The sequence below is a fragment of the Gigantopelta aegis genome, chromosome 10 (genome assembly GCF_016097555.1).
Source record: "Gigantopelta aegis isolate Gae_Host chromosome 10, Gae_host_genome, whole genome shotgun sequence".
NCBI lineage: Eukaryota > Metazoa > Mollusca > Gastropoda > Neomphalida > Peltospiridae > Gigantopelta > Gigantopelta aegis.
In genome coordinates, this window is record NC_054708.1 from 20,687,908 (window position 1) to 20,759,996 (window position 72,089).

General features: G+C 37.1%; 4 protein-coding genes and 1 long non-coding RNA gene across 7 annotated transcripts in view; 2 read left to right on the forward strand and 3 right to left on the reverse strand.

The window, feature by feature from the left end:
- Positions 1-4,681: 4,681 nt before the first annotated feature.
- Positions 4,682-8,989, reverse strand: LOC121384781. Its single transcript, XR_005959436.1, has 3 exons — positions 8,922-8,989; positions 6,835-6,874; positions 4,682-5,828 (listed from the first exon to the last, which is right to left on the reverse strand). It is a non-coding gene; the product is annotated as an uncharacterized LOC121384781 (long non-coding RNA).
- Positions 8,990-17,645: 8,656 nt separating this feature from the next.
- Positions 17,646-31,035, forward strand: LOC121383145. The gene is made up of 4 exons (XM_041512969.1): positions 17,646-17,980; positions 25,225-25,405; positions 28,715-28,932; positions 29,694-31,035. The coding sequence occupies exons 1-4, from the start codon at positions 17,894-17,896 to the stop codon at positions 29,877-29,879; spliced, it is 672 nt and encodes a 223-aa protein (XP_041368903.1). The 5' UTR covers positions 17,646-17,893; the 3' UTR covers positions 29,880-31,035.
- A 5,122-nt stretch (positions 31,036-36,157) lies between these two features.
- Positions 36,158-43,434, reverse strand: LOC121384278 (TM2 domain-containing protein CG11103-like). Its single transcript, XM_041514596.1, has 5 exons — positions 43,230-43,434; positions 41,677-41,764; positions 40,764-40,879; positions 38,196-38,284; positions 36,158-37,727 (listed from the first exon to the last, which is right to left on the reverse strand). Exons 1-5 carry the CDS (start codon positions 43,409-43,411, stop codon positions 37,603-37,605), a joined length of 600 nt encoding a protein of 199 aa, XP_041370530.1. The 5' UTR covers positions 43,412-43,434; the 3' UTR covers positions 36,158-37,602.
- Positions 43,435-43,570: 136 nt separating this feature from the next.
- On the forward strand, positions 43,571-56,334 carry LOC121384277 (syntaxin-18-like). Its single transcript, XM_041514594.1, has 10 exons — positions 43,571-43,739; positions 46,054-46,121; positions 46,398-46,591; positions 47,671-47,737; positions 48,559-48,656; positions 49,570-49,655; positions 52,043-52,101; positions 53,546-53,615; positions 54,408-54,488; positions 55,326-56,334. Exons 1-10 carry the CDS (start codon positions 43,596-43,598, stop codon positions 55,419-55,421), a joined length of 963 nt encoding a protein of 320 aa, XP_041370528.1. The 5' UTR covers positions 43,571-43,595; the 3' UTR covers positions 55,422-56,334.
- A 2,633-nt stretch (positions 56,335-58,967) lies between these two features.
- LOC121384738 (fucose mutarotase-like) overlaps positions 58,968-72,089 on the reverse strand; it is a 13,919-nt gene continuing 797 nt past the window's right edge. For 2 of the 3 annotated variants that reach the window (XM_041515266.1, XM_041515269.1), the window contains 3 exons: positions 68,082-68,152; positions 63,262-63,363; positions 58,968-59,621 (listed from right to left, as the gene is read on the reverse strand). In XM_041515266.1, coding sequence (XP_041371200.1) covers positions 59,367-59,621; positions 63,262-63,363; positions 68,082-68,152 — 428 coding nt within the window. In that variant the 3' untranslated portion in view covers positions 58,968-59,366. Of the gene's footprint in view, positions 59,622-60,868; positions 60,943-63,261; positions 63,364-68,081; positions 68,153-72,089 lie in introns of all 3 variants that reach the window. The other variant, XM_041515267.1, reaches the window with a different exon arrangement.

Sequence of the window (72,089 nt, forward strand, 5' to 3'; positions counted from 1 at the left end):
AGAGGAACGGATGTGTATATACATTTTTTTGCATCGGATGTGGAATTACTGTCAAGCGAGACATCGGGTTGTACGTTCGGAACACGTCAAAGGTAGGTAGTAAGAATATTGCTTTTACAATGATTTCCTTAATATTTGATGCTAGTTACGATTTCTCGATTAGGTCTATACTTTGTCAAATGATTTTATCAACGTATTGCATAAATAATGCTGTTATTTATTGTATTTGTATGTGTTCAATCATCAAGACTACATCAAGAAGACCCAAACATTGCGAATGAAATCACGATATACTTATTTATTTTTTACTAAAACGTTTTCAAACGTGTACAGAAACAAAGTCAATTCTGTTTAGTGTCAAAAACATTTACACAAACCCTACATTAAACATGAAACTTATTTTTAATTAATTAAATTCTACGTTGTTTAACAATCGACGTCTGTATAGGTTGTTATAATAATGTTGTATAGGTTGTTTGATATTAGGCAAATAAATGTGTATAGGTTGTTAGATTTTGAATTTATTATGACCAGCTTTAAAATATCAAAATATCTTTTGTAAAAATATATTATAGAATGACATGAATATATAGTGTAATAATTATATTATTTATATTTAATTTATATGAGACATCGTTTTTGTTTGTATTTTGCAGGAGCACAATGGCGGACACTCAATATATATGCTACTACTGTCCAGTGCATTCGGGTGATTTTGAGAAGATTATTTACCATGGCATAATGGAACATGGAAAGTTAGAATTAAAGTTAAAGGTAGCCACAATTTCAGACATGAACAATGTTTTTCAAACTAAAAATTACAAAATTATCCCTGAACAATTTGCTATGGAAGGAAAAATTATAATTCCACAAAAGCAACTCTGAGTGTAAAAATTTCACGACAAAAAGAACTAACCTCCCCAACACAGCCAATTAAGAAAATTAAATGGCATTCAACGCCAAAAAAATTAAGTTACGATGCATCTGATAATTTGTGCCATGACGATGTTTGTGAAGGCCTTTTGAATAATTTTATGTCTATTGATGACCTTCAAGAAGATAGCAACACTGGTCTAACATCTGTTGTACCAAATGATGAATATGACACTGAAGATGCTGACTATAACAACTTAATAGAAATGCTTCCGAAAGTAGAAGAAACTTTAAGAGGTGGTGGCCGTTTAGAAATGTACATCAGATTCAACCAGTTTCTAGCAGAAAAGAAACTTCCTTTGTCAAATATAGCTCTTTTGTTGTTCAGTGACATTGTGGGATGGTTCTCCTTAAATGATACTCGAAACATGCGATACTCTCCAAAGGTTAAGCAGTTTTGGAGAGTTGGTGCCAAATTGTTTAAAGGTAAATTTTTACGTTTTATGAGCGGATGGAAAAATAAGGGACAGAAAGTTGATGGCCATATTAAACCCGATGATTCTGCAATAAACATCGCTGTTCCAGACAAAAAATGTCTCGTAGACAGTGACCTATTAGACGTATTAATTATGTCGTGTGGTACAGTGAATGACAGTCTTGTAGTTATTTATGCGATTATTGTGTATGGGTTTGTGTACCTATTTTGGTTAATAAGATATGCAACAATATTTTGCATCTTTAAGTGAACGGCATACCCCCCCCCCCCACCCCTACACACACACCAACGAAATAATAAATAAATACTTGTTAGCATCTATTGATACACATTTGGAAATTAATTAACCTCTCCCTAGTTTTGACCATATAAAACATACTTAATAAATAAGTAGATGCAAAATTTATGTTCTATACATACAGAAGATATTGAAAAAAGACGGACAGAATGTAACAGTGAAAATAAATATTTATATTCTAAGAAAAAAGACAGAAACCATAAATATGCATAAACTATATTATAACTAACTATGGAGCTGTAATTACACTGATGTGCTCGTCACAAATCGTTTTATTCATGCCATCTCGATAAATACTAAGTATATACAGCATATGTAACAACTTTCAATATCTGCATAAATCCCTTCGGCACAGACAGCTATTTCTAGGCGCCTTTTTTCGCTGCTACACAGGTGGTGTTTAATTAATTTTCAGGTGTAAATGGCTGATTTTGATACATTCAATGGAATAATATAATACAGTGTAGTAGACAAGTCTAGTTTCAGTTAACTTTACTTTAATTTTGTATGAAATGACAGATGTTCGTTCCACAACAACCTATACAGTAAATCAAAACAATCTATACAGTTTACTCTGTTTTTTGGCACAAAACCTATACAAAACGTGTTCAGCGCGACATACAAAATGTTCTTATAAAGCAATGGCCAGTAACGTTATGCATACACAGTGGTCGTTATTCTCATTTCCGAATACATATTAACTCTCGGCTGTGTTCTATGCCACCATTAACTTCTTATTTTTAGTAAAATTTGAAAAAAATTCAAGAATAATTTGGCGTGTAAAGCAAAGTTATTGTGATTCAGTAGGTAAAACCGTTACTTGCATCTTAAGTAACGTTTACATAAAAAACGATTACAAATAGTATAAGCCTAATAACGAAATCATAATTGGCATCAAATCAAAGAAAACAGTTGTAAAATGCAACATTTTCACCACCTACCTTTGACGTGTTCCAAACGAACAACCCGATGTCTCGCTTGACAGTTATTCCACATCCGATGCAAAAAACATTTATATACACATCCGTCCCCCTACAGTGAAGTTTATCTTCAAGATACAAAGTAGTACTTTCAAAGATTAAAAACAAATATAAAAATATAATACGCAAGGCCTTTTTAACAGTTTCTGATCGTTCTGGTCGCTTCTCCTTTTTTGATTTGTACTGCCGACAGCCTTCTTTGTGCTTACCCGATGGCGCACTTTGCAAATATCTTTTTGCGATCAGTTCCACCAGTCGATTACCGTACACATATCGTGCTAAATAGTGTGTACAGAGATGAATTTCATAAATTCAACAGCAATGAAAGCCACCAGCTGTGTCAATTAACACGTAAGTGGAGGTCATATTGTTTTTGGAAAGCCCAGTGTAAGGTAATAAGGAAGGAAATGTTTTATTTAACGACGCACTCAACACATTTTGTTTACAGTTATATGGCGCCGGACATATGGTTAAGGACCACACATATATTGAGAGAGGAAACCCGCTGTCGCCACTTCACTCTTTTTTCGATTAGCAGCAAGGGATCTTTTATATGCACCATCCCACAGACAGAATAGTGTATACCACTGGCTGGAACGAGAAATAGCCCAAGGGGTCCACCGACGGGGATCGATCCTAGATCGACCGCGCATCAAGTGAACGCTTTACCGCTGGGCTACGTCCCGCTTCTTGTAGGGTAATACACCCCGTATAAGCATTCCAGTGCTAAGCACGGGTTATATCTAGTATTATAAATAAGTTAAAGTTTTTGTTTAACGACACCACTAGAACACATTGATTTATTGGATGTCAAACATTTCGTAATTCTAACATATAAGTTTAGAGAGGAAATCCGCTACATATTTCTATTAGTAGCAAAGGATCTTTTATATGCACCATCGGACATACAAGACAACATATACCACGACATTTGAAATACATGTCGTCGTGCACTCGTTGGAACGAGAAATAACACAATGGGGACCAACGGGGATCGATCCTAGACCGACAGCGCATCAAGCGAGTGCTTTACCACTGGGCTACGCCCAAACCCTCTAGTATTATAATAAACGTAGGTGGTTTTCTGTTGCTGTAAGTTACCAGCTCTTATCTCAGTGATGGCATTGCCAGACAAAAAGAAGTAAGAGGTATATTTTAGAAGCAACAACAACAACTATATACCAAAACAAAACACACAACCCAAACTGATCCTGAGATTTTACCATGATGCTGTTATGCGTATGTGGTCGTAGTTTGACCTTTTCAAATGAACATTTTACATTTGCTCTGAACCATTATAAATAAAATTGGATCTTAAAATGTGTTGCTCCGATTCTGACAAAGGACCGTTTTACATTAGGCCTTACACACTTGACTAATGGTGTATACTGCAATGCAGGTTTACGCTGAATATAACCTCCCCACTAACTCACACACTTTTTGTTTGTCTGTCTCTTTATTCCTCTGAACAAAATATAGCCTATGAGGTGTCTGTAGCGGGTTTCCTCTTCCATTATCCGTGTGACCTTTAAAGGGATAGACCCTAATTTGTAAACACTAAGGCATATTTTTCAATATTAGAGCCGTTTATGATCACTGAAATCAAACATTTCTTATATTTTATTATTTAGATTATCCATTTCCGGTCAACCGAAGTGTTTCTGGTCATCCCGGTGTTTTTAACACCACAAAATGCATTTTTCATATTTTTAAAAACGTACGTGCGTCTGAGAAGTAACGATTATGGAGTCGCGTTTTAGTCTATTGTTAAGGGTATTACAACGTCACAGACTCTTGCTTCACACGCTTCTTTCCAAATTTGTTACAGGATTGTAAAATAACCAAACGTAGTGTCCATTTTTACTGGTTGAAACTAGGGTCTAGGTGAAAAATATGCCTTAGTGTTTTAAAACTAGGGTCTGTCCTTTTAACAGTATATCAATACTAGTATAACCGTAAATAAAATAAAAATCTTATACTCTGTCATTACCACAACGGAGTTATTTTAAATTTATATTATGTATTTACTTTGCTGACATTAACACATTTGCATATAAGCACTGTTCATTAGTAGTTTTTTTTTAGTTTTAAATAGTTGTACACATGTTGGTAAAGACATGCATAGATAAAAGTTGCGAAAATCTATTTCAAATTCATATTACTAATAGCATCAGTCATAATATCCGAGTATGAATAACGTTCGTATAAATAAATTTAATAATGGACGATTCTCTCAGAATGTGTCAGTTTGCATAGTTAAGCTCTTGTAAAAAATAATGTGTTAAATGTATGGTGCTTTACAGCAATGCCTTATCTCGGTTATCTCTGTGGTAAGGTGGTGTTTCGAGTTCAAGCAGTGATCTTTAGGTAGGATTTTATTAATTTGCTCAACCTTTTCCGGTACGGCGTCTGACAGTTAGTCAACACCGTAACAGACGGTAGATCATGGGCATAAACGTACGAGACATGGGGGCAGAGACTCAGATATGTGTACGAGACAGGGGGCGGGGGCAACAGTTTTCTTCCGCCTAGTTCTGGAGCAAAAACTCAAATTCGGGTAAAAATTATAGAGATATTCGGGAAAAATGTGCTAACCTGAGACCTTTTTAGCATGTATTTCCATCATTCTACCCTAAACATTTGTTGTAATCCATGTAACAATGCGTAGAAATTAGTTTGCAACACTATATAGCTGTTTGATAGTAACTCAAATATAACTAAATGTTGTTATCCAGATTCGGAGATTTTCATTTAATTCGGGCACAAACAAGCTTCCCTCCTCCCACTGCAAAAATGGAAGCCCGTATGTCTTTGATAATCGGAAATGTTTAAATAATTGGTGAATAATCAAAGACAGATAACTAAAATTCTACAATACATTTGCTTTGATTGACAAATACTGTCCTTGATACGTAACAGATGAAAATGAAGCTTTGTTGAGATTGTTTATCGTCTTTCTTCACATTTATGCTGACTGGTGCTGTGTCGTAGGGGAGATTGTTTTTAGACATTGTCTTCTATAATAATTCTGATGGGCCAAAGCTCCATGAATTCCTATAATTTTATAATGTATTTTTTTCTACAAATATGTCATTTCTGAATACAGCCGTTCATTCGGATTCGAATGTCTCATAAAAAGAAATGTTACGGTGTTGACAACATGCTACGGTGTTGACATCATCTACAAATACATTGAATAAATATTAAAATGTAATATATATAATGAACATGTATTGTTTTATCTTTCTAAATAACAAAATAGCAGAACAATTTTTTACCTGTATTTTCAGAGACCCCTCCTCCTTTAAAAAATAAAAAAAAAAAAAAAAAAAAAAAAAAAATTAAAAAAAGAGAGAGAGAGAGAGAGAGAGAGAGAGAGAGAGAGAGAGAGAGAGAGAGAGAGAGAGAGAGAGAGAGAGAGAGAGAGATAGATAGAGACAAAGAAGAAGAAAAGCTGCTAATTACTACGAAAATATGGCGGACACAATTACATGTTCATCCAATTATAACGACCAAACAACATGATATGGAATAGATATTTGCTTAACGACACCTCTGCACGATTTATATTTAATATCTATTTACACCTACTTCGTGTCTAACATATTATTTATATACTTGATCAACACCACAGTGATAAGATGTTACGGTGTTAGCATACTTTGCTTTCTCTTTCAATAAAAACTAACATATTATGGTTATTTATATACTTGATCAACACCACAGTGATAAGATGTTACGGTGTTAGCATACTTTGCTTTCTCTTTCAATAAAAACTAACATATTTTACATATGATGAACCTTTTTTAATTCATATTTTTAAATAATACACGAAAGAGCAAATGTGCATGAAAATATATCAATTGTTTCTATAAGGAACACAGAGAATAGAAGAAAAAAGATTCCACTTGCCACTAAAATAGAATATTCATCCAATTAAATGGCAACAGGAGTCTAATACATGGTTATTTAAACTTTTGATCAACACCGTAACACGACAAAATGTTACGTTGTGGACCGAATTTAACAAAAACACCTGTTCATCTTATTATTCTTTATAAACTATGTTGAAATGACAAGATGTCTTCGAATAAGCCATTTACGACGCTCTCTGAATGAATCATATTCATTTTACATATCAGTATCTTTATTATGCCCGTTACGGTGTTGACAGGGGATAAACTTACGCAGTGACCCATCCCTTTTTGCCTGATCAGTTGTAGAACACTGAAACGGAGAGAACAGTGTGTTAATATCGCCTCAAAATATTGTGCTTTCCTCACAAGGGAGGAATCATATAACATGTCATAGTTTGTCATTATATATTTACGACACTCTCTGAATGAATCATATTCATTTTACATATCAGTATCTTTATTATGCCCGTTACGGTGTTGACAGGGGATAAACTTACACTGGCAACGGAGCGAACAGTGTGTTACTATCGCCTCAAAATATTGTGCTTTCCTCACAAGGGAGGAATCATATAAAATGTCACAGTTTGACATTATACATAATATGGTGTGTTTGTTGTCAGGCGTTACGGTGTTCAAGTGTTATAAAACAAAATGGGTAACAGAGAAGCATAACCTTGCAAAATAAATTATAAGTGTAATTTGTCATTTCAGCCTGAGCCTGCTATTTGTTTTCTCTGTGAGTTTCTAATTAATATTTAATTATCTAAGTGATGTGTATCTGTTTTCATAATGGCGAACACCCAGAAATTATCTCCTCCTTAGGGGTCGTGTCGTCACTATACACCCTAGAGTCTCGCTTTAAACAGCTGTTCAGTAGTGTGATTTGAAGCCAGTGGTCATATAAAATTACTTGTCCACCTCTGTACGAACAGGAAAAGTGGTCATATTTTTTCAGACGATGAAGCATTACACAAAGAATGTCTGGACTGCATAACGGATCTAGTATATGAGAAAATACAACAACAAAAAACAAAACAAACAGTGAATCGCTGAATAACGAGGCGTTTGTAATGTAGGTCATTGCCAAAAACCTATCAATTCTCGGTGTGTGGATTTAAAACAAAATTAATTATTTATATATTATTTGAATAAAATCTAGTTGAAATATTATATTTTCTTCCTTTTATGTATGGTATGTGGACATTTGTTTATTTGTGTTTTGTTAACTGCATTTTGGTGAGGGGGAGGGTTTAGGTGAGTTCGTCCTACCCCCCCCCCCCCCCCATGGCCTTGATCATGTTTGTTGTCGATATTTAATTAATTAATTAATTTATTTTTAATCAATAATTTCACAGACTAAAAGAAAAAATGTTTTAGAAACAACACTTTTTTTTAATTTATGTACAGGGCCAGCAGAGTGTATTTGAAAGTGGGGATGGGGTGGGGGTACTTATAGTGTGCTGTTTGTTAAAAGATTGTGGTGTGTGTGTGTGAGAGAGAGAGAGAGAGAGAGAGAGAGAGAGAGAGAGAGAGAGAGAGAGAGAGAGAGAGAGAGAGAGAGAGAGAGAGAGAGAGAGAGAGAGAGTGTGTGTGTGTATATACATGTATTTGAGGGCCCGAACCTGTTCATGGGGGTTTGGAGGCATGCTCACTCAGAATAAGTTTAAATATCAGATGTTAACATAGGGCCTATGACATCTCCAGACTTTTGAGAACAGTAACAGGAAAAAAGAGGAGACCATGGCCCTATCGGCCCTCGCCTCTTCCACAGCCCCTAATACACAATTTGAAGAAGAAAATAATAGTTTGAGACATGCAAATAGCATACATACAATATAAACAGAATAGTGAGATGTGGAATGCCCACTGAGGTGTAAAAACAATTGTTTCTTGAAACCGACCCTACCTAAAAAAAAAGGCTTACCCTGATTATTTCCCCCCCCTTTTTTTTTTAAGTTAAAAAGAGTACAGATGTTTGTTTTGTTTGTTTGTTGTTTTTTTGTGGTTTTTTAAAGTTTAGACTGGCCCTACCTAATATTTTTTAGTCATGTTCCCAGACATTTTTTTAGGCACAAGGCAGAATAAAATTTTCTTTTCTTCATTTGTTAAACTCTACATTTGATTATTCCTTTGTTAATCTATTTATAGGGGGCCTATTAGTTTGGTATCTCTTTTGTAAGCTGTAATATGTATGTAGGATGTATTTTCTTTTTATACTAAGCATATCTGAAATTACTGACAAAAACACTACCAAAGGATGCTGTGATTGTGGTGTAAACAAATAACTCCAATGAAAGTCAAAATGCTGAAATTAAAGTAATTGGTAGGAGTAGCCTGTGTGGTGGCCATGGGTTTACCTTCTTGGTGAGTCAGTATCTATGCCAAGTGTCAAAACCATGGGTCAGAATTATGAAGGCTGTTTTTCTGAAACACAGATGTTTAACACCAAATTTAAAATGTGCTGAGATGTAAAAAAATATATTAATTTCTTTTCATTATTGGTTATTCTAAAGAGACTGCAGAGCTTGTTTTGCAATGTGAGATTTGATTAAATACTCGAGGCATAACAGAACAAACTGTTTTGTTTTTGCTATTGACCCAAAAACAAACTAAACATAACAAAATACTTTCCAAATTATAATCTAGAATTTATTTACATAAATATCCTGAAACTGGAAATTTTAATATTTGTTCAAAAAATAAATTCCTTTTTTTTTCTTTCTTTTTCTTGAGAGGGGGGGGGGGGGGGGGGGGGGGGGGGGGTGTCTCATTTTATTCTTTGTCTTTTTTTTTATTATTATTGCCTAACTGGACTATTTTGGACAAATGTAGCAAAATCCCAACATTTTATTCTCCAGTGACTGTTTAAGCCTATAACAGTTTATAATACTTTTACTTTTTGGACTACATTGTGATAAATTCTAGCATGGCATTGAAAAAATCCACACTGTTGGACTGAAAATATAAATACCAGATAGGTATTGTTTATGTACAGTTTATCAAATGCATGTACATGCTAAGCAAGTAACTCATCATACAATGAACATGAAACAAGCCATGTGTGAATACTGCATGTAATGCATCTCTTGAAATTAATGTAATTAGTGTTAATTGGTGTTGTACCTATATTCACTTTAAACTATTAGTAAACCATAAGTGTACTTTTATATATAGTCATAATTATTTCTTGCTGCATCTGGTTTTAGAAATCCACATTTGTAAAATAGCAGTATTTTGTTTCTTTAATTTGTAATTTATTACTCTTGCAGCCTTTGGAGAGAAAAATTAGTATAATGTCTAAAGCAGTTTTCAATTGCTGTTAATTTCATTATCAGTGGAAATCATGGAAAGTCATGAATTTTCTTGGTAAATAAGTATATGAACCATGATAAAGATTATTTACATTGGACTTTTCTTAATATAAGTACTGAAAAGTATAAAATTTAGATACCAGTAGGTCAAATAGATTTATGTTAAAACAGGCTCAGTGAAATCAGAATTCCTATCAGATTATGTCATTTTGTACACACAAATTAAATTATTTACATTAACAAATTATAAATATTGAAAAACAATACCACTAAAAAACAAAAAAACAACAACAAAAAAACCCTATATATTTAATATTTTAAATTTCCTATTTATTTTTCATCATTTGAAAATTTAATATTTATTTCTGTAATTATATATGTATGTTAGTGAATTTTTAAAATTTATTACATGTATACATATAAACATTTTTAATTTTTTTTTATTTTACATTGAATATATATATTTATTTATTTATTTATTTTGTTTGGGTTGGGTTGGGTTGGGTTTGGTTTTTTTTTTTATTTCATTGAAATAATTTATTAAAAATAATTGTTGACAAATTTGGTTGAATTTACTCTTCTCTGCAAACGAATAATTTGTGGTTTTAAACACGTATATCTTCATATTAAATCGCAATAACAAACATTGAATAGTAAATGAATGAATGAATGTTTAACGACACCCCAGCACGAAAAATACATCGGCTACTGGGTGTAAAACTATGGTAAACCAATAACATTGAATAGAACCCGGAAGTAAACAGCGAAGAATGGAGCGTGGCGTTTTACAAATTAAAACTTTATTAAATGCTGTTACCGTTTTTTTTTATTGCAAACACTCAAGTATTATCAGTCAAATATGTACACATTTAATGGTTTTGGCATGGTGGATATATGATAGAAAGTTGTAAGAACGGTAGGGAGTAGCCTACGTGGTTGGGGAAAACCCACGATTTAGCTGGACATTATTTTGTTCTTTTTTATTCTTACATTTTTTATTTTTTTTACTACCAACTGCGGAATTTCGTGGATTTTTATTATTTACTTTAATTTTTAGCCGTTCTACGCTTTAGTCACATACATGCTGACAATTAGGTCGAGAACAATAGAGTGGATATACCGATCGGTGCTTTACGACAATACAAATTTAGGAAAAGGAATGGTGTATAGTGCACGAGCGCCACCTGTCGGAAAGTCTCTGATTGTTTGCCATTGTATCAATTTTAGTTGTGGGTAACGCAACGTGACACATTAACACTGTGTATATTCATCAGACAGACAGACAGACAGACAATTATTTTATTTACATTCGTAGGAAGAAATTCGTTATGTTTAACAACACCACTAGAGCACATTGATTTATTAACCATTGGCTATTAGGTGTCAAACATATGGTCATTTTGACATTAACACTATTGAGAGAAAACCTGCTAAAAATGTTCCATTAGTAGCAAGGGATCTTTTATATGCACCATCCCACAGACAGGACAGCATATACCACAGTCTTTGATATACCAGTTGTGCTGCACTGTTTGGAACGAAAAATAGCCCAATGGGTACACTGACGGGGATCGATCCCAAACGGACCGCACATGAAGCGAGCGCTTTACCACATTCAACTAAATATACATATACTTAAAATTGCAAACACAATTCAGTGCAAGCCAGCGTGGTAATGACGTTTGTGTGTATGAGGCCTGAGGTTTTGACTTTCCCATATGAACATAAATAGCAGAACGTCTTTGTTGATTCGATTTTACAACCAATAATTAAATATCTTAGGTTTACATGACTTCTGGTACCCACAGCTATTACAACTTAAATCGTGACTAGATATACAAAAAGTTCAAAACCCACAAAGTTTGGATGATATATTAAGTATTAATATCTGGAATAACAGCAAAATATGTATAGGTAACAAACCATTTATATACAAATATTATATCAAAAATGGTATCACATTTATTAATGATTTATTAAACGAACAAGGTGATGTTTTAACATACGAACAGTTTATAACAAAATATCATATAAATACAAATTTCTTGGAATATGCGTCAATAACAAATGCTGTTAAATCATTTATAAACAAATTAGAAAACATAAACGATGACACTTTCACAAGTCTTAAAAATCCTGTTTTCCCGTTCAAGATAAAACATTTATTAAAAGACAAAAGCGGTTTTAAACATATGTATGATATGTTAAATTCACAAACTGTCATTCCAAAAGCACAGTTGAAATATGCAAATGAAGGATACATGTATGATACAAAGAAATGGGAAAAGTATTATGTTATTCCTTTTCGATGTGTAAAAGACACAACATTATCATGGTTTCAGTATACAATAGTATACAGAATCTTAACTACTAATACATTTTTGTATATGGTACATTACGTGGATTCTAATGCTTGCGACTTCTGCAATGCTTCGTGTGAAACGTTACATCTTTTCTTTGACTGTAACAAGGTTAACCACATTTGGGAATCAATACGAGAATGGATATTGACTGAAACAGGAATTGACATTATTTTTAGTCAAAATATTGTTATGTTTGGTATGATCAATAACGAAAATAGTAACTTTGTAAATTGGTTGATAATTATCAACATTAAATATTATATCTACTGTATGAAAGTACATAAAAAATGTTTAAATATCAATGGAGTTAAAAACATTTTGTGAAACAAGTTTGAAATAGAAAGATTTATTTTATATAAGAATTGCAATTACGAAATTTTTAATCAACAATGGACACCATGGCTTAATCTCTTTGACTGAAACGTATTTCCTAATAATAGCTTGTTTCGAATTCCAGGTCTTTTTCGTTTCGCGCTAGTATAGATTTACACCCCCCCCCCCCCCCCCCCCCCATTTATTTATTTATTTTATTTGTATATTTATTTATTTGTTTTGTTTTGTTTGTTTGCTTATTTATTTATTTATCAATTTATTATTATGTGTTTTAACCATTATATCTTCTTTCTTCTTCTCCTATATTTTCCAGTCCTTTCCAATATATGCGTCATAGCAATTTGTTTAGTTTTTTTTACCAATCTTTAATTTATACAGAAACATTACAAATGCATTTATGTATCAAATTGTTATATATGATTATATAACATTATTATACAACAAATTAGATATATGTACTTGTATATAAATTATATTACTTTGATGTAAGGCCATGAATTCAAGGCTCCCCAACCTTGACATGGTCATAATGGACTGGGGAAAATAAATATTAAAAAAAAAAAAAAAAAAAAAATCAATAAAAAAAATGTTAGTTTTTTTAGGTTTACATGACTTCTGGTACCCACAACTATATACAACTTAAATCGTGACTAATGCAACATTACATTTTCAATTGTATATTTTAAAATGACTGTTCTACCGAAATTCTAGGGGCATCGGTTTCTCAGAGATGACTGTACCAGTGTCTTGTAATATCCATTCACAAACCTGCCAGTTTAACATTAAATAGACCTATAGCTATTGCCTAGTAATGGTCAGCTGGAACACACAATGTACTTTTTGACATTATTATTGTAAAATAATTTAAAATGTTCACAGTAAACTAATTTACCTGATTTCTCTCTACACTGAATGATCAAAGTCAAATATTAATGCGCACGTTAAGAAAAAAAAGTAGGGGGGTGGGGGGTGAGGGGCTCTTAAAGCGACCGATTCTAGTTCCAGAGATACGGATCATAAAAGCTTTTCTATTTCGTATAAAATGCGTTTTAAGCTACTACCAACATCAGGCACCGTGCTTGTAACATTGTTAAAAGTTAAAAGTTAAAGTTTATTTTGTTAAACAACACCAACAGAATACACTGAGGCATATTGTTTTCACCTAGACCTTAGTTCAACCCGTAAAAATGGACACTACGTTTGGTTAATTTACAAACCTGTAACACATTTGGATAAATCAGAGTGAAACAAGAGTCTGTGACGTTGAAATACCCTTAAAAATAGACTAAAATGGCACTAACTAACGACCGCTGGTAGTAGGGGTGCATAGTAGGTGGTTACAAGTGCCTCTTCGTAACTACTGAACACTCCCCGAAGTGGGCAGACTAAGCCCACAGCTAAAAGCTGATGGGGAATGGCAGGTGTGTGGCACAGATAGACACAAGAGACAAGCACCTGTCGCGGTTGGAGAGACAAGGACTGGGATGTGGAGGTGGACAGAGAAAGAAGTTGAAAGATAGAAGGAGTTCCCAAATCGGGAAGATTTCAGACGAAATTCAAAGGAGATAAAGGAAAAAGGGGAGTGGGACTAAAATGCGTCTAATGACCATTACTTCTCAGACGCACGTGCGTTTTTAAAAATATGAAAAATGCATTTTGTGGTATTAGAAACACCAGAATGACCAGAAACACTTCGGTTGCATGGAAATGGATAATCTAAACAATACAATACAAGTAATGTTCATTTAAGTGATCATAAACGGTCTAACAGTGATAAATATGCCTCGGTGTTTAAAAACTAGGGTCTGTCCCTTTAATCGATCAGCTATTGAATAACAAACATTGTGTAACTCTGACATACAGAACAGAACCGTTTATTCACTCTGGCCGTTCAGCAACGGTATATATGTGTAATACAAAAATAATGGTATATACAGTCGTAAAGGAAACCCGCTACATTTATCTCATTAGCAGCAAAGGACCTTTTGTGTGCACTTTCCCACAGGCAGAACAGCACATACCACGGTCTTTGCTATGTTAATCGTGGAGCACTTGCAGGAACGAGAAAACCCCCAGTCAGATAATGGGTCCACCAATGGGATTCGATCCTATGATCAAAGTACACCTCTACCGACTGAATGAATGTAATGAATGAATGTTTAATGACACCCCCAGCACAAAAATACATCGGCTATTGGGTGTCAAATAATGGTAAAACAATGCATGAATTGACGATCAACATTAATATAACATTTTAAAACAGTGTTAAGAGCTGTGCAAAGTATACATATCACAAGTATATTAACATTTCGGGTATACGCATTCCAGAGATAAGTACCGGTATATTAATTTTTTTAGTAAAAATCAACATCTCAAGATAAGTTCAGGGTGGAATCGAAAGTATTCTGTCACACTTTGTCTACCAAATATATCTTTCCTCATCGATCCAAGATTATTACACTCCACCAGAATATGGCGAACCGTCAGTGTGTGTACTGATAATGTTCACAATCAGGTGAAGGATCCTTCTTTATAACAAATGAATGCGTCGTATGTATGGCCGATGCGAGCACGACACAATACTATTTCACTCTCCTTGCACCAATCTTCCAGGACTGACTTGACAGAATGAAGCTTGTTCGCAACCGCATCGTTTCAATAATATTGACAAGTTTAAAAGATATATTGGTTAAAATCATGTTTTAGATCAGTGTAAGGCATATCAACCCCGAGATGAGGCAAATCCAAAGCAGACTTTGCAGCTGAATCTGTCTTTTCATTACCCCTGATGCCAGTGTGACTTGGCACCCAACAGAATACAATATCTTTATTGTCAATAGATAAAAAAGACTTTTGTATCACCATCCCAATTAAGGGATGTTCCAACTTCATAATGTGTAAAGCCTGGAGACACGAAAGTGAGTCTGTAACAACAACAAAAAAGTGAATTCCACAGAATCCTTAATTTGTTCTAAGGCTTCAGTGATTGCCCAGGATTCGGCAGTAACAATAGATGCCAAATCCGGCAATCTCATAGAATTATTGTATCTGATGCAATAACTGTATGTAGCGACAGAATTCACATCCCGTGATCCAACCGTGTAAACAGGGGTGTAATCCCGGTACTCTTGAATGTCCACGAAGTGCTCTTTACAAATAATTTGTGTTTACAAATAATCTGTGCGATCCTTTTTTTCAGATGCATAATATCAAATATAATATTTTGGGTCGTTTGATACACCAGGGTGACCATATGAAATACGAAGGTCTTTCCATAATGTCCGTTAAATCAATGTTGGAAACGGGTAAGAACTGTTAAATACAAAGACCAAATGTGAGAATGACATTTGGCTTCGCATCAAACAACTTCATATTTTTGTTATCAAACACAACGTTATGTGCTGGGTGTTTTGGCATTGACGTTATCTTGGTGGCATAGTGCAGATGAAGCTTAGCTCGTCTAGCACCCAAACTAGGTTCGTGTGCATCAACGTACAAACTCTCCACGAGTGATATTCGAAAAGCACAAGAAGTTTGTTTTGTTTAACGACACCACTGGAGCACATCGATTACTTAATCATCGGCTATTGGATGTCAAACATTTGGTAATTCTGACTTGTAGTCATCAGAGGAAACACGCTACATTTTTTCTAATGCAGCAAGGGATCTTTTATATGCACTTTCCCACAAACAAGACAACACATACCACGGCCTTTGTCCAGTTGTGGTGCACTGGTTGGACTAAAAGCACAAAGACAAAGCCTAAGACCCTGGCTGTGTATAGCATGGGGCACAAATAATAGCTCCCTGTTAAATATAACCCCTAGATCCCGCTCCAACCCAGGATGAACTGAAACTGATTAATAACGTAGGAAGAAGTTGCAGACAATGTGTCGTTTATTGATTTAATACAATCAGTAATGGGTAAAATATTTTACACTGCGTAATAACTGACAAGATCGGCGCCTTTAAAGGTAAACGTTTCGAAATGTTATTCAAAGGATCGTCTCTTACAGTATTAACATTAAGCGTCGCAATAGCTTACAATGTGCTGGGGGCGTGACGTCCCCAGTGGTAAAGCAGTCGCTTGATTCGCGGTCGGTCTAGGATCGAACCCCGTCGGTGGACCGACTGGGCTATTTCTCGTTCCAGCCAGTGCACCACAACTTGCATATCAAAGGCCGTGGTACGTGCTATCCTGTCTGTAGGACGGTGCATATATATGATCCTTTACAACTAATGGAAAAAATGTAGCGGGATTCCTTTCTAAGACTAAATGTTAAAATTACCAAATGTTTGACATCCCATAGCCGATGATTAATAAATTAATGTCCTCTAGTGGTGTTGTTAAACAAAACAAACTTTTACAGTGTACTGGGGTGTCGTTTAACAAAGATCTCTTTCAGCTTATCAGATTTATTAAACAATACTCGGACACATTACAATGTGTAACAAGAGGACAACACAAATTCCGTACGTAGTTAACATACATGGCAAAAACAGGCACCAAGATAAATATATTTAGAGTTAACATTGAACATCGGACAGGAATGAGTATTCGCTAATGTATTACCGTTGGCTGGGCCCATTGGGTATATCAAAGGTATGTACTATCCTGTTTGTGGGATGGTGTATATAACAGATACCTTGCTAATAATGGAAAAAATGAAGCGGATTTTCTCTCTAAGACTATGTCAAAATTACAAAAAAAAATTACGTCAAATAAACGATGATTAATAAATCAATGTGCTCTAATGGCGTTGTTAAACAAAAATCAAACGTTTTAAATGTAAAAGTTGCGAAAGCTAGGCCATAGGATTGTTTTTAACTAATATCACGCGTCGCAATACCACATAGCTGTAGTTTGCAAGGTGCTGGGGTGTCGTTAAACAAAGACCTCTTTCCGCTTAATATGAGGAGAGGGGTGAGTCTTCGCTAATGTATTTATTTACTTACAAACGTCACCCATTTCTCTCAACGAATCGGTGACCCTCGGCAGCGGTCGTGGACATTCGATAGCCGCCCACGCGGGCTGATTCACGCCGTTATTGGCTGGGATAGGTGCTGTCGTCTGCTCGCGTTCTTGAGACACACGACGCTGACAATAATAAATGATGTGGAAATTAATAGCAATATCTATTCGTTGTTTCGTTTGACAACGGACAGACGCACGTGCCTTTGAGGGGAAAGAGATATATAAGAAGTAGACTACCAGAGGACCAGTTGTCACATAGTTCGAGATCTTGGGGACTAGTTGTCACATTGTTGTAGTTGTTACATTGTTCGACAACTGTTGGACTAAAAAAGAGAAGATATTTCAGTATGGATTCATTGCTTTGCCTTTTCGTTCATCTGGCTCTACTGAGCACGAGTTTCGGTTCACAGATAACTTTTTACGGCGAAACAGGGGTAAGCATTTTACTATACTACACGGAATTGTAAACCAAATTTAATTTACTACTAGCATAATAAAGTAGGTATTTCATATATAGAGTTGTAAAGTGGTAAGTAATGTCAGTTGTGTCGAATTGAAAGCCAGTAACAGTCAATTCCTGACAATATGGATGGAGGGGTTTTGGTTGCAGGCACTGATTATTTGTGTGATTCCTTATATTGTTGCATTAGTATATTTATCTACTAATTAATTTTGCAAATCATAATTATTTCCTTTTATTGAAAGTTTGTTTGTTTGTTTAACGACACCTCTAGAGCCCATTGAGTTGCTATTGAATGTTAAACATTTGGTAATTTGGACATGTAGTCTTAGAGAGAAAACACGCTAGGTTTTTTTTTTTCATTAGGTTAGGTCAGTGTTTAACGTGCAAATTCAGAACAAGCTGTTGTAGCGCACGCCTGTCCCGGGCACAGGTGCCGGCCTCGGTCGGCTCCACTGTCCAGGACAGGAATTTTTTCATTAGTAGCAAGGGAGTTTTTATATGCATCATTCCACAGACATGACTGCAGATACCACGGCGTTTGATATACCAGTCGTGGTCCACTGGACCGGCCTCGGTGGCGTCGTGGTTAGGCCATCGGTCTACAGGCTGGTAGGTACTGGGTTCGGATCCCAGTCGAGGCATGGGATTTTTAATCCAGATACCGACTCCAAACCCTGAGTGAGTGCTCCGCAAGGCTCAATGGGTAGGTGTAAAGCACTTGCACCAACCAGTGATCCATGGTTTGTGCTATCCTTCCTGTGGGAAGCGCAAATAAAAGATCCCTTGCTGCTAATCGGAAAGAGTAGCCCATGTAGTGGCGACAGCGGGTTTCTCTCAAAATCAGTGTGGTCCTTAACCGTATGTCTGACGCCAATATAACCGTAAATAAAATGTGTTGAGTGCGTCGTTAAATAAAACATTTCTTTCTTTGGTCTACTGGCTTCCTTTCATTGATTTATTATTTTATTATGTTTGCAGTAGTGCGTACCTATATAGTGTGTACCTGTATATAAGAAACATGTTCTCGGTAGAGCGGTTATTAGACTGCTGTATTTAAAGGTACCCAGCAAACATAAGCGTACGAGACAGGGGGCGGAACAAAACCTCAAATTGGGGCAAAAATGATACAGATATTCGGGGAAAATATGCTAACCTGAGACCTTTTTACCATGTATTTTCATCATTCCACTCTCAAAATTAGTTATAATCTATGTAAAAATGCGTAGTGATTCGTTTGCAGACCTATATAGCTGTATGATAGTAATGATATTAATATAAATAAATGTTATCCAGATTTGAGCATTTTCGTTTAATTCGGGCAAAACTCAGCCCCCCCCCCCCCCCCCCTCCCCTCCCCCATAAAAATGGAAGGCCGTACATCTGTGCGAGCTTGTTCAGTATTGCGCGGAAGTAAAGCCCAGGAAACCGTGCGAGAACGTGCAGTTTTAGTTGCAACTACGTCCAATCTATTTGCGACTACATGCAGTTTGTGTAATTTGTTGAAAAATAGAAAACAAGAAATTCGATAGCTTCAACTTATATAGTTTATCTGACCGTTTTTAGAATATATTTATTTGAAATTGTTGTGACCAGTAAGCTGCCACTAAAGTTAATCTTGTGAACAACACCACTAGAGGAGGGACGTAGCCCAGTGGTAAAGCGTTCGTTTGATACGCGGTCGGTTTGGGATCGATCCCCGTCGGTTGATCCATTGGGCTATTTTTCGTTCCAGCCAGTACACCACGACTGGTATATCAAAGATCGTGGTATGTGCTATCCTGTCTGTGGGATGGTGCGTATAAAAGATCCCTTGCCACTAATGGAATAATGTAGCGGGTTTCCTCTCTTTAGACTATATGTAACAACTACCAAATTTTTGACATCTAATAGCCGATGATTAATAAATTAATGTGCTCTAGTGGTGTCGTTAAACAAAACATTTTTTTTAACACCCGACTACGAACAGAACTAAACTACCACTCAACATGACTGTAACCACTAACGACTAATCGCTAACCAACAAACCTGGACGGACGGACAGACAGACAGACAGGCAGGCAGACAGACAGACAGACAGGTAGACAAGATAAATGAGGTGTGTGGGCCCAGGAATACGTGCTTGGAATTTAGTTGAATATCAGCACGAACATATGTATTACATAGGCTGGCACCAAGCTGCATAATGACCAAATATATTTATTTATTTTTCCTGTCGCTGTATATTTTGTACAATGTATTCATGTACTGCAAATCAGCTTTGGAAAGAATTCCGTATTTATGTACCTTTGGGGTAAATTGAATTAATGTATTTAAGTCAGTGTTGAATTCACTATAAACAACACAGACGAAACGTAGTGCTAAGGTACATAACTAATACTAACCTAACCCTAACCAGAAGCTTACCATAACAAATATAAAAATTTGTTAGGGGAGAGAGGATAAGGAAGTCTTGCCTAAACTTTTAAATAACTTTTAAGCTCCGTTCACAAAATCTAGTATCCACTGTAAATGCCGTTCTATACCCCACTAACCACACACTTTTGTTCCGCAATAGCGTGGATGTCTAATTGGGGCCGCTAAAAGTAGTGGTGGGTGGCACCCACACTGTGTATAGTACGTCTTATGGTGCAACAGGTAAAATAAAAATAAAAAGTCCCACCACCCCCACCCCCACCCCCCACTCGAAAGACACACCAATGCAGTCCGGCATTGACATTCCAGCTTTAAAGTTAAAAGTTTGTTTAGTTTAACGACACCACTAGAGCACACTGATTTATTAATCATCGGCTACTGGATGTCAAACATTTGGTCATTTCTGACTCGTAATCATCAGAGGAAACCCGCTACATTTTTTCCAAATGCAACAAGGGATCTTTTTTATGCACTTTCTCCACAGACAGGAAAGCACATACCACAGCCTTTGACCAGTTGTGGTGCACTGGTTGGAAGGAGAAAAAAACCCAAAAACAATCAGTTGAATGGATCCATATAGGTGGATCGATCCTGCGACGCAAGCACCTCAAGCGAGCACTCAACCGACCGAGCTAAATGCCGCCCCACATTCCAGCTTTAGTAATAGTTATACAGTAATCCTCATATCACACACACACGGATACATGTCTCCACTTAATCTGGTAAGTACGCGTTAATTGATCGATTAGTCTTGATAGCAAGTAATACATCCACTCAAATTAACCAATTTAGTGGACATTGCTAAATGACATGTAATAGTTAGACCCGTGTGAAATAGTGACTAGTCCATGTCGCATACTTTTGCAGGACAAAATGGTATCTCTGTACAAGACAGAATCCTAACGATATGTTGACCCCACGTCGTAACACGAATACGTAATTCTATAATATACTAGTAATCAAGACATGAAAGCAACTGATCACGCGGGAAAAATTAAAATATTGAGATATGTACAGGCTATACAAACTTATTTTTAATATGTAAGTATGAAATAAAAAACCCACACCGAAAACCGAAAACAAAACAAAACAAAAACTAAAACAAATAATACTAAAACTTCGTTTTTGTTTAAGGACACCACTAGAGTACATTGATTTATTAATCGTCGGCTATAAGATGTCAAACATTTGGTAATTTTGACATACAGTCTTAGAGACGAATCCCGCTACATTTTTCTATTAGTAGCAAGGAATCTTTTATATGCACCATCCCACAGACATGATAGCACATACCACGGCATTTGATATACCAGTCGTAGTGGTGCACTGGTTGGAACGAGAAAATTATATTCAGTGAAAAGTGTGATATGTTTATTGCAATGAAACTATATACAAATGATATCCACTTTTCTCAAAATGGCATTATCCATCCATTATCCATTCATCCACCCATCCATCACTTTGTTATAAATGACGCATTCAAGATAATGAAAAATATCTGACGATATATAATATAATATAATATAATATTGTAGACTATGTTGGCACCTATATTAAAATCATAATATTAATTTATTAAGATATTCATAAAATACATGCAATAGGATGTCTAAAGAATACTAATAATTTATCTTCTGATCTAATTTTAGTTGCTTCAGCTACAGCTATAATTAGAAGGCACAATAATAATTGTTTAAGGAAGAGGAAAGTTTATATTTAGGTGATGTTTACTCCTCCCAGAAATAATAGGCTCGTTGTTGTTCACGAATAGGAAGGAAACGATAGGTTGCTGTCAAATATATAAGAGGAAATGAAAGGAATGTTGGCTTAACAGCGTAACACTAGTAGCACATCGTTTTATACTAAAGTTTTAATCGAAATTATTACACTTTAAAAAGTTTTATTTAACGACGCACTCAACACATTTTATTTACGGTTATATGGCGTCGGACATATGGTTAAGGACCACAGAGATATTGAGGGAGGAAATCCGATGTTGCCACTTCAAGGGCTACTCTTTTTGATTAGCACATCTTTTTACACCTCTACCTTTTATAGTGGCCAGTATTACAATTATAAAAGAACTTAATAGGGTGGAGACCCACTGGGTTTTTCCCGTTCCAACAAGTGCCACAGGACAGACGTATCAAAGGCTGCGGTATGTGCTGTCCTGTTTATGCTAGCGGCGGGATTTAGCTCAGTCGGTTTGAGTGCTCGCTTGAGGTGCTTGCGTCGCAGGATCGAACCACCTCGGTGGATCCATTCAGCTGATTGGATTTTTTCTCTTTCCAACCAGAGCACAACAACTGGACAAAGTGCATATAAAAGATCTCTTGCTACATTAGAAAAAAAATGTAGCGGGTTTCCTCTGATGACTACGAGTCATTACGAGAATTATCAAATGTTTGACATCCAGTGGCGTCGTTAAAGAAAACAAACTGTTTTGTTTGTTTGTGCTAATACAACAATCAATGTAATAGAAGGGTGGGAGTTTGTTTGACCCCCCCCCCCCCCCCCCAATAAAACCTGGCTACGCCAATACCGAGGCTGGGGCAGGGAGACCACCAACGGAATAGAAGGAAGGAAGGAAATGTTTTATTTAACGAAGCACTCAACACATTTTATTAACGGTTATATTATGGCGTCGAACATATGGTTACGGACCACACATATGGAGAGAGAAAAGCCGTTGTCGCCACTTCATGGGCTACTCTTTTCGATTAGCAGCAAGGGATCTTTTATATGCACCATCCCATAGACAGGATAGCACATACCACGGCCTTTGATATACCAGTCGTGGTGCACTGGCTGGAGCGAGAAATAGCCCAATGGGCCCACCGACGGGGATCGATCCCAGACCGACCGCGCATCAGGTGAGCGCTGTACCACTGAGCTATGTCCCGCCCCACCGACAGAATAGAATCAAATAAGGTTTAGTATTAGAATTATAATCAGATATTAAAATGCGGAGTTTCAAATTTGGTAAATAAATAATAACCGCGTTAAATGGGTTAATCACGAATTACTGGAGTAAGTGCTCGGCCGGAAAACGTATTTCTGCTGGTCAGGGTTTATCCCTTGACCCGCATTTTGTAGAGATGACTCATTGCCTAAGTTGTCAGAGTGGTGATATAGTCAGGCGGCTAACGTTTAGTTAAACTTGCAAACCCTAGTTTCAACTAGTACAAATGGACAACGTTTGGTTAATCCACAAACCTGTATCAAATTTGGATAAAGTTGCAATAGAGTCCGTGACGTTGAAAAGCGGAAATATCTTTAAACATTAGACTAGAGCTCGTCTCCACAACCGTTACTTCTCAAAAGTACGTGCGTTTTTGAAAAATATGAAAATGCATGATTTCCTGGTTTCAGAAACACCAGTATGACCAGAAATACTCTGGGTGTACAAAAATGGATAATCTGATTCCAAACAATAAAATCTATATAATGTCTGATTTTACACACAGTTCTAATAGTGATAAATGGTGTACAGTGTTTAAAAACTATGGTCTGTCATTTTAAAAACATGAAACTGGCACATAGTGACATATACCGTGACCGATTACGAACATGTTCAGTTATAGACCCAAGTCAGAAGCACCCCTTTGCACACAAATTAATTACTAATAGATTATGTGATTAAATGTAATTAAATGTTAGCTATAAAATAAGCCTAACGATTAAAGAAAATATGTCACAGTGTTGCAACAGAATAATACAGTATTCAGGAATAGCTCTAGTTTTCTGAAATGTTTACGTGTTTTCCTCCAGGGACCACCAGAAATGATGATAACTAATCACATTGTGGCATGCTACGATAAATTGTATTCAATTTGTAAACCATGAGCGAGAGGTATTTCGCAATTTGTTTGTTAAGCGATATAATGATATTGAAATCATTGTGAAACTCTATTACCCATTTACGATTACCCGATATAATAAATGTGATTGATTGCATCTTTGGCATTAACACAAATAACCAGATGGTTATTAATTACCGGCTTGTCCACCCATTCATCTTAGATTTGAAAGATTCGGTAATGGGAAACACTAGCAGTTACAATAATTAGTTTTCGCCGTGCGTTAATACAGGTTTATTTAAAATTGTGTTTGTCGGTTTGTTTTTTAAATATTTATTAAACAGTATGGGATGTTATACATTCGTCCACACTGGAAAGGTACAGTTTTAACATTTTTAAAAATGTATTAATCTAAATCTGTAGTAAAGATTGAACACTGAACGACAGAACCGTAATACATCATTTGGACCCTGTTTCACGAAGCGATCTTGGTACTACGATCACTGTAAGTGCATAGCTACCTTATGAACTTAAGGTAATCTTGGTGCTAACACCGCTTCGTAACACGTGACCCAGGGGCCTAATTCACTAAACTCTTGCAACTGTGCGATCCCGCAGTGCAATGCTAAAAGACTTGCAAAGAGGATGCTTTGTTGCTTAAGAGACCTTTGTGAATTAGGCCCCTGGGCCGTATCTCTGCACAATGCAGAGTCGAATGGGCATTTTGCATTACTCTCTATTTAGTGTCTCCTTATCATATATATATATATATATATACACACACACATATATATACACACACACACACACACACACACATATATATATATATATACACACACACACACACACACACACACACACACACACACACACACACGCGCGCGCGCGCGCGCACACACACACACAAACACACATACACACATCTGGAACTAGTTCTCGAACGCATTTCTCCATTTCTGCCTTTTTAGCCTGTACTTTTTAATTGTTTTGTTTATCACAGGAAACTCAACAGTGTCCATTAGATAAGCCGTGTGCTATACTGGTTCAGGAATACAATCGAAACGGCACCATGAAACAAGAATACTGGACGGACCTGTGTACATGTGGGGATGGCGCGATGTGCTCTGTGGACTGGGGTGTGGACCCGGACAAAACCATCAGACAGTACCTGAAGACTAATAGTAAGTCCTATGACGGAGAGTGTGTGAATAGTTAGACAGTAATAGTAAGTCATATGACGGAGAGTGTGTGATTAGTTAGACAGTAATAGTAAGTCCTATGACGGAGAGTGTGTGATTAGTTAGACAGTAATAGTAAGTCCTATGACGGGGAGTGTGTGATTAGTTAGGCAGTAATAGTAAGTCCTATGACGGAGAGTGTGTGATTAGTTAGACAGTAATAGTAAGTCCTATGACGGAGAGTAAGTGATTAGTTATAGTCCAGGAGCATCAGGTCAAACTTGGAACAACTTGGCAACAAGCTGAAATTTTCAGGACAGTTGCCATAAAGTATACAAGACATCAAACGTCCTCGCAAATGCACGAAGAGCTAACTCAGGAATTAAAGATGTTGTGCGAGATTGCCGCCATTAACTATTAACTTGTATCATATCCGTATAACCAGTCATAGTAGAAATGTAAAGAAAAGTGTCTAAACATAGGTTTTCTGACACATGTTATTAAATGAAATAATTAATTACATGATTTGAGAAAAAGAAATCTAAAAAACAACAACCCCACATACAAAACAAAATAATAATAATAATTATAATAATAATAATAATAATAATAATAATAAAATAATAATAATAATAAATAAATAATAATAATAATAATAAAATGTTGCCACGACGGTCAATATATCCAGTATGAACCACACTTTTTTGTAACTTTGGTGACTTTCTGCTTGTTACCAATTTTGTTCAGGTCTTGGATTATTTTAAGCTATTAACTCCTGGCCTATTCTCCATTGCCAATGAATTTCAAAAGCAATTATGTAGCCCACAGTTGTTTCAGTTCATGTTCACAATTCAAATGAATTGTTGTATTGATGTTGTTCATCACTTCTTTTTCGCATTTACCGTAATTTGACACCCAATAGCTGATGTTTTTTGTTTGTTTTGTTTGTTTTTTTGTTTTTTTTCGTGCTGGGCCCGTGCTTATAAAACGTTTAAGAGTCCAGACTCAATCTCTAATGACGTCACACGCATACAATTTGTATGGCGTTGTCATGACATTAGTGTCTCAGACTCTATTAGAGTCTCGAGTCTAGACTCTAAAATTTTAGTTTCATAAGCACCAGGCCAGGTGTTTTGTTACACGTTCATTCAGTCTAAGCAAGATTTGATAGAAGCTTATGAATTAACTATTCAATATTCTGCTTCATTGTGGTTGTTTATCGTTCTCATCTTCATCATTTACATCAATATCCAATAACGTTGGTGCAACTTGGTCTTCATCGTTACCCAACAATGCATGACTAGTACTGCTGCAGGTTTTTGTCTTGCATATGGTGCACACTGAGGTGCAAAACATTCCAAGGTTGTTTTTTTTTACCCACATGACATGATCCCACAACCATCATTTTTGTACACGTAGGGTATACCAAGTTGAGTAAAAGTGTCAGGGACAACAGCGTGGTCAGTTCCCACTAGTGTGAATGTATCGTCTTATGATCTCTACCCTCATTCCATAAATGGGCATGCCACTCGCGAAGATCTAAGCACCACGGCTTGTAGTTTAAAAACCATCATGATTGTGATAAGCACCAATTCCAATACCAATTTCTGGGGACGGTTTATTATTATCTGTCTCTGTGACTAAAAACTATGTAACCAACACAATTTGGTGAACTAAGCACCATGATCTGTAGCCTAAAAACCACCGAAATTGTGATTAGCACCACAGTCAATACAGATACCTGGGAACGGTTTATTATTCACTTTCTAAAAACAATGGATACCACATCAACCTGACTGAATACTTGGTGAAGATGAGAACGATAACCAACCATGATGCAGCAGAGTTTGTTGTTGTTGTTGGTGGTGGTGTTTCTTTGGGTTTTTTTTATTTTTTTATTTTTTTTATGAAAACTGCCTTAGAGGTCATATTATGGGCTTGTCAACATGAATTGAACCATTTATCTTACAACTCGTTAAACAATTTTTTTTATCTAACTGGCTTTCGCTTGTTAGGTAAGTTTAAAAAAAAACCTCGTCGTAAGATAAATGATAGCTAATGGCCACTCATGCAATATTCTCTATATCCAGTCCGCAGTGAAGGTTTCTGTTATTTTGGAAACTTCCACAACAGAATTAACAGTACCATTCAGTTGTATTATAATTGGGTGACACATTTTTAAAGATATAATAATCATTCCATTTATCCATTTCCACAGGAAGTCTTTTGTACATTTGTAAGTTGATTTTAAAATAATAATTTCCGAATATCCAATCTCTCCCCCCCCCCCCCACCCCCTTTTCTCTTAAAGTCCAAATTGATTATAAGTTAATTAATAATTCACTTTGGAAAATGCTTTGGTTTAGCCAAATTTTAGATATATAATAGTATCTCCTTGAAAATTATTAAAATGTGGTTAATTGCAGGAATATTTGGTTAGCCAAAGACTAAATGTTGTAGCCACTTTGCAGGAAACGCGATACCGAACAAAATATTCTCTACTTTGTATTAAAATTTGCAATTAGCTAATCTGGCAATGTATAGGGTGAGCTCTGAATAAGTCACAGATATGGATGTCCTGATTAAAGAAATCAAAGAACACTCGACTGGTATTTGGTTTCCTCCCGAAGAGACGCAAACGGCAGAATATGACCACTCTGGCCGCATTAGGCCCCGGATATGTCCTGACGGTGAACTACTCGAGAAGATACTGGCGTCCACTTGATGCTGAATACCAGCGTGTGGAGTGTGTTCATCCTTGTTAGTCAAGTGGCTGGTCATGTTGACATTCAGTTAAAAGTCGGAAACGACCATTATATGGACCGTAATATTCCGCAGCCAAGCATTAGCTACATGTGTATATATTGATACAACTCAAGAAAGCTCGTGGCTGAGTGTGGGTAATGTGAATTTTTCGACTCGTAGGAGTTCCCGTCATTGATTTAGTACGAGAGGAGAGAGATTGGGCAAACAATAATAATGCACAGTCAGATTTTGACATTGAAGAAAGTTTTGAGTTGATTTATGTCTTTATGGCCCGAATTAGAAATACTAGTAATGCAGGCCACAAACAAGGGTGTCGTTTTATCATAACTATTTATGGGAACCTTCTCCGCTTCACACTATGACCCCATGACCACCATAAGCGTACGAGTTAGGGGGAATGGGGGATCGATCGATCTATCGATGAATCGCCCATAACTTAACCCACGCAACCAACCAACGCAACTGATGCGTCAGTCAGACAGTTGTAGAACGTATAAGTAGTATAAAGTTACTAAGTTTTAATTGGTTTTATTTATTTATCTGCAGTTCGAGACATGGTACTGGAAATGAAGTTCTGCCGCCGAGTGCAGCCCCTTGCGGTGTGCAGCCCCAACCAGATGGCGCTCAGTCTGAAAGGGTACTCCCTCATCCCGCGTCAACTCAACAGCATCAACTGCCGTTGCCCGGGAAACGCCCCGCTACACCTCCAGAAAGTCTGGTACGAGAGGTACATGGAACGACACCAGAACTTTGTCTGCAGCATAGTAAGTTGACTTAGTTTACTCAAGAAGTTAATTTGAGGATACTGTTGTTCCATTCATGGATATACCCCCAAAGTTATCTTTTAGTTTACATATATGTGTGTTTTGTTGTCTTTTTTTCCGTTTTTTTTTTTGTCTTGCTGAAGATGACTCTATACTACTGTTCCCGTATTATAATAAAGTTAAAGTTTGTTTTGTTTAACGACACCATTAAAGTTCATTTATTTATTTATCATCGGTTACTGGATGTCAGTCATTTGGTAATTATACGCCCATCTATGATGTGTCGTATTATGGAATGGCGTTGTCCAACCGTCCGTCCGTTAACATTTTCTTGTCCGACTATATCTTGCATACAGATGCATACAGGACTTTCAAACCTCACATGTAGGAACAACTTGGGATGGCGGTGTGTCGCGTACTATTACTAGGTCAATATGACCTACTTTTTACGGTCTACTGCACATAACAGTAAGTCCTTGTCCGGGCCATATCTTGCATACAGATGCATACAGGACCATCAAACCTCACATGTAAGAACAACTTGGGATTGCTGTATGTCGCGTACTATTACTAGGTCATTGTGATCTACTTTTCACGGTCTACTGCACATAACAGTAAATCCTCGTCCGGATCATATCTTGCATACAGGACCATCAACTCAAATGTAGGAACAACTTGGGATGGTGGTTGGTCCAAATCAATCTGTTCATCCATCCCATTGCAAATATAAATTTAATAAACTATTATTTTACTATTTTCAGCCCACATGTGACGTTCCAACCGTCAACCACAGGGTGCCGTGCTTGCTGGCCTTTGAGCAGCTGAACCCGAGACACCACGAGACGACCTTCGTGTGCGAGTGTCCGGAGCCATTCCGGTGTATTCTTCCGCCAAGCTCAACTCGGAATGAGATCACGCCAGGCTTCTGTCAACGGGTTTCGTATTGATTCTGCACGTGCACACATAAGCACATAGTGCACGGACTTAATTAATCGGAAAAGACAAAACAATGCGTCCAGACAACTCGAATCAAAGTAGAATGCTGCGGACATTTTAAAGTAGACATAACAATGCAATGTGCTACCTATCGACTACGTGGATATGGTTAAGAATATTGATGATATATACGTATTTGATGTTTTATGTGTTGTTTGTGTGCAGTATTAAATCTCAGGCTCGTGGTTTTCGTGAGGTTATTTCAAATAGGGAGTGCGGGGGATGGGGCGGGGATCATTCAGTAAATATGAATTTCCTTGAACAACCCAAAAAATTAATAATAATAATAATAATAAAAGTTGACATTTAAGTCGATTTCCTCGCAAGGGTTCTGGCTAGTGGTTGACTTCTTACTCTTATTTAATGAGAGCATTCTCATCAGAAATAAAATTATTGTTTTTAGGACAGCCTTAAAGGCGACGCCACACAATACGACTGTTCGATCGTAATGTTTGTGACTTTGTCTTGTCACAATCGACTATTGTCGTGGCTGTTCTCGAACGAGGCACCCAAATCGTGTGGCGTTGCCTTAACATACTAGTATTAAATAATACAATTAGCTGGCAAGAGGGATTATGTTTGTTTAAAAAATTATGTAATGCTAGGCTCACACTATCACCTGTCACGATGGAGTTGGCCAACTCGACAGTTGCGTTGTACTTTTTCTCACTCACGACGGATGCGCTCATATTAAGAACTAACCTGTCTTGGACTCATCCACTGGGGAATCTCGGAGAATGTGCCCAAGACAGTAGTGCTTGAACCTTCAGTGGATGTCAGCACGAGTCAAATGACTGATTGATTCATAACAACTAATCGGTTGTAGAAGTTGTATACAACAGAATCGATTTGTAAGAGTGTTCTGACTAGCAACTGAACAGTCGTAGAAGTTTTACGATCAGCGCGTTGGCCTAGTCCATCGTGACAGTTGGTAATCTGAGCCTAGCATTAATTACTTGTAGAATTAGTGTTTTACAGAAAACGCACCCTTTATACCTTTATTATTTATTTGTTTCTTTCTTCTTCTTTCTTTTTTTCTTTTTTTGAGTTTTGTTTTTATCACATATTCAGATATAACATGCATTAAATATACCAGTATATATCATCTACAGATGTTTGTTGTTTATTGTATCCAAAGGTTAAAAAAGAAAGGAAAAAAACCTTGCTTTTTGAACAAAAATAGCCACCGTAAGTAACCCGCGTGGAGAATCGAGTAAGTATTTGAACCATGACAACATTTAATACACAAGCGTGAATATGGACCCACTCCTAAAATGAATACTACAGAAAACGATTTTCAATTGTAGCTTATATACATGTCTAGTTTGAGCCAATACGTATCTAGACTAGAGCCTTTGAAGAGCATTTCGTTAATTTATATACGAAACAAAAATAATCAGGTAGATTATCAAATGCCATGAATACATGTAGTCAAGGATTTATCCAGAATTGTTTTTACCAGGATCCTATGTCTGATGGAATCGGGGAAAAAGAAGCATATTAATGTATTCATAATTGGGACAGTTTTAGACCCCTAAATGATGCAATGCACAAGTGTTAAATTGATTTCAATATTTATGTCAAGTTGGGAATTTTTAGTGCCACTTGCTTTTGGGAAGGGGCCTATGTTCGGACCTACTGAATACCTGGAGACATCCCTGGTAGTCTAGTAGTATTCAATATATCGTAGTACATGTATGTATACCAACATATATTATTATCTACAAACATTTGGTAATCTTCCACAAAAACGGAAGGATGGAAATGCTTTATTTAACGACGCACTCAACACGTTTTATTTGTGGTTATATGGCGTCGGACATATGGTTAAGGATCACACAGATATTGAGAGAGGAAACACGCTGTCACCACTTCATGGGTTACACTTTTCGATTAGCAGCAAGGCATATTTTATATGCACCATCCCATAGACAGGATAGTACATACCACGGCCTTTATTACACCAGTTGTGGAGCACTGGCTGGAATGACCCACAGAAAAATGCAGATGACCAATTACATCTTTCCCACTAAAATCAGTAAATGCATTATATTCATCTGCTAAACTCTTCAAATTTAGTGGGGTGCGCACCACCAACACCTTCCCCTTGGATCAACGCCTGCAATCTCTCGATGGCAGTTTATAGGGTTAAATTAATCCAATAATGTGAATTGAATTGAACTGAATTAACCCTGAGAACATTCCTTGTACAATCTTATTAACCTGCACTGGCATAGCCATTGGGGAGGGGGGGGGGGGGGGGCTGGGTGAATGGGTGAATTACAATTCTAACATTATTACTAGGGTGGGCATTTACCTGAGTGCCCCCACCCATAAAAGCTTGACTATTCCAGTGTTATAGTAAAAAATTATAATTTCTTAAAAGCATTTTCAAAATTTCCTAAAGATGTTGGAAATATGACCCCTAAGCACAATGACCTAGTCCCACCCCTAAAAACAAACAAAAAATAACACCACCACCCCCACCCCCCAAATGCATACCTGTTAAGGTTCTCCCCCCCCCCCCCCCTCTCAATCCATTCACACGCCACATTTCATATTTGTCTGTCGCCCCATTAAACTACTCATATATTCATATAGTCAAGAGTACCCCTGGACCCCAATATAAAATATTGGCTCCCCCAATGGCTACGCACTCCCACCTCCGACTTCATAAATAAAACAATCGAACAACCAACCAAACACCTCTATTCAAGATTCGATTCCACTCGACACTTGTTGAAAGTATGACTCAATAGTTAGCAGTCATCATTAGGTAGTATTACATTTTACATTAATACACTTTTAAAATAAATATGCTTATATAATGTCAAACAGCGATCCTGTTCGCCCATTTCTGAAGATAAAACTGTATTCAGAGGAATGTACGTACTATCGCTTTGACACCAATAAGCATACTGAACGTAAAAGCATTGTTGACGTCACGTCAAACGGTTGTTAACGTGTTTACGGTAACGTTTCCGGCAATTTTCGCAACTTAAGTTAACGACACATGTCGTACACACCTGACAACCTGAATACTTTTCGCCATTTATTTCCATCGTTCTACTCAAAGTTTAGTTATAATCCATATATACTGGCGTAGAAAGCGCGCGCGGTGTGTGTGTGTGTGTGTGTGTGTGTGTGTGTATGTGAGTGTATCAGCATCAATGTTTGTGTTATAATATATATATATATATATATATATATATATATATATATATATATATATATATATATATATATATATATATATATATATATATATATATATTTTTTTTTTTTTTTTACCCCAGCGGTCACTCATAACAGGGAAAATATTTTCCATATTTTCTCAGTGAGAAATATTCTGCATTGGTCTAACGAACAATACTATTGGACAATTTGACGCTTACAAACCAATGACTTTGTCTGTACTAAATATAACGTCATCACGATTTGACAAAGACACAAAATGACGTCATGTAGTTTAACGAGTTTGCCTTTACGGATCTCTGTTTTTGGTGTTAAATTAATAACAAAATGTCATTTTAATGCAATTCATTATAGATTTGGAAGCAGAATAAAGAGAACTTGTGTTTTTTTTAAATTATCTATGAACGTGATTAAATTACGTTATAGTAATTCTCAGAACAGTGCGTAAAGTGGTTTTCATCGTCCCTATACAGGTTGGCGTTCGTGCATGTGCGTCGAAAATAAAGGCTTTTAGAGAAAAAATAGCTGAGGTAATAAATAGAATAACAAACTCGGTACCAGTTATTATCAAATTTATGTCCCGAGTGAAATAATTTTCAGTTGTTACGAGCTAAAGCTCGTGACAACTGAAAATTATTTCACTCGGGACATAAATTTGATAATAACCGGTAACTCGTTTATTATCCTCTATATATATATTTCTCCCATCCCTAGCGATACAAGACAGGCGTATTCCATGACGTCAGCCCATGCGGAATAAATCGGTCTTGCATGACCACGTGACTTCTATAGTTTGAGCTGATATTAACGTTGGGTGATGTCACGTAAACGGAAAAATAACGCAAGAAATGCTTTTTATATTTCATAAAAACAAGGAAACCTGCTATCATAATGAAATTATACTATCATTTTCGGTTTATACTTTCACTATAAACCATTTTTGGGTACGATCTTTTCAATGGTTATGATTATTTTATTGTAAGATAAAAAATAAAAAATGTAGGTTTTTCACGTTTTTCCAAAATGCTTGTTTTTCATCTGGACGGGAGAAAAATAATCCTCCATTATGTATCCATGTGGGACAGGGTTATTCCAGCCTCGGGTACATAATATGAAATGCATAGTGATTCGTCTATAACTCTATAGGTCTATAGCAGTTTGGTAGCAGGCCTAATGCAAATTTTATATGAATAAACGTATGCCTACGTTCCCTCCTATACACTTAGTTTACCCTGCTTGTAGTGAGGTGCGGTCGGTCGCTGGATCAATCGTCCTTGATAAGACTCATTTCCCCCTCATCCCAACTACTGCCCCACGACTGGTAAACCCAAGGCCGTGGTATGTTCTATGGCACAATGTTTTTGTCTTAATCGGCGTGTGTCCAGTGGCGTAGAAAGGTGCCAAAACATGGGGAGTGGGGTGGGTACACACACTTTTTACGATCCCCTCCAAACCTCACCCAAAGTTCCTTTGGCATTCCGCCTCGTGTCATTTCGCCCCCCCCCCCCCCCCCCACAAAAATGGATTTTCTGGATCCGCTACGGAGTAGACAATAACAAATAAAGAAAATGGGTGCATCAAGTTTATTGTACAGTATAAATACGTCTGCAGTAATAATAATAAAGTATAAATTTACGAACTACATAGAACACCGCACCCCCACAGTCTTAAGTTGTATTATCAACCTAGCCCCACAGACAAACAATTATTTACGCTGTATGTTTCTATATATCGTTAATGACTATGTCACTTTTATTATTAATAGGCTCGTGGCTTTTTTAATACGTCTTTGCCTGCCTGGTCCTTAAAAGGTCAAACTACGTTGTCCAGGGCCCTGTTCAACGAAGCGATCTTAGCCCTAAGATCACCTTAAGTGTATAACGACTGTATACACTTAAGGTGATCTTAGCGCTAAGATCGCTTCGTGGAACGAGGCCCAGCTCCTTTTCCAAGTAGTAGAATGCTGGTTTGAACAAACAGTGCACCCATTTTGTGCACTAAAAGTACCACATTTACATGGGCTGGAATTAACACAAAGAAGTCTTCAGTTTTAACAAGGTAGGCCCTACACGTTTTCAAACTATACTGACGTCCAACAGAAACTTCACAAGGCTTGAAATTGTATTATAGAAAACCAACAGACGGTACAGTGGGATATAAAAGTATCTTGAAGTTCAACATCTAAATGACACAATGCACTTCATGATTGTAAAGTTTGTTTTATTTAACGATGCCACTAGAACACATTGATTCGGACACTGGTTTTAGAGGAAACCCTCTGTCGCCACATAGGCTACTCTTTTAAGGCGGGCAGCAAGGGATCTTTTATTTGCGCTTTCCACAGGCAGGATAGCACAAACCATGGCCTTTGTTAAACCAGTTATGGATCACTGGTCGGTGCAAGTAGTTTACACCTACCCATTGAGCCTTGCGGAGCACTCACTCAGGATTTGGAGTCGGTATCTGGATTAAAAAATCCCATGCCTCAACTGGGATCCGAACCCAGTACCTACCAGCATGTAGACCGATGGCCTAACCACGTCGCCACCGAGGCCGGCTGCACTTCATGATTGATGCATGTGTTTGTAAAGTGGTTTCTAACTGGTTCTTTTCGATTAGCAACTATAGTTATCAAATTATGTACGTAAAATTTCTTTTGGACGTCAGAATACATACTCTCCCTATCAACTTCAGTCTAATAAATTTCCACTACAAAGCTGTCTGCCATAAAATATTCACAGTCAAACAGCAGACTCCGTACTTGCGAAATACGTCCATGTAGGCCTACTGCGTGCACTAAGCTCAGGTATGCGTACGGCAGGGGGCGGGGGACAGTTTTCTTCCATCTAGTTCTGGAACAAAACCTCAAATTCGGGAAAAAATTATAGAGACATTCGGGGGAAATGTGCTAACGTGAGACCTTTTTACCATGTACTTCCATTATTCTACCCTCAAAATTAGTTGTAATCCATGTAAAAATGGGTAGCGATTCGTTTGCAGCACCATATTATAGCTGTTTGGTAGTAATGCTAATATGAATAAATGTTGTTATCCGGATTCGAGCATTTTCGTTTAATTCGGGAGAAAAAACAGCCTTCCCCACCAAAAAAAAACAAAAAAGAGAAAAAAAGAAGAAGAAGAAAAAAAAGAGAGAGCCCGTACTCATCAGAGGCGATACGGCCGGTGCTTTTTAGGCCAGGAACGTTTGTTTTTCTCTTGCTGTGGCGCTCGCATTATCATCATATACATTGCTTTCATGGCCGTACCGACTTTTCTTACGACATTCCTGCTCATACTTGGTCTTTGTCTTTCTAGTCGACAGCGATTGCATAACTTATAAGACAATACCGTAAGCATAGGTGTCGGAAACGGGGGAACTCTAAAACCGGCGGTGTGTGTGTGTTAAAATATGAACTCGCTACTGCTAACACCACTACCCGAATCCCTCCCTCCCCCCAGCCTACGCCCGTATAAGGTGGACAAAACGTACTTGTCATTTACTCGCAGCTTGTTAAGATGAACAAAATCTGCAAGTACTATAACTCTAGATTCTCCTTAACTCCCGTGAACCAGAATATCCAGTAGCCACTCGGTAGCCTAGCAAATATATCTGTAATACATGTACATGTATTTGCCAGCCAAATTTAGAAATAATGGCTCAGTAAACATAATTATTCAGATAGCTGTTGAGCCAAGTAATGGTGTAACATTAAATATATGTTCCAAAGTTAAATTCAGTTCATACATGTATATGGAAATGTTGAATTACAACTTCAACACTACAGGCTGTGTCACAGAATATTTGGTGTTGTCTCTAAGTTAGGAAAAATGTACACCAATAGTGAAAACCAGGCTAATTTTCCCCATGTCTGTATTTTAACAAAACTTTCATCAATTCTGTAGTACATGTTGCCTGCTAATACTATTTACTAAATCTCTCGTCTTAGATAACTTATCAGCTAAAAAATGTGCTTGCTTTTCCTTCAAAATTCTTGTTAACCAATCTGCTTGCCTTTCCATCAGAATTTTCATTAACCAATGTGGGGCCTAATTCACAAAGCTTTCTTAGGCTCTGCTAGACAAAAAAGCATCCTCTTTGCAAGTCTTTTAGCACTGCACTGCGATATCGCAAAGTTGCGAGAATTTCGTGAATTAGGCCCCTGGTTGCCTTTCCATCAGAATTCTCATGAACCAATCTGCTTGCTTTTCCTTCAGAATTCTCATTAATAAATCTGCTTGCTTCTCTTTCAGAATTCTCATAAACAAATCTGCTTGCTTTTCCTTCACAATTCTCATTAATAAATCTGCTTGCTTTTCCCTCAGAATTGTCATTAAGAAATTTGATTGCCTTTCATAACTTCCATCTTGTCTTGTGAATTCTGATTGACAAAATCTGGTCACTTTTATTTGGATGTTCCTGTATTATAAGATCTGTCTTGCACATCCACATGACTTTTAGGCTGTGTCATGATATCCAAGTCAGAAATAAGGTACCCAGTTGCTGTCATCTGCGGGTTTCAACATGCCAGTGACTAGAAGGATAACATCAATGATCCACCAAATACCTACTCCTCCGATTGTCAGTAGCTTTCCTACTGCTGTGCCTATATAAAATTAAAAAAATAAAAAAATAATGAAATAAAATAAAAATTAAATGAATACAAGAAACGTTCAAGAAACAAAGTTTTCACCACTGCTGAGATATTCTGAATACTGCACTTAAATTATTTGTCTTTTTAACAATCGGTCATATTATTACATTTGTATAAATTGTAAAATGTAACAAATAACAGATGTCATCAGGGCCGTATCCTGATCAAAATTCGGGGGGGGGGGGGCGGGGCGCACTACTTTTTATAAACAAATGAAATACTATACAAATTAAACCCTGAGATGTGTATGCTATTTTCTGGAGTGAAAAAACAAAAAGTGAGATTCTCAGGAGGGTAACTGCTGCCCCTGCCCCCCTCCCCAGGGTACGACCCTGAGTAGGTAGATGGCTAGTTTTCTTTTTCATGTCAAAATAGAAACATGCATCTATCACAAACCATAAAAAACAAAACCATACATACCTGTATGTCCAAGACAAAATCGGTCCATTCCCAGGAATCCCAGGAGAACAGAGTACATCAAAGTTGTTACAAAATAGTGGCCATTGTACCTGGAGAATATTTATAATCAAATCAGTAAGAATTCAAATCCAAGCATGTCAATGTCAACTATAGCATGAATATATAACCAAACAGTAATTGATCAATGGTTGTTATTAAGTGGCACATGAGACTGGATATTAATAAAATTATTACTTTATTTTTCATGGGTATGGAGAGACATCGATATCAAAAGATTGAGTTACACACTCCAGAAAACTTTCAATGGGTGGAACTGGGGTGTCAAAAGGGTGCAACTGCCAACCTATAAAGGAAGGAAGGAAATGTTTTACAGTCAGACCTCATTACAACGACCGTCGTTACTACGACATTTGCACTATCCGACCACAAATTGTCGGGAACGAACGTACACCAATGTTATTCTGTTCATTACACCAGAATTCACACCTTCTGACACCGACAGAGCAAATTAGGAACAAACGTGCACCTAACTTCTAATTACATAATCACAGATGTCGTAGTACGTTGGCAGTACACACAGCCATTTGGCATCCTTGAACTCGTCACGAGCCGACAGTCACATGATGTTTGAGTTACCGATATCGACGAACTCTATAGACGTGTATTGCTTTTGAACAATCAAGTCTACTAGTTTTATGACATTTTGAAGTAGGTACCAATCGATTACATTGACAGTGAATGCACTTTGATTAATAATAATATGCGTAGTATTTAATGATGGTCTGTGATCCATCCCCATCAGTGGAACCATTGGGCTATATCTCATTCCATCCAGTGCAACACGACTGGTATATTAAATGCTTTGGTATGTGTTATCCTGTCTGTAGGATGGTGCATATACATGTAAATGATCACTTACTACTATTGACACCCAATAGCTGATGATTAATAAATTGATGTAACGGCAAAGTGACCCAAGGACGAACGTGGTCGTTGTAATGAGGTCTAACTGTATTAACGACGCACTCAATACATTTTATTTATGGTTATATGGCGTCAGACATATGGTTAAGGACCACACAGATATAGACAGAGGAAACCCGATGTTTCATGGGCTACTCTTTTCGATTAGCAGCAAGGGATCTTTTATATGCACCATCCAACAGACAGGATAGTACATACCATGGCCTTTGTTACACCAGTCGTGGAGCACTGGCTAACCTATAAAGGATTTTTCAACATTAACAAAATTAGCACATCATCTGTAGCCCATCATGTACTAATACAATTAAATTCACCATATTACAAATGTTTCTCCTTTCTGTGATAACAATGCAACCTTTCATTAATGTACATAATGTCAGCTATTAATATAACATTACTATACAGGGCTTGAAATAGCATCCTGTGAAACGAGAAAAGCATTTTTTAGACCCAGCAGGAGAAACAGAAATTCACCTGCAAAAAAAAACACCCAAAAAATCAATGGTCATGAAAGTTTGTATTGTTTTAACGACACCACTAGAGCACATTGACTTATTAGTCATCGGCTATTGGATGTCAAACATATGGTCATTTTTGACACGGTCATAGAGAGGAAACCTGCTACATTTTTTACATTAGTAGAAAGGAATCTTTTATATGTACTATTTCACAGACAGGGTAGCACATATCACAATCTTTGATATACAAGTCGTGGTGCACTGGCTGGAACAAGAAATAGCCCAATGGGCCCACCGACAGGGATCAATCCTAGATAGACTGAGCATCCAGCGAATGCTTTACCACTGTGCTACATCCCGCCCCACAGTGGTCATTTTTCAAGAGACCGATCTGGTATTAAGCTCAAGATTCTGTAATATTTTAATTCTGTATAATCATAATGTTCAAAAATACAGCTCAATGGTCCTAATGTTTCACACACTATCCCAAACCACATGTGTTATTGAAATACATCTTATAGGCTGCTATTTTGAAAATATAACAACATACTTCCTATTTCAAGTCCTGCACTAACACCCCTCCTTCTGTTTATACATGTATCTGTATAAAATAAACCATCTGTAAAGGCCATAAAGAAGAATTTAAAGACGGTAAACCATTTTCAGAAAATGATTTTTATTATATAAAAGTCAAGCTATGTATATTGTGTATTGCAATATAATCTGAGAACCTGAGTATGTTTAATATGTTAAAATAGAGTACAGCTAGAATAATGGAAGGAAGTGTTTTATTTGATGATGCACTCAACACATTTTATTTACGATTATATGGTGACAGATATATGGTTAAGGACCACACTGATATTGAGAGAGGAAACCCGCTGTCGCCACTTCATGGGCTACTCTTTTTGATTAGCAGCAAGGGATCTTTTATATTCACCATCCCACAGACAGGATAGCACATACCACGGCCTTTGTTACACCAGTTGTGGAGCACTAGCTTGAACGAGAAATAGCCCAATGGGCCCACCGACAGGGATCGATCCTAGATTGACCATGCATCAGGCGAGCGCTGTACCACTGAGCTACGTCACGCCCCTGTGTTGGAAATAGATATACATTGTACCTGATACAGGGGAAGCCATCCTTGAGGAATGTTCTGTTTCCATAACACTCAATTCCTGGGAGAACTGTACACCAGACACTGGTTTTCTGAACTTCTTCATAGCGCTCATTTCCCCACTGTCACAAAAAAAAAACAATGGTAAAGGTACATGTAGTAGTGATTGTGTTTTATAATACACAGGGGCCACAGAACAAGTGGGGTGAGGGCCATACCCCTCCCTTTTCCCCGTTATTATGCTCAGAAAGCTGGAAATGCTGTATTTGAATACCTAATGATTCAAAACCTTTCAAAGGAGCAAGCCCACCCCCCACCTCCTCTAACAGATCCGGGTCCTTTGGACCTTTACTTTTGGAATGACAGTGCCCCATTCTCTCAAATACACTCCGAGGGCCAGTTAAAGCAGTCTCCCAAAGAAGCTATAAAAATACTGGCTCATAAGACAGACACGGTCATACCTAGCTTAAAATAATTAGGGGCAGGGGCAGTAAAAAATAAATAAGTGTCATCTCCAGCCAAACTAAAACAGCACCTTTCAATATTTTTCTGACAGGGGTTGGAGGGGGGCAGCTGCATTCACAGACCCCACCCCATTCCATTCCTCGTAAAGCAATGCACTAAATAATGTACATCAATTTGTCCTATATTACAGAATTTGAAATAGTCTTCTTTTTTTTTTAAATGTGTCATTCTAATGGCTTTATATCTATCAAAAGTAATCACATTTTATTCCATTAACTGATTAAGTTAAATAATTATTTATATTTCAATATTTGTAAGAACATACTGGAAGAAACAGGAATATTGAAGTTTAACATTTAAATGCAAAGACATGTATGTATATATATATATACAGTCTGAAAGTCTTCTAATTTTTTTTTTAACAATAACAAAAACAGTTGCATTTATTACTCACTTCAGTACAGCCATAACCAAGTATTTTTCGTTCAGTTGTATTTCCTTTTAAATCTTCAGGCTCACTGCAGTTAAGAAACTCTAATGGTCTGAAACAAAAACAACAAAAAATAAAGAACTATAGCATTACATATATTACCAAAAATAAATTTCTACATAACATATGTGACTTTATAGTTAGAAGAGCAGTTTCAGATGTGTGTCTGTGTGTGGTGGTGTCTGTGTCGAAATGATCCATGCTCCAACCAATTTTTCTTTTCTTAAATGTATTTTCTGGTGGAGCATGATCCGACCCCAACTAACATTAAAAGAAAGAAAGAAATGTTTTATTTAACGACGCACTCAACACATTTTATTTACGTTTATATGGCAACAGACATATGGTTAAGGACCACACAGATTTTGAGAGGAAACCCACTGTCGCCATTACATGGGCTACTCTTCCAATTAGCAGCAAGGGATCTTTTATTTGCGCTTCACACAGGCAGGATAGCACAAACCAACGCCTTTGTTGAACCAGTTATGGATCACTGGTTGGTGCAAGTGGTTTACACCTACCCATTGAGCCTTGCGGAGCACTCACTCAGGGTTTGGAGTCAGTATCTGGATTAAAAATCCCATGCCTCGACTGGGATCTGAACCCAGTACCTACTAGCCTGTAGACCGATGGCCTAACCATGACGCCACCGAGGCCACCCCAACTCCAATCCTTTCCCCATCGTCTTCATGCATGCTCACAGGCCAATGGTGGACACACCAGATACTGACCTTGATATGGGGGTGTTGAACTTTTCGATTACGAATGCAACTCGATTACTGATGATAACTGGCCATGTTTCCATGTGAATGTATCTCATGAATACCAGTCATTAATGTCATATTACATTATCCATCAATTCATTAATAGTTTGTCATTATTTGCAATGAAAAGATGTTTTTGCGTTTTCATTGTGTGTCAGTATATATAGGGTCAAGATTGGGGTTACGATTTTATCTTGGGAACATTTTGAGTGTTTACTGTTTAAAATGGTAATTAAGAGACCAATATTAAATTGGGCCTTAAAAGTTAATGGGGCATTCTCATTATGCGATTCGTCACCCCAACTAAGCACATTTTATTAGCCATTTTTTTTAAAAATTAGCCAATGGCTAATTTGGCTACCGACAGCGCGAACCCTGCAACTTGTGTGTGAGGGGTGGGGGTAGGGGAGAAATTGGGAACATTTATCAGTGTTTATGCTCGGTATTGCGTTGTGATTTGCTACATAAGTTTCAGAGATTACTACACAATTTTAAAACATAATAACAATAGTTGCTAATCATATTTCAATGGACTAGCTATATTGCGATTTTAATCAAGATTTAAAAAATATATATTTCGGGGGGGGGGGGGGGGGGGGGGGGGGGGGGGGTGCACACAAGTCTAATTGTTAGCTCTATATAGAGTAGGAAAAAAACAAAAACCATTTTAGTCCTCAATTGGGTAAGCTGTTTCCCATGATTCCTCTGTTCCTACGGGCTATAAATGAACAAATATTCAGAATCGAAACTTACAAATAGGAACAATTGACAAGAGCTGTGTGAGGCACATACTGATGGTCATTTGTCTCATCCATCAAATAGTCTTCATCAAGTGGAGGGGCGCCATCCCCAGCACCGACGACAATAAAACAATTATATAAAACCGCATGTAAAACACATAAACATAGTAGTTTTAGATAAGAAAAGCATCTCATGTTGACATTTTTGTTATACCTTGAACAAGTAGAATATGACGCGAGCATTTGCTCGGTCACACATTACTGTGCTATTTCTGTAGTCATCGAAGGCGCAACTTTATTAAAATAGCAGTTACGTTACTCGCAACTAATATTCGCATTTCACTTCCTGTTTTTCTATGTTCATTTCCCGTATGCTGACATGGATGTTACAAATGTATTCAAGGCTACAGTCAAAGCTGTAAAATCAAGAAATAAGGCGTTGGGAGAAACAGACAATGACAAATCTAGTATACTCAGTACAGCAAGACACAAAGGCGATTTCGAAATGAAAGCAAAAGATGTGGTAGGCTACGTGGAATGACTTTCGTTTTGAAATTATTGTAGAAAACGTAAAGCCTGGAATTAACGTGCAAACGGAATCGGCTCCGTTAAATAATTACCATACAAATTGCATGGCAAAATTAGTAATTAACATTGTACTACAAATATAGTAGACTAGTATAAGTGATTTTAGTCTAAATAGTTAAAGAAAATACATGTCACAGTAGTTTGACCATCTTATGAACTAAATAATTAATAAAACCTAGAGATTTGATAACTTGATAAGTGGATAACATAGTATCACATAGTGCTGACAATGACACAGTCTTCTGGGCATGAGTTCGACCCGTACCCCCCTTTCAATGGTTATGGTAGTTTTAGGGATAGGTTTAGGGTTCGGGTCAAACTCTTTCCATCTTCTGAAACATACGCAAAAGTTTATGTTACAATACTTTAACTAAAGAAAACCATGCTAGCACCACACTTAGTATACTGTGAGATAATAGGCTTTGTCCATCCAGAAAACTAGTAGCAGCAAGGAATTTTTTTTATGCATTTTAGATGATTTTCCCTAAACAGGATCACGGCACAATCATTGATATGCTAGTCTTAATGCTGTTGCATCATGCACTGGCCACATGTTTTCGAAGCTATCATAAAACTTCCTTCATATGAATATGATGTCAGTACAACACCTGCCATGCATAGCCCCCAAACATTTTACGATATCATATATGGGTCCTGGTTTACTTCATACTAAAGACGGGGCAGGATTTAGCTCAGTCATTTGAGCTCTTGCCATGAGGTGCTTGCGTCACAGGATCGAACCACCTCGGTGGATCCATTCAACTGATTATTTTTTTTCCCCGTTCTGACCAGCACACCACAACTGGTTAAAAGCTGTGGTATTTGCTTTCCTGTCTGTGGGAAAGTGCATATATATAAAAGATCTCTTGCTGCATAATGTTAATGGAAAACTGTAGCAGGTTTCCTCTCATGACTACGAGTCAGTACATGTATTACCAAATGTTTGACATTCAATGGTCGATGATTAATTAATCAATGTGCTCTAGTGGCATCATTAAACAAAGCAAACTTTTCATATTAAAAGACAGACAACAATAAAATAGTTCTTGGTATATTATCAAATGCTAGTCAACTTGCCCCAGACTTTCTTTCCAGAGTGTTTGTGTAATAACTCATCTTCACCGGCCTCGGTGGTATCGTGGTTAAGCAATCGGATATAAGGCTGGTAGATACAGGGTTCGCAGCCCAGTACTGGCTCCAATGGGTAGGTGTAAGACCACTACACCTTCTTCTCTCTCGCTAACCACTAACAACTAACACCTAACTCACTGGCCTGGACAGACAGCCCAAATAATTGAGATGTGTGACCAGGACAGCTTTCTTGAACCATAATTGGATATAAGCAGGAAAATAAAGAAAAGAAAGAAAAGAAAGAAACTCATCTTCACCATGAGCAGAATCATGTTGAGCTGACGATCACTATACTGAAACAGTGCTCATAGGCGAGCTGTAATCACGTGAAGTTTCAAATAAAATGTATTACCCGGTACAATGTTTTGTCTCACAACGATAAACCAGTTGAGGTGCACTGGGTGAGATGGAAAAGAAAACAAAATCTAAGAATACGGTGGTTTGATCCTACAATGTAAGCACTTCAGACATACATGTACTCTTCTGACTGAGATGGTGGAGTCAATAACCTTGTTGTTTGTTGTAATAGAAATTAATAATACAGAGAAAAACAATTCTGCTTCTCTGATTAGCACGTTTCTCAAACAGTAGGATACAATTCTTACAAGAAAAGTTAAAGATTGTTTTGTTTAATGACACCACTAGAGCACATTGATTTATTAATCATCTGATCGGTTATTGGATGTCAAACATATTATGGTCATTTTGACACAGTCATAGAGAGGAAACCAGGTACATTTTTCCATTACTAGTAAGGGATCTTTTATATGCACCATCCCACAGACAGGATAGCACATGTGTACCATGGCCTTTGATATACCAGTCATGGTGCACTGGTTGGAACGAGAAATAGCGCAGTGGACCCACTGATGGGGATCGATCCTATACCGACTGTGCATCAAGCGAGCACTATACCACTAGGCTATGTCCTGCCCCTACAAGAAAAGAGGCATAAAGTTTGAAACACATTGACATATTTAGCACCTTGTGTTTCAGAACTGTCTTCCGAGGGTCATGTAAGTTGTTACTAAAGACATATTGAAACATTGTACTAATGAGATATTTTGACATACATGTTTAATCTCTAATCTAGATCTGTGTGTTTTTATTTCCTTCAGATAACCACAGTAACAAAGCTGAGGGATTTTCTTCTCCAGAATCGCAAAGAATATATTAGTGCTGGAAGGTATAACGAACACTTTGTATAGATGTATTTTATATATATGTATGTAATGTGTGTTTTAACAAGTTTTTCTGTCTGATAGTTTTTAAAGTACAGTTGTTAACATAACTTCTTTTATTAGTTATGTTACATTTCTTTTGAAACCAATTTATTCAGTCACTGATGGAATATCCATGGAATAGTCTGTTAAAGTGTTTTTTTGGGGGTGTTTTTTAGGTGTGTGTGTGTGGGGTGTCCATTTCTATTAGTCTGTCTAAGATGTGATATATCTTGTTTTAGTCATTTAATATCGGAAGCGTCACACATGACTGACTCCGAGCGAGACCAGATTGATAACGAGGCCGAGCAGATCATCCGGATGTGTCGAGAAACGATCTCGATGTTCCGCAAGGAGGCCAACGCATCCCGGGTCCATCCACAAGTGAGGGAACATCGCCAGGCGGTGATGGCTCTTATAGAAGCTTACCTCAAAGGTAAACACTTTTAAAACTTTCAAGTCATCTATATTGGCAGATCCAGAGTGGGGGGGGGGGTCTATTTGAAGTGTGTTATTATCCATATTGTTCAACATAACCGAGATAATAATAATCATACAAAGCACTTGTGTAATAACAAGTGTGATGAAGTAATTTTGGGAAGCAACGTCATAATATGACGTTGCTTCTCCAGTCCTAGCTCAGACTGCATTTGAAATATGATGTCAATTCGTCGTCTACTTCTAGTTGTGGCTGAAACATTTTGAGTTGGGTCTTGTTATTCATAAAGAAAACAACAATAATAATATAGATAATAAAGAAATTATTACACTCGTGTGTGAGTCGTACTGATTTTACGAAATCAGGATTCAAGTATTACCCTCACTCTCGCTCAGGCAATACAAAAATCCAGACACTCATTTCGTAAAATCAGTATGACACTCAAGCTTGTATAATCTCTTATTTCTTTTTAATGACTTAATCCACATTATACAACACTAAATGAACACATGTCTTTGAGTATCTTTATTTCAAACTGTTCTGGGGAGCATTCCCGTGAACCCCCCTAAATATCTTTCTCCTTTCGGGAGGCCACTTAAATTTGACTGCGACAAATTCAAACTGCCCTTTATAGAATTTTTGTGACCCCTCTTTACAAAATACGGGAACTTGTCCTGACCTGAGGTACACGGTTTGTCACAGGATCGATCCCCATGGCAATTAAGGAAATGGCCATGGCATAAAAAATGTGCGGTGGGAAAAATAGTCTTCACAGCATTTCTCACAGCAGTTTTGTGGTTAAAGTATAACAGGAGATTAATTTGCCAGTAATACAAACATAAAATGAATGAATTGAAATTCACAAACACTTCAATACATACTGTAGTATTCTGCAAAAAAAAAATTCAGAATGATTTAAAAATGAGGCGACACATTATGCAGACATTTTTGAAAAATTAATACATCATTTTCACCTCTTATGTCACTTTTGTTGTGAACATACTTGCACACAGGCACAAGCTGGAGAAGTCTGAATTTCTTTGATTTTTAAAGAGATCTTTGTTTTATCTTTTCAGTTGTTTGTAAGCTTTACAGTGAACAGAGGGCTGTGCGTGTGAAACGTGTTGTTGACAAAAAACGAATGTAAGACATTTTATATTTTCATCTGTAAAGTATGTATGCACAAAATCAGGGATTTGTTTTACACCCTTTCCACCTGTAGACCTTATGTCCTTTTGATCATTACCCCCGTCCCCATGTAACTACATCGATCTTCCATGCTGAAAAGTACATCTGATACAATTAGGAGCTTGAATTGAATATATTTTACACAATAATTTAAAAAAATTTAATTTGTGCAGTCCTAGTGGTTTAAAGGGTGAGATTTAGCCCAGTCGGTTGATTGCTCGCTTGAGGTGCTTGCTTCCCAGGATTGAACCACCTCGGTGGATCCATTCAGCTGATTGTTTTTTTTTCTCATTCTAACCAGTGTACCACAACTGGACAAAGGCTGTGGTATGTGCTTTCCTGTCTGTAGGAAAGTGCAGATAAAAGATGACTTGCTGCATTAGGAAAAATGTAGCAGGTTTTCTCTGATGACTACAAATCTGAATTACCAAATGTTTGACATCCAATAGCCGATGATCAATTAATCAATGTGCGCCAGTGGTGGTGTTAAAAAAAAACCCTAACAAACTAACTCCTAGTGGTGTGAGGCAAGCAACTTCTCTCGCTTGTATGTGCTCATACAAATTGATTTTAATGTTGGCGAAAAACTACACACCTCATCACACTGATATTAAACTCAAAATTACTGTGAATTTGAAACGGAGCAATTGCTCTCCTATATAATTTCAGGAGAGCAGTTTATTTTTCACTAACAATTTTTGAACCATAAGCAATTCTTTGTATATATGAAAAGGTAACTCGGTGAATATGTGGTGTGCATGTTTTGTTTGTTCCAGATCTCGACTACAGCCTGAGAAGAGGAAAACCCATGTATCAGTCTTACTGAAGTCGGAACAGTCTGTAAAACACCAGGAACAAGACACAAAACAGCCAGGTTCAGTGACTGTCTTTATTGGAATAAAGGGTGGGACATACATGTAGCCCAGTGGTAAAATGCTTGCCTGATGCGCGGTCGGTGTAAGATTGATCCCAGTTAGTGGGCCCATTGGAGTATTTCTTGTTCCAGCCAGTGCATCATGACCGGTTTATCAAAGGCTGTGGTTTTTGCTATCCTCCGTGTGTGATGGTGCGCATAAAAGATCCCTTGCAACTAATTGAAATATTTAGCAAGTTTTCTCTCTAAGACTAAATGTCATAATTATCAAATGTTTGAGATCCAAAAGCCGATGATTATTGAATCAATGTGCTCTAGTGGTGTCATTAAACAAAACAAACTTCATCTTTATTGGAATAAAGTTGTAACTGTTGTACCATTTATAAATTGATATCTCCTGTTTATGATCTGAAGCATTTCACTGTCCATGTGATGTGCGTGCTGGCTAAATTTTATAGTTAATCTTTTAGCTTTATTTATATACATGTATACAATGTAGGTTAATTACATTATTTTATAAACCTGCTTGGAAAAGAAGACCTCAAACCCATTCTTTATTCTTTTCTGTACTTGCCTACTAAAAATCGAACAGTGTAATATGCAAAAACCTCAATATTTATTCAGTATGGAGAGGATAAGATTTTTACACAAATATTTGTATGAGTTGTTTCCCTTGTCATACATATGTATATTATAATTGGTGATTTTTAACACATAACTTATTCAAGATGTTTTACCAGTTCTGTTTATGATTTAAAAAATTGTGAACTTTTATCTAAGAGTGTGTGAAAAACTTAAGCTACAGGTATAACCATCAGTATGTGGGTTTTTTTTTTTTTGTGTTTAATTTAAAATGGTAATTAAAATATATTCAAAATATAATAACAGTACATATTTGGGCTTGTTATTACAGAAAAGCCAGCAAGAAGTGCATTAGATCTCGAACTGAAACCAGACTACTTAGATGAAGAAGACATTTCACCGGAGGAAGCACAGATTGTAATTACTTTTTTAAATTTATAGTTTTGAGTAACACTGGGTGGGGTTTTTGTGTATCAATTGTTAAGTTATGTTTTACAGTGGGTTAATATGGGTTCGTTATTATCATATCAAGAACAAATACCCAAAATAATAAAAGTTAATCCAATAGTTGATTTACATCATGGGCTTTTGTTGTGGATATATCGGTACTTGTAGTGTATAGCCGATGTATTTTTCATGCTGGGGAGTCGTTAAACATTCATTCATTCATAGGCAAGACATAGCCTAGTGGTAAAGTGCTCGCTTGATGCACGGTCGGTTTGGGATCGATTCCCGTCAGTGGGCCCATTGGGCTATTTCTCGCTCCAGCCAGTGCACCACGACTGGTACATCAAAGGCCGTGGTATGTGCTATCCTATCTATGGGAGGGTGCATATAAAAGATCCCTTGCTGCTAATCAAAAAGAGTAGTCCATGAAGTGGCGACAGCGGGTTTCCTCCCTCAATATCTACATGTATGTGGTCCTTAACCATATGTCTGATGCCATATAACCGTAAATAACGTGTTGAGTGCATCGTTAAATAGAACATTTCCTTTCCTTTCATTCATTCATTTGTAGTGAACAAGGCTTAAAATTCATTTTGTGGAATGTGAAGCAATCTCTGCTTCTGACATTTTAATTTGGAAACAATACTGGAAACTGGGAGGCAATTCTTGACCCCTTGTATCATAAATGTTACTCTAATTTTATGTAAATTTAAACTAATAATTTTCTTTATCTCATTTTCACAATATTTAATTTAATATTGGTCATCCTAATGTCAACATTGTTGGCACTAATTTATTAATCTAAATGGTTATTCCGTGCATTTTTTTGTAATTTTCATTTTCATCTTACTTTCGTGCTTATATCCAATTAAGGTTCAAGCACGCTGTCCTGGGAACATACACACCTCATGACTGTCTGTTCAGGACAGTGGATTAGTTATTAGTTGGTTAGTGAGAGAGAAGAGGGTGTAGTGGCCTTACACCTACCCACTGAGCCCTTTAGAACTCGCTCTGGGTTGGAGCCATTGGGATGCAGATGATTCGTCCACTAAAAATTTGTCCACTGTTGAACTCGAGACAGTTCATCCACAACCAAAATTTGTTCTTGGACAATTTGTCTACTATAATTTTTATAGTTAAATTTAGAACTTGGTTGGAACTTGGTAGTGGAATGGAGATAATATTGTTGTTTATTGGTTGGATACTTTGAATGACATCATGTTATGGTATTTTTGACATAAATGACAGAATTTTAGTTTAGTTACTAGCTTTGTTTTCTAAATAGTATGTCAGAATTATAGGTGTAATTGAAGAGCAATTTGAATAACAACATATCAATAAAATACAATAATGGACACAGACAATAACAAGTCGACAGTGCCACTAAAATTTAGTTTGTTTCATATACTGGTAGTTAAGAAATAATATTTTAGATTTATTGGTCTAAATGTTGTAATCAAGTGGACAAATTGTCCGAGGTCGGTGGACGAATTGTATGGTGGACAAATCGTCTGTGGATAAAACGTCTGGGTTCAAGCGAGCCGGTATCGGGCTGTGAACCCTGTACCTACCAGCCTGTAGTCAATGCATTAAGATGATTTAATATCAGAAAGCATACTGTGTATTTATAGTGGAAATTGATTCTCTTTTTTTTTCTTTTTCTTTTTTCTTTTTAAAAAAACGCCACAAACATTTAACACAGAGACAAAGACATTTTTTTTTTTTTTGACATTACAAACATGGATGATGATGATGAGAAGCCACAGTATTTCCATTTCAGTATGGGACTACTTGACAGGGCCGTGCTCCACGCTGCTATCAGGAGAGCTATCTCGGTATCACCCAAGCCATGGATACACAGAACCTGCAGTGCATGTCGGGTAATCATCCCCAATGTGGGGTCATACACTCGGGAGAGACACTCATAATCGCACCCGTGAAGTGGGTGAGACTCGGTGTGTGTAGCCTTACACCTACCCGTTGAGTATAGCGGTGCACTCACTCTGGGTTGGAGCCGGTACTGGCATGAAAAATCCCCCATTACCTCAGGTGGGATACGAACCCAGTACCTACTAGCCTCAAGTCCGATGGCATAACCACTACAGTCCCGTAGCCAGGATTTTGAGAGTGGGGGTCCTTTAAGCTTATGGTGAGGCACGAATGGGGGGGGGGCATATTGAAAAAAAAGGCACCGGTAGGGGGGTTCAACCACCACCCCCCCATTGGCTACGGGCCTGCACTACACCACTGAGGCTGGTGGAAATTGCTTCCTGCTCTCTGTTTGATTTCCAATTCTGTAGGTGTTATATATGATAAATGTGTTTTGCTCATTGGCCTTTAAACTTATTTTCTTTCAGTTTGAGCAAGAAAATCAGTCTCTATATGAAGAAATGAATAGCATGTCTGATGAAGTTCGGTAAGGTTTACCATTTAACACAAATCTTTACTTTGGTATCCAATGTATCTATGTTCGGTCACCAATACTAACTAGTATGATTATGATCATAGAGCTTGGTGCATGTACAGATATTTCCATTCGGTTTCCACGCTAATGCTTATGCACAGCTTCTGTACTCTGACTTCAGTGGACTTGGTTTGAGTTTGGAGTTTTCCTTCTCCTAGGAGAGTTTTCTTAATAGGATTCTGAGACTCTCCAGCCCAGTTTTGATTTTGGAGTTTGCTTCTCCTAGACAGTTGTCTTTTATGACTCACGTCCTCTGTTTGTCCGGTCCATATTAGTCTAGTCTCTACCCTTTGACCAGTCCAGCTTGGGTGACCCTACCAGGAGCTGATGGTCCAGCTGGCATAGCTCTCGGAGGCTAACAATCATACAATCACCGACCCAATCACGTTCCCAGCGGAAGACTTCAAACACTCGTCGCTAACCGCTTTTATTTGTCTCTCACTGCAGTGCAGCCGTCTCCCATTGGCTAGAGATCACTGCCTTCGCAATGCACGTGCGACCGTATAATGCACATAATGAAATGCATTGCAGCCAGTAAAAATAACCCAGACTTTCCACTAGTCTATTTCATTACAGACAATAATAGACTTTCCACTAGTCTGTTACACAAGCTACCTCACCACGTCAAGGAATGGACCATGAGATAGTAACTAGTATAAATGTCTCAACAAATCCAGAAAGATTTTAATGCATAGAATAGTATTTTTGTGCTAGGATGTCAATAAATATTCATTTATTTGTATCTTACCAATCCATCTGGAGAATACTATAGGTTTCATCTCTGGTCTGTCTGTCTGTCCCACATATAGTGTTGTGGATGTTTGTTTCACAATGCCTTGAGATACTGAGCTGCAATTTTGTGTATAGCTTTATCATGTACTGTTACAGATCAAGTTTGACTTTCATGGCGATTTACCCATTTTTGACAGAGTTATGGTCCTTGCCTTTATGAGACATGAAATTTTTTTGAACCTGGTAGGGGACCTGTATTGCTTTAGCAATACTCTCACAATGCTTGTTAATTCAATGTCTGTCCATCCATTTGTTTATCCAGCTGTTATCATTGCAGACCTGTAGTTAAGGATACTTTGTAAAGCATCGCTTTTTGTTATAAAGGTCACCCAATATTATTCAAGGCAGTGTGGCATTATTTCTGATATAGATGTAGCTACCGCGGCACAGGAAAAAAAAAGGGAAAAAGTTCAGACATGAGGATCAAAATTGACATGTGTTGACCAGCAGTATATATTTGCCTTATTTCAGGTGACATCTGTTGTATTGACTGTGCAAGCCAATATTGTAACATACAGTACTTAATTATTGTGTTCCTGTATGGTTCTGTGTAATTGGTGTATACATTTTAAGAATTGTTTGTTGTTTTTTCTCTGTATTTCAGACAGATTGAAGGAAAGGTTATTGAAGTTGCCAAACTGCAAGAAATATTTGCAGAAAAAGTTTTAGAACAGGTAACAAAAAGTCATTTCTTAAATACAGTGAAAATCTTCTAAACTGGACCCTCTGTGAAATGGAATTCTAAAAAAAGCCCAGTTTTTAAATAACAGCAGAGAACAAAACTTATCTAAAACCAGATACATGGTAAAACAGGTCTTTTTACTTGGTTCCATGGGTGTCTGGTTTAGAGGGGTGTCTGTTTTAGAGAGGTGTCACTATATGTACATGTATACCTGTAGATTATTACCTTATAATTACAGTCTCACTTCATACAATGTATGATTGTCTGTTGCCATGTTTCTTAACACAAAATTTGGGAATAACATTATGTTTTGTCATGTTTAAATCAAGACTAATGCATTTTATATAACATATTAATTAACAGCTATATAGCCAAAGGATATCCAAGAATGGTTTGTCATGAAAAGAAGTTAATGTGAATGATCTGTTCTAAATATTATTAATTAAATGAAATATACCACACTTGATATTGCAGGTTTAATTTAATATTAATTAACCGCTATATAGCCAAAGGATATCCAAGAATGGTTTGTCACGAAAAGAAGTTAATGTGAATGATCTGTTCTAAATATTATTAATTAAATGAAATATACCACACTTGATACTGTAGGTTTAATTTAGTAGATTACGAAGTAAAATATAACAATTTTTAAGAAGTTGATGTTTATAAGGCTATAGTGGAAAATCAAAGTTATCAACTCTATACAATTTCATGTTTTTGTCCATGAATGTGTGAGCATTGTGCATCTTTTTTTAGTAGATCACATTTAAAATTCTATTTGCAGGAAATAGATATAGATAGAATAGCAGGCACGACTGTTGGTACAACAGAAAATATAAAAGATGCAAATGAAGATATTAGAGAGGTATGGGTTTGTCGTTTACTTTATTTTACTTGTTTTTTATGTATGATTCTTGGTGATATATTTGTTTTTTAATTAGCAAATTGTGAATGTCTAGAAATCATCAATCTGATAAACCCAGTTGATGTAACTATTATACTCAACGTTCGCTAGGAATATACCAAATATATTTCATGATAAACAATTGGTTGCAGTTGCGGGTAATTTTAACTTAGGTTTCGAGCATGTCTGTCCCGGGTCCCATTTCAGGACAGCCAGAGGCCCGCCCCGGTACAGAAAACAATTGGTACACATCGGATTATTGTGCAACATGTGATCCATGAGACTGTGCGGTTTGGACATTCCATAAATAACCATAGCAATTAGCATAAATCTAATTAGATATGTCATCCATCGAAAACAATAGATGCAGTTACTTTACTAGATAAACGTTTTTCCAAATAACCCAAAACTGAGTAGTGTATTTCACTAACTTTTCAGTAAATATTATATAATAATAAATTTATAATAATAATTTAAAAAATGTTTCATAAAGGTCAAATCTGCACTATATTAAATGGCTTTAAAATTTGAACTGATATAACTGTTTTATAAGACAGGCCTTTGAGAATCATTGTTTTGTTTCGCGCATTGCTCAAGCGAATCTAATTTTGCATAACCTACATGTATTTTTTGTTCGCGTGAAATTTAGATCACCATTTACTTGAATATAACAGGTTATGCAAAAAGGAAATGGGATACATGGATTTATTTCTGCGTAACCAATAAATGGGTCACACAGATTTTCAATTCTTAGAGGCCTGTCAGCTTAAAAGTTAACAAACTGTTTTGTTCTTCCAGGCAATAAAGAAGAAGGCTGAATTCCGAGTGTGGATTTTGTTCTTTATCGTGATGTGCACCTTTTCTCTACTCTTTTTGGACTGGTATAATGGTTGACGAAAAAACTAAAGCCAGACATGATAACGGATAAAGCCTTTGAAATGTTTTGTCATGGTGCTAACATAGATGTATGTTTACAGGGCTGTAACCAGCCTAAAATATCTGTGGTTTATGGGGGGTAACAATAGGGGCACAGTAATATAAATTCCTCTCCAGATAGACAAAATGGGCACTTTGAAATTGAAAAGGGCACTTTTTGTCTCCCCTTTACAAGGTGAAAAGGCAAAATATTGAAATTACTTATCCTGACAGCAGCATAGACGTATGGGCTCCCATTTTTGTAGGGGAGCAGGCTGGCTTTTGCCCAAATGAAACAACAATGCCCGAATCTCCATAACAACATTTATTCGAATTAGCATTGCTGCCAAATAGCTACATGTATATAGGGTTGCAGACAAATCACTACGCATTTTTACATGGATTACAACTAATTTCGAGGATAGAATGATGGAAATACATGGTAAAAAGGTCTTAGGTTAGTTAATTTTGTCCGAATATCTTTATAATGTTTGCCCGAATTTGAGGTTTTTCTCCAGCACTAGGGGACAGTTGCCCCCCCCCCCCCCACCACGTCTCATACGCTTATGGACAGCAGCATTGATGGCATCAAAGTTACTTTTGCATGAAAGTTTGTGTTCAGATCCGTTTCTCACAAACTATAAGTCCTAGATCAATGGAATTTGGTTTACAGTTGCACATATGGGTGTTTAGCACAGTGCAAAACGTTTGTGTTAGGGGAGACAAATAGAATAAATCACTGTTGTGAGATGTAGATATGGCAATTCAAAACCGAGGGACAAAATGTTTTTTTTTGTGAGGGCCGAGGTTTACCGAGGCCTTTACAAAAACATTTTGTCCTGAGGGTTGGATTTGCCGTATCTATACCTCACAACGGTGATTGATTCTTTTTCTTGCCCATTTAATTATTGTAACAAAACATTAATTTTGTAAGCTATGGTTTGTTTATTGTAGATTCATAAACATTTCACCTACAAACTCCTTTAGTCATATGTGGAAAAATATAGTCCACATTATGCAATGACATAAAAATGTAACAACTTGCCAATAAATATAAAGTTGAAAATATTAATTTGTTTAAATATTTTTAAAACAATGATACAACGTTAAATGGCAAAAATAATTCTGAAAACCATGAGTTATGGTGTCAATCATTGTAAAACATTAGTTATGACATCACGGCATATGTAGAAATTGTCTAGCCCTCACGTCAGACAGATTTATCGAGCCCTGGGGTCAGACAGATTTTCCTAGCCCTAGGGTCAGACAGATTTTTCTAGCACCGTGTTAAAGTTGGATAACCCTGTCCAGTGGGCAAGAAATTTGAGTCTTGTTTCATAATTTCTAGGGGACAACATATTAATTAGCTCAGTCTGTGGACACAAAGTTATTTATAATACCTGTGTTGTTGCATGGCTGTTTTAGATAATGAATCCTGGCTTTAGTATTCTTGTCTCATGATTTGTTTAATGTAATGGAAGCCCCATTTTGTGACCCCATAAGGAGGCCTGTAATATTTGCATTATTCTGTTGGTATGTGTGTTTTAAAATGAGATCATACAACAACAGGCCCGTAGCAAATGGAGTGGTCGGTCGACCCCCTCCTCTTGCTGATGACTTTTTTGTTTTTCAATATGCCCCCGGACCCCTGAGGAAGCCTAAATGACCCCCCCCCCCCACACCTCTCAAAATCCTGACTACGGGCCTGTACAAAGCAACCAAATCAATTTGTGGACATGGATCTTAAAACTGGAGTTAAATGTAAACCTCCTTATCTGTGTTGAATCTGGTCGAGATTAGTTCCTCCAGCCTATGGTTAATAACCTGTAGTACAGGTATTTGATTGTAGTTGTGATCAAGTGGGGTCTACATTGATGGGATTGTTTTATTATCACTTGATACTAACAAAATAGTTAAATGCATACATGTAATGAAGACAGACCTCTTGTATTTACTGTATATAAAATCTACACTGTTAACTATTTAATATTTATTAATAAAAATATTACAAAGAATAATATTGTTTTTGTTATTAAATCCCTAACCCGTCGAACTGGAGGAGACTATTATGTTTTGTCTGCATCCTTTTGTCATTCCAGCCAGTGCACCACAATTGGTACATGTATATGAAAGGCTGTGGTATGTGCTATCCTGTCTGGAATAATATAAAAGATCCCTTGCTAAATGTACTAATGAAAAAATGTAGCAGGTTTTCTCCCTAAGACTATATATCAAAATTACCAAATGTTTGACATCCAATAGCCGATGATTAACAAATCAATGTGCTCAAGTGGTGTCATTAAACAAAAACAAATTTTTAAATTTTTTTGGTGTACTTTTGTGTTTAGCTTAATCATGTACTATTTGGTAATTCTAGCATGTAGTGTTCAGAGGAAAGCCACTAGTTTTTGATTAACAGCAAGGGAACGTTTATATGCACTTTCCAATAGACACCCATTGGGTTATTTCTCACTCCAGCCAATGCACCATGACTGGTACATCAAGGCCGTGTTATGTGTTATCCTGTCTTATGGGATGGTGCATATAAAAGATCCTTTGCTGCTAATCGAAAAAGAGTAGCCATGAAGTGGCGACAGCGGGTTTCCTCCCTCAATATCTGTGTGGTTGTTAACCATATGTCAGACGCCATATAACCGTAAATAAAATGTGTTGAGTGCATTGTTAAATAAAACATTCCTTCCTTCTTTCAGTCGTAGGGCACTGATTTATTGGTGCAGATGACATCCCTAGATACATCAATGGTAAATAACCACTTGAAATTGTTCGGGCAATCTGGGTTTATTCTTGGGAGGTGGTAAGGCATTCACTGGGCTTAAAATTTAAAGTGATATAAATGTGTTGTATGCTAAGTTAATTGGGCCACTAAACCAAGACACACCCACAACTACATTGTAGTCTTAATAAACTCTCTTATCTGTTTTCATTATCAGCAGGTAGTAAAATTTCCTTGATACACCATTCAAGACTTGTGACCATATTTTAAAACATTGTTCAACTAAAGACATCGGAAATAGTCTCTGCAGATCTTTATAATGAATAACAATAACTTTTTATGTGACACAGATTTGATATTGTACTCAACATAAATCTGTTCAAATAAAAATATAATATGCTTAGCTATTTGTACACATAGCCTCAAAATGTAATCAAAATGAACAAGGGGGTGGTGTTTAGCTCAGTCGGTTGAGCACTCACTTGAGATGCTCGTGTCGCTGGATCAAACCACCTCGGTGGATCCATTCAACTGATTGGGATTTTTCTTGTTCCAACCAGTGTATCACAACTGGTCAGTGGTATGTCTGTGGGAAAGTGCACATAAAAGATTCCTTGCTGAATTAGGAAAAATGTAACAGGTTTCCTCTGATGACTAAGAGTCAGAATTACCAAATGTTTGACATCCAATAGCTGATGTTTAATTAATCAACGTGCTCTAGTGGTGTCGTTAAACAAAACAGACATCTTTTTCTTCAAAATGAACAATTAAAGACAACACGAAGAACAATGAACTTTCAAAATGTTTAATATTTCAAAATGCGTCGTTATTCACCAACAGTTTACATCTCGATAATAAAGAATAACATGAAAAAATACATAAATATACTATACATTGTATAATATCGTTTTAGTATATGTAAACATAATTTTAATTTTAAAATTGTAAGATGTAAATACACAAAAATATTAAAACATTTACTTAACACAAATAGTGTATAGATTTGTAATAACCACTGATCAAAGTACAATAATAAATTGAAGCATGAATTCATTCCTTGTATTTGAGAACAAAGTTGTTTAACATATTAATTCATATTTGTTATTAGACTTATTACTTAAATATTGCACTCTTTTTAATAGATTGGAATGTTTGTTTAATAATATATCTCAGCACATTTGAAACTACAGCTACTTGGTGCTTAATATACATGTATGGTTATTTTGATAAGAGAACTGGACGAAGGGTGCGATAAGAGGTGGGGTGGAATTTAGGGAGGGAGGAAATCTACAGCCACCACATAACACTACTAGTACTAAGTAGCAGCAAGCGATCTTTCCTGTACACTTTCTCAAACAATACAGACTGGAACAGTCAGTGGTGTTTAATCTGATGGCACGATGATTCCCTTCTTCAGAATGATATTGCCATATTGTGCAGTCTCTCTGAAATAAATAAAATACAGATATTATATAAGAGTATAATGTATGTAAATATTTACAATGCAGGTATGTGTGCAGGGAGTAGCTTTCGGGGTCAGGTAATTTTCTTTAATTTAAATACATTTTCCAGGTGAGAATATCTGAAACTCCCTATAAAGTTGACTTGCCAGTCTAGACTCCCTTGCTAAAGTTCCTGCATGCACACTTGCATGTACACATGTAACTTGCTCAACATCGGAAATAAACATCAAAATATCATCAAAGACACATTAATCAGAGGTTTTTTTTAAAACTACATGTACTTATTTACTTTGGTAGAATATGTTATTCTACTGTTACCCCCGAAATCTAAGGGATGCCATGGTACTGAAAAGTTTGTTTTGTTTAACGACACCATTGGATGTCAAACATTTGGTCATTCAGACATATAGTCTTAGAGATGAAACACGCTACATTTTTCCATTTGTAGCAAGAGATCTTTTATATGCACCATCACACAGACAGGATAGCACATACCAGGGCTTTGATATACCAGTCGTCCTGCACTTGCTGGAACGACAAATAGCCCAATGGGCCCACCGATGGGGATCGATCCCAAACCGACGGTGTATCACTGACATCCAATAAATCAATGTGCTCTAGAGCTGTTGTTAAACAAAACAAACAAACAAAACAAACAAACAAACAAACAAGCGCTTTACCACTGGGCTACATCCTGCCCCTAACATGATGCTAAAATGACCTGCTCTTAATTGGCACAAGTCCACGTGGAAGCAATAGGGGTTTTATCTATCAGCGACCTATTGATTTCAGACTGGCCTCGGTGGCGTCGTGGTCAGGGCATCGGTCTACAGGCTGGTAGGTACTGGGTTCGGATCCCAGTTGAGGCATGGGATTTTTAATCCAGATACCGTCTCCAAACCCTGAGTGAGTGCTCCACAAGGCTCAATGGGTAGGTGTAAACCACTTGCACCGACCAGTGATCCATAACTGGTTCAACAAAGGCCATGGTTTGTGCTATCCTGCCTGTGGGAAGCACAAATAAAAGATCCCTTGCTGCCTGTCGTAACAGAGTAGCCTATGTGGCGACAGCGGGTTTCCTCTAAAAACAGTGTCAGAATGACCATATGTTTGACGCTCAATAGCCGATGATAAGATAAAAATTCAATGTGCTCTAGTGGCGTTGTTAAATAAAACAAACTTTACTTTTTTTTAATTGATTTCAGTACTGGGATCTGGTCATGACTTACCCAGTATGCACCACTGCAAAAGCTTGTTTTGCTCTGTCATAAAATTTAAATCTCTCCACTTTCTCAATGTGTATCTGAAATTGTCACATCGTAAAATAAACTTACTAGTCTTAAAAACCAAACAAACAAGATCTATTTTAAATTCATTTGTAACCTATATTTTATTTCTATTTACTTTAAATTAGACATTTTCTAGAGAATATGTCCGTGTCTACAATCAAAGGTACTGAATTAAGCATAGTGCCTGGTAACCCATATATTACAAAATTATCAAGTTTACAATTCCCATTGTTTTCTCTTCGCAAATACGCGAATACTTTGTTGTTTATTCATATTACTCTTCTTCTTTTGCTGATAACTGTGTGTGTAATTTATATTTAAGCAGTACACAGTTGATAAAACAATTTAGATGTGGCATTTTGTTTAAAAAAGTGGTGGAGAAAGAAGTACCGTTCACAACTTTTTTGATATGTGGTAACCTGAACGGCCATTCTTGACTTATTTAATTTTGATGCCTGCAATCAAGTCAGGTCAGGTCAGGTCATAGGGCTTAATGTGCACATTTAGAGCAAGCTGTTGTCATGGGTGCAGGTGTCAACCTATGCTGGCTCCTCTGATCAGGACAGGAAAATGTTTGGGGTGGGTGGGAGGAGGGACTGGCAGGTACAAGAGATCACCAGCAGCCCGGCCAGGGTCAGTAGGGGGGGGGGGGGGGGGGGGGGGGGGGGGCATCTGTGGTGCTATTGAATTTTGAATGTCCCGTAGGATTAAGTACAAAATATAAATACAATCAAATATGTGAACTAATAAATAAACAGTATTTATGTGTAGGTTCTGGATGGTTATTAGTACATGTAATATAACACAGAACAAGTCCAACACTGCACACTGATACATTGTGTTATATAGTCCATGTAACAACAACACCTCCACACATTTTAAACTACAGCCATTTCATGCCTAACATATGGGCTTCGTTAAGCCAGACCGAGTGGAAAAAACGTCCGCTATAGACTGGTTTATTTGCTTCACGGTAAACCAAATGGCTACGTTGGGAACCAATCAAATAGTTCACAAACGTTAGCGAAACGTTTGCTGGCTGAACTTGGGGATGTTTATTTTGAGACTTTTTTTTCTTTTTTTTCTAAACCTTGCTTACCCCCAGATCACTGGCAATGTCAAGGTTGGGGTGCCTTGAATCATCGTCTTACAATATACAACAATAATAAAAACTTGAACTAAAGTCCAGACCACATTGTTAATAGATATGCCAAATTAGTCTCCTACCTTTCATTACCATTAGATTCCCAACTACATAACTGTAAGTAAAGGTTGGAGAGTAATTCATTGTAGGTGTTAACAGTCTCAGGGCTTCTAGATTATGCTAGCCCCACTCCCGTGGCCAGTGATATTCAATGTTGGGCTAGTAAATAACTACAACTGCCATGCCCGATGGCTAGTGAATTTTTTTGTTTTGTAAAATGTTACAGTGAGTTTATTTTGTAAATATGAATATACTGACCCCACTCCAACCCCTAATGTTAGTATTTTTAAGCTCTATCGATCTCTCTCTTTGTATCAACTTAAAGTAAAGTAGGGCTAGTGAATTTGTAATCTTGGCTATTAATTTTTTTTTAATTACTGATCCCATGGCTAGTGGATTTAAAACATTTTCTAGAAGCCCTGAATGTGCTTCAAATATTACAAAGAGAGAGTGAGAGAAGAAAACCCACTGCTGCCACCCAATAGCTGCAAGGGATCTTTTATTATTATATGCATTTTTAATTATACAGAACGTACACAACATATATATTACAGCCTTTAATATACAATGTATGTGTTATGGGCACTGGTTGGATGGAAAAACATCCTGATGGGTCTACCAAAAGCAATTGATTTTTTTATTTGATATGACCCATCAATCAACGAAATGAAGATTCAAGCACGACTGTCATGGTCCTCCGAGATTCCCTGATGGATGTGTCCAAGACAGACCGTGTTTATAACCAATCACAGCTGAGGCAATTGACAGGCGAGACGTAGCCCAGTGGTAAAGCGCTCGCTTGATGCATGGTCGGTTTGGGATCGATCCCCGTCAGTTGGCCCATTGGGCTATTTCTCGCTCCAACCAGTGCACCATCAAAGGCCATGGTATGTGCTATCCTGTCTTTGGGATGGTGCATATAAAAGATCCCTTGCTGCTAATCGAAAAGAGTAGTTCATGAAGTGGCGACAGCGGGTTTCCTCTATCAATATCTGTGTGGTCCTTAACCATATGTCTGACACCATATAACCATAAATAAAATGTGTTGAGTGCGTCGTTAAATAAACCATTTCCTTCCTTGTATACCACTGAGCTACATTACAGTCCAATACGAAAGAAGTGAACTTACATTCTTCCCTTCTGCAGCATCAACAATCTGCTGGTATGTATGCCAGATTGGGGTTGGCATATTCTTGGCTTTGTCCGAATCCACCAGCTCCATGACGGCAACCTGCAAATTAAAGTAAAGTAAAAGAAAGGAAAGGAGTGTTTGTTTAACAACACCTCAGTGCACAGTTTACTAGGTGGATGGTTAGAGTAGAACAGTGTTACAGTAATGAAAGGAGTGTTTGTTTAACAACACCTCAGTGCACAGTTTACTAGGTGGATGGTTAGAGTAGAACAGTGTTACAGTAATGAAAGGAATGTTTGTTTAACACCTCAGTGCACAGTTTACTAGGTGGATGGTTAGAGTAGAACAGTGTTACAGTAATGAAAGGAGTGTTTGTTTAACAACACCTCAGTGCACAGTTTACTAGGTGGATGGTTAGAGTAGAATAGTGTTACAGTAATGAAAGGAATGTTTGTTTAACACCTCAGTGCACAGTTTACTAGGTGGATGGTTAGAGTAGAACATTGTTACAGTAATGAAAGGAATGTTTGTTTAACAACACCTCAGTGCACAGTTTACTAGGTGGATGGTTAGAGTAGAACAGTGTTACAGTAATGAAAGGAATGTTTGTTTAACACCTCAGTGCACAGTTTACTAGGTGGATGGTTAGAGTAGAACAGTGTTACAGTAATGAAAGGAATGTTTGTTTAACACCTCAGTGCACAGTTTACTAGGTGGATGGTTAGAGTAGAACATTGTTACAGTAATGAAAGGAATGTTTGTTTAACACCTCAGTGCACAGTTTACTAGGTGGATGGTTAGAGTAGAACAGTGTTACAGTAATGAAAGGAATGTTTGTTTAACAACACCTCAGTGCACAGTTTACTAGGTGGATGGTTAGAGTAGAACATTGTTACAGTAATGAAAGGAATGTTTGTTTAACAACACCTCAGTGCACAGTTTACTAGGTGGATGGTTAGAGTAGAACATTGTTACAGTAATGAAAGGAATGTTTGTTTAACAACACCTCAGTGCACAGTTTACTAGGTGGATGGTTAGAGTAGAACATTGTTACAGTAAAGAAAGGAATGTTTGTTTAACAACACCTCAGTGCACAGTTTACTAGGTGGATGGTTAGAGTAGAACATTGTTACAGTAATGAAAGGAATGTTTGTTTAACAACACCTCAGTGCACAGTTTACTAGGTGGATGGTTAGAGTAGAACATTGTTACAGTAATGAAAGGAATGTTTGTTTAACAACACCTCAGTACACAGTTTACTAGGTGGATGGTTAGAGTAGAACATTGTTACAGTAATGAAAGGAATGTTTGTTTAACAACACCTCAGTGCACAGTTTACTAGGTGGATGGTTAGAGTAGAACATTGTTACAGTAATGAAAGGAATGTTTGTTTAACAACACCTCAGTGCACAGTTTACTAGGTGGATGGTTAGAGTAGAACATTGTTACAGTAATGAAAGGAATGTTTGTTTAACAACACCTCAGTGCACAGTTTACTAGGTGGATGGTTAGAGTAGAACATTGTTACAGTAATGAAAGGAGTGTTTGTTTAACAACACCTCAGTGCACAGTTTACTAGGTGGATGGTTAGAGTAGAACATTGTTACAGTAATGAAAGGAATGTTTGTTTAACAACACCTCAGTACACAGTTTACTAGGTGGATGGTTAGAGTAGAACAGTGTTACAGTAATGAAAGGAATGTTTGTTTAACAACACCTCAGTGCACAGTTTACTAGGTGGATGGTTAGAGTAGAACAGTGTTACAGTAATGGAAGGAATGTTTGTTTAACAACACCTCAGTGCACAGTTTACTAGGTGGATGGTTAGAGTAGAACAGTGTTACAGTAATGAAAGGAATGTTTGTTTAACACCTCAGTGCACAGTTTACTAGGTGGATGGTTAGAGTAGAACAGTGTTACAGTAATGAAAGGAATGTTTGTTTAACAACACCTCAGTGCACAGTTTACTAGGTGGATGGTTAGAGTAGAACATTGTTACAGTAATGAAAGGAATGTTTGTTTAACACCTCAGTGCACAGTTTACTAGGTGGATGGTTAGAGTAGAACAGTGTTACAGTAATGAAAGGAATGTTTGTTTAACAACACCTCAGTGCACAGTTTACTAGGTGGATGGTTAGAGTAGAACATTGTTACAGTAATGAAAGGAATGTTTGTTTAACACCTCAGTGCACAGTTTACTAGGTGGATGGTTAGAGTAGAACATTGTTACAGTAATGAAAGGAATGTTTGTTTAACAACACCTCAGTGCACAGTTTACTAGGTGGATGGTTAGAGTAGAACATTGTTACAGTAATGATAGGAATGTTTGTTTAACAACACCTCAGTGCACAGTTTACTAGGTGGATGGTTAGAGTAGAACATTGTTACAGTAATGAAAGGAATGTTTGTTTAACAACACCTCAGTGCACAGTTTACTAGGTGGATGGTTAGAGTAGAACAGTGTTACAGTAATGAAAGGAATGTTTGTTTAACAACACCTCAGTACACAGTTTACTAGGTGGATGGTTAGAGTAGAACAGTGTTACAGTAATGAAAGGAATGTTTGTTTAACACCTCAGTACACAGTTTACTAGGTGGATGGTTAGAGTAGAACATTGTTACAGTAATGAAAGGAATGTTTGTTTAACAACACCTCAGTGCACAGTTTACTAGGTGGATGATTAGATTAGAACAGTGTTACAGTAATGAAAGGAATGTTTGTTTAACACCTCAGTACACAGTTTACTAGGTGGATGGTTAGAGTAGAACATTGTTACAGTAATGAAAGGAATGTTTGTTTAACAACACCTCAGTGCACAGTTTACTAGGTGGATGGTTAGAGTAGAACAGTGTTACAGTAATGAAAGGAATGTTTGTTTAACAACACCTCAGTACACAGTTTACTAGGTGGATGGTTAGAGTAGAACATTGTTACAGTAATGAAAGGAATGTTTGTTTAACAACACCTCAGTGCACAGTTTACTAGGTGGATGGTTAGAGTAGAACATTGTTACAGTAATGAAAGGAATGTTTGTTTAACAACACCTCAGTACACAGTTTACTAGGTGGATGGTTAGAGTAGAACAGTGTTACAGTAATGAAAGGAATGTTTGTTTAACACCTCAGTGCACAGTTTACTAGGTGGATGGTTAGAGTAGAACAGTGTTACAGTAATGAAAGGAATGTTTGTTTAACACCTCAGTACACAGTTTACTAGGTGGATGGTTAGAGTAGAACAGTGTTACAGTAATGAAAGGAATGTTTGTTTAACACCTCAGTGCACAGTTTACTAGGTGGATGGTTAGAGTAGAACATTGTTACAGTAATGAAAGGAATGTTTGTTTAACACCTCAGTACACAGTTTACTAGGTGGATGGTTAGAGTAGAACAGTGTTACAGTAATGAAAGGAATGTTTGTTTAACACCTCAGTGCACAGTTTACTAGGTGGATGGTTAGAGTAGAACATTGTTACAGTAATGAAAGGAATGTTTGTTTAACACCTCAGTGCACAGTTTACTAGGTGGATGGTTAGAGTAGAACATTGTTACAGTAATGACAAAAAGACATGTACGTCAATTTCAACTTTACTCTGCAGTTAACATGAAATATGAATGAATGAATGAATGAATGAATGAATGAATGAATGAATGAATGAATGAATGAATGACACCCCAACACACACAAAAAATACATTGGCTATTGGGTGTCAAATAAAAGTAAACAATGATTTGTTGAGACACAATTAGTAAAATAATAATGCAGTAATGCCATCTACCCGGTAGATATTGACAAATATATTTTGTGTCTTATTGCATGTACACATGTACATGTATATAAAATAATAGATAATCATGGAAAAAAGAAACGTGAAATACATTACACTCACACTAGCTAGTCACTTCATTAAGGCCAATACTTTGAATATTATCTATGTGTTTATCAGTTTATGTAAATCTACAGTATCAATAAGATTGCCAGTTTAGGTATCCACAAATACACTGGATAGACAAGTTGAGGGTGGGGAAAAAAAAGCACTTCATTTCAACTTATTTCCCTGCTTATATCCATTTAAGGTTCAAGCACACTGTCCTGGCACATACCTCAGCTATCTGGCCTGTCTGTCCAGGACAGTGGGTTAGTTGTTAGTGGTTAGTGAGAGAGAAGAGGGTGTAGTGGCCTTACACCTACCGATTGAGCCCTTAAGAACTCGCTCTGGGTTGGAGCCGGTACTGGGCTGCGAACTCTGTACCAGTCTGTAGTCCGATGGCTTAACCACTGCACCATCGAGGCCATTCTTAATGCACTGTGTTAGTTACTGTTGCACTTTGCAAAGACAAAAGTACATATTTCTCATAAATTTGGAAAATATTTTACCACATTTTTCATCATTTTTATTCTAGTGATGGGAAATACTGGATTGTTCCATGCTAGTCGTCACCATGAACCAAATAAAGGGTAGCTGTAGACCACTCTCCTGAAATGGTGCTTCGCGAGTAATCACATGAAGTTTCAATTGATTAAAAGTTTTATTGCAAGGCGATCAGTTTACCACTCTCATAAAATGTTCCAGGTGAGCAGGTGAGTGTGGAGGAAAGCCAAAGTGATCACTTGCCTTTTCTGGCAATGGCTGCTCACCATACTGAACACCCACAAATTGTGACAATGACTGAAAAATTTGGGCAATATAGCTTTTATGTAAGGAGATATTTTGGGGGCAGACGAGGTGCTAATTTCCCCAATGTATCAGATATACATTATGTCAGTTGGTGATTAGTTTGGTTTACATCAAAAAACATATTTTATTCTTACAACTTACAGGAGCAGGAACATATGCATCAAGAGGCAGAAGTTTCATGATTCCTTTAAGTAATGTGGGAATGTCCAGTCCTGAAACACAAACAAAACATGTTGAAACAAAGCTTATTGCTTAATTGACAGTTCTACAAGGTGTTGGCTTAATTAGCAGTTCTACAATATGTTGGCTTAATTAACAATTCTACAATATGTTGGCTTAATTAACAGTTCTACAATGTTGGCTTAATTGACAGTTCTGCAATATGTTGGTTTAATTAACAGTTCTACAATATGTTGGCTTAATTAACAGTTCTACAATATGTTGGCTTAATTGACAGTTCTACAATATGTTGGTTTAATTAACAGTTCTCTCAATAGGTTGGTTTAATTAACAGGTCTACAATTTGTTGGCTTAATGAACAGTTCTACAATGTTGGCTTAGTTGACAGTTCTACAATATGTTGGCTTAATTAACAGTTCTACAAGATGTTGGCTTAATTAACAGTTCTACAATATGTTGGCTTAATTAACAGTTCTACAATATATTGGCTTAATTAACAGTTCTATAATATGTTGGCTTAATTAACAGTTCTACAATATATTGGCTTAATTAACAGTTCTATAATATGTTGGCTTAATTAACAGTTCTACAATATGTTGCTGTCAGGTTAGCAGTACTAAACAGGCACATGTCCAGGAAATAACGTTTGGGGTGGGGTCTATAGACTGGCAAGCAAAAGTTCTATGAGGAAGGAAGGAAGGAAATGGTTTATTTAACACATTTTATTTACGGTTATGTGGCGTCAGACATATGGTTAAGGACCACACAAATATTGAGGGAGGAAACCCGCTGTCGCCACTTTATGGGCTACTCTTTTTGATTAGCAGCAATGGATCTTTTATATACACCATCCCATAGACAGGATAGCACATACCACAACCTTTGATGTACCAGTTGTAGTGCACTGGCTGGAGCGAGAAATAGCCCAATGGGCCCACTGACGGGGATCGATCCCAAACCGATCACACATCAAGCGAGTGCTTTTCCACTGGACTATATCCCGCCCCAAGTTCTATGAGAGGGCTGTTAGTCATGCTCTATTGAAAAAATGTATTTAAAAAAAGATAATTTAGTTTTGGCAAGGGCATTCAAGTCCCAAAATCGCCCTCTGCACATGTGTCAGTCTGCTAGGTCAGTCTTTCTGTTTGAAGAAAATTCGAGGTAGAGCGCTAACCTAAGGTGTGATGGGTAACAGGATCAATCATCCTCAGTGGAATCAGGATCTTTTCCCCCGTTCCAGTCTATGCCCCATAACTGGGACATAAAAGGATGTCTATGGGAATGTACATATCAGGCACGTAGGAATGACTTTGGGAGTGGGGGCGGAGGCACTTACAGATCAGGTACAAACTCTATATCAGATTTTGGTTACAATGGGAAACATTAATGTGATAACCAAAAAAAAGGCTCACAAGTGGAGGGGGGGGGGGGGGGGGCATGTGCCCACTGCCACCCTCCCTGTTCCTATGTGCCTGCATATTATAGTTAAAAGATCCCTTGCTGTGAATCAGAAGGAATAATATATGTGGTGGAGGTTTTTTATCCTAATTTTAATACCAGGTATCAGACGTGTACCTAAATGTCAAATATGTTGCAAAAATCCTCAAGACTAATATTAGTGATAAACTATTTCCCTAGAATTACTCCGGAGACTGGTAGTGGAGATATTATACAGTGATTTTCCAGAGGAGAGAATCTTCAACACTACCGCCACCCAGAGTTCAAGTAGCAAGCATGATGGGGTGTGGGAGACTCTGAGGCTGCAATGTAGCTCTGGTACTCACCAAATTCACCAACTGAGAATTTTGAAAGCAGTTGGCGAATGTTATTTTAATTTGGGGAATTAATTGCATGTAATAAATGATTTTTTTTTTTTATAGAAAATAACTATCGATTTCTGAAATATAAGTAAATAGGTATAATAGGTATAAAATAAGTATAATAGACAATTTGGCAAAATATCTCGCTCACCTTGGGAGTAACCAAACCCTTTAATCACTGGGGGATGGGGTGGGGGGATGAAGGTTGTGCTCTATAACACGACTCCTAGACAGTGTGGGTGACCCACCCCCTCGATGTGGGTGCACAACAATATAAATTCCTGGCTATAGATCAATTCCCTTAAAGGTAGACTAAACTCAAACAAGAGATTTATGTGTTGGAAAGATGCATACCCAGACCACCAACACATACTGACACTTTAACAAATGAAAAACGCGTAATTTTACAGTTAATAAAAACACATGATTTTTCCTGCTAACTGGGGGCAGCCATTTTGTTTCGTTTTTGTGATGTCCGGTGGTATAGCTTGGGGCGAAGTGATGTCAGCTCCGTCCATCTGCTCTATGCACAGTGTAAACAAACACTCTAATTTACGACAAGGCGCTTCGCTTTCATCAACCTGACTTGTAAAACAACATAAATGACTTGATAGTATAATAAACTATTTAACTAAATATATTTCAGTTTGCATCAACAGAACAAAATGGAGTTATAGTATTTGTCTTTTTTTAAAAATCCAAAGAAAAAAATTGATATTATTAGGCCTATTTGTATGCTACATGTACATTCGAGCAAAAACCACCACTCACGATACCCAAGTGATAATTTTCTTTTTTGGGGGACTACGTAATTGGTCAGTGTTGTGATTTTAGATGGGAAAGTCTACTTAATCAAGGGTTTTACAGAATTACTTACAGTAATAAAGCAGGACGGCTGATCGATTACGATTAGAGGGGTGTCCATGCGCTTAACACACAATACCCTGTGATCTTAATAAAAGAGACACATCTTTTTAGTGTGTCTAGACACAGTGTTTGGGGACCGTCTAAATATACACCTGCCAATCAGGAATCACAGGTACAGGCCACGAAAAAAAAAAAACCAATTAACTAAAAAAAACCACTCCGATTATTATTTTAGCACGTGGGTTAATTTATGTACAAACCATAATACAGTTATTTCAACACTTTGACAATGGTGGTTTATTTTGTATTAAAAATAATATATAATTGTTGCTGGCTTACTGGGATGACTATTATTACAGAATATTGCGATGCATCCACAAAAATCAGGTATGTTTTGTTTCTTCAGTTCGAAGACTAATTCCTGATGTGATACGTTAGGTATTACATAACCACCAGCTCGCCAGAGGGCGTATTCACTGGGATAATACAAAATGGCTGCACCCGTTATATATAATAGTCATCACATTTAACCATTTTATTAATTAACTATACGATTATACTTGTTGATATTAAGCAATAATGTGCATTATATATCGTTGAATATGCATACCAGGTCAAATGCCTTGATTGTCGCTTCCTTTAATAAGCAACAACAGCCTACATCGATCAGTTCAAGCAGTGGCATAGGAAGGTGCCAAAAGGGGGGGGGGGGGGGGGCACACTTTTATATGTACACACTTTCACACTATTATAAAGCAAAATATCTTAAAAGTGGGGGGACACATACCCCCTTGCCCCCAACCCCCCCACTTCCTACGCCAGTGAGTTGCTTAATGAATCTGGTGTTAATAGTTCTAAATAATATGCATTCCTTTCCTTTTCTGTACAAAGTGTACAACGGGTCTGTTGCAAAAGGCTTTCTGCTGTGAACAAAAGACTTCCATTTTATGGATGTTTGAATATATTTAGGTGAACATTTCATATGACGAGTAGCCGAAAGCATCTGTCATGGTTGGAGAGATAAGGAAAGGAAGTGTTTTATTTAAGGACGCACTCAACACATTTTAATTACGGTTATATGGTGTCAGACATATGGTTAAGGACCACACAGATATTGAGGGCGGAAACCCGCTGTCGCCACTCCATGGGCTACTCTTTCTGATTAGCAGCAAGGGATCTTATGTATGCACCATCCCACAGACAGGATAGTACATACCATGGCCTTTGATATACCAGTCGTGGTGCACTGGCTGGAATGAGAAATAGCCCAATGGGCCCACCG

Bases quoted from the DNA above. Each gene is read 5' to 3' on its own strand.
- LOC121383145 (XM_041512969.1), top strand. From the start codon at position 17,894: ATGGATTCATTGCTTTGCCTTTTCGTTCATCTGGCTCTACTGAGCACG. The intron at 17,981-25,224 runs GTAAGCATTTTA...TGTTTATCACAG, and splicing joins CTTTTTACGGCGAAACAGGG to GAAACTCAACAGTGTCCATT. The intron at 28,933-29,693 runs GTAAGTTGACTT...TACTATTTTCAG, and splicing joins AGAACTTTGTCTGCAGCATA to CCCACATGTGACGTTCCAAC.
- LOC121384278 (XM_041514596.1), bottom strand. From the start codon at position 43,411: ATGAGATGCTTTTCTTATCTAAAACTACTATGTTTATGTGTTTTACAT. The intron at 40,880-41,676 runs GTGAGTAATAAA...TTTTTGTGACAG, and splicing joins TTGGTTATGGCTGTACTGAA to TGGGGAAATGAGCGCTATGA. The intron at 38,285-40,763 runs GTACAATGTATA...AATATTCTCCAG, and splicing joins GATGGCTTCCCCTGTATCAG to GTACAATGGCCACTATTTTG.
- LOC121384277 (XM_041514594.1), top strand. From the start codon at position 43,596: ATGGATGTTACAAATGTATTCAAGGCTACAGTCAAAGCTGTAAAATCA. The intron at 46,592-47,670 runs GTAAACACTTTT...TTATCTTTTCAG, and splicing joins TATAGAAGCTTACCTCAAAG to TTGTTTGTAAGCTTTACAGT. The intron at 47,738-48,558 runs GTAAGACATTTT...TGTTTGTTCCAG, and splicing joins GTTGTTGACAAAAAACGAAT to ATCTCGACTACAGCCTGAGA.